Source organism: Mesoplodon mirus (genome assembly GCF_964341445.2).
Source record: "Mesoplodon mirus genome assembly, chromosome: 19".
NCBI classification, from domain to species: domain Eukaryota; kingdom Metazoa; phylum Chordata; class Mammalia; order Artiodactyla; family Ziphiidae; genus Mesoplodon; species Mesoplodon mirus.
In genome coordinates this window covers 4,520,040-4,591,958 of record NC_138995.1, presented here as the reverse complement: position 1 = coordinate 4,591,958, position 71,919 = coordinate 4,520,040, and the positions used below count along the sequence as shown (strand labels likewise).

General features: G+C 49.8%; 1 protein-coding gene across 1 annotated transcript; it reads right to left on the bottom strand.

The window, feature by feature from the left end:
- Positions 1 to 23,609: 23,609 nt before the first annotated feature.
- On the bottom strand, positions 23,610 to 68,265 carry COTL1 (coactosin like F-actin binding protein 1). The gene is made up of 4 exons (XM_082607688.1): positions 67,995 to 68,265; positions 67,651 to 67,733; positions 40,155 to 40,312; positions 23,610 to 24,867 (listed from the first exon to the last, which is right to left on the bottom strand). Exons 1-4 carry the CDS (start codon positions 68,069 to 68,071, stop codon positions 24,757 to 24,759), a joined length of 429 nt encoding a protein of 142 aa, XP_082463814.1. The 5' UTR covers positions 68,072 to 68,265; the 3' UTR covers positions 23,610 to 24,756.
- Between the last annotated feature and the right edge of the window lie 3,654 nt (positions 68,266 to 71,919).

Genomic DNA, 71,919 nt, shown 5'->3' with positions numbered 1-71,919 from the left:
GCGTCTTAAATCTGCAGTGGCTTTTTGTCCTTAGGCATTTTCTGTATCACCACACGATGAAAAGCACAGGTAGGGGCTCCATCCTCGAGCCCATCCACCCCACCTCCCCGCATCTCTGCTCCGCAAGCCCCTCGGACGGCTTGAACCCCAGCGGCCATATTTGTACCTTGCAAGTCAGCTGCTCTGGCTGTAGCTGATTGGACGAGGGGTGGTCACCTGACTCAATCTGGGCCAATCAGGTTCTTCCCCTGAGCCTATGCCTTATCATACTGTGTCCTGGATTTGTGATTCATAGTTTTAGGTGCTGGGGGCAGCTGTCTGCCACGTGGGTAGAGGCGAGTAAGTAGACTGGCAGAGAGAGAAGATGGAGGAGGGATACTACCAGGGTCTCTGATGGCCTTCCGTGTGGTTCTGACTCCCTAGGAGTCAACCGTGTGTCTTCCAATAAATTCCTCTCGTTTTCTCTTAAGTTCGCCCAGGTGAGGCCCAGCAACTCTGAGAGCTGTGCTCACACTTTCCATGTTCGCATGAAGCAGGGGGCTTGTGTTTGTAAGAGTTCAAAACTAATGGTCTCAGCTGCATAGAAACCCAGGCTTCTGTCATTAAAATCATTGTGTGCTAAAGCAACATCAGAGGAGATCTGGCTTCTCTCCATAATAGGATTCTTGAAAAATAAACTAGGAAACTGATAAACTAGGAAACTGCATACTTATCCTTCCTTCTAAAGACAATGTTTTATTAGCTTCCTTGTTTTGGAAAAAAAAAAAAAGTCAACCAGCAACTTCCTTTAATTGGGCAGATTTCTCTAATAAAACCTCAAAGCAGCTGTGTCCTTGGCCCTCCCCATTTGCCAAAGGATCTTGTTACCTGTCCGTGGTGCTTGTGTTCGAGAAGAATCTCAGACCCTGTCATAGAAATCTTGGAAGGGGTGGTGAGGCGGAAGAGGGTGGGGGCCAAACAGATGTAGGGATGGGTGAACTATGGTGGTTCATGGTTTTGCTTTGGAGCCCTGGAGAGGATTCTCAGTCTTGGGCCTCTTTTGTGAAATGAGGGGCTAGACTCGGAGGTACTCAGCTCCCTTCCCATGGGGTTCTGTAGACCCAGCGACGGCCATCCTCACCCACGGGCTCCCTCGTGGGCACCCACAGGCGGCCCTGACCCCCCCTCACAGGCAGCCTGGAGGACCAAAGGGCAAAGAACAAAGAGCTCTGCCCTGGGTCCTGCCCCCTTGGTGCCTCCTGCTCACCAAAGCAATGACTTCCGACCACTTACGGGGGAAGCTGTCCCCGTCACTCCCTAGACGCACCTAGAGCTTTTAAAATGTGGATTAATTCCAAACAATTAAAATTGAGAAATTTCACATAAAATCTAGATTCCTGACTCTCCTTGAAATGTTAGATGATCTGGCAGAACTGAACCGCACTCCCAGCACGGTGAAGTTTGCTGAGCTAGGAGGGGTTGTCACTTCAGAGGGAGCACCTACTCTGCATGGTCCCACAGTCCCCACGAGGCAGGAGGTAGGGAGACCAATCATTCTGAATTGCCTAGGACGTGGGCCTTCCAGTTTTAAAACTGGATGATCCTGGGGCAAACCGGGGCAGTTGGTCACCCTGGTCCCCACCCAGACCATTTGCTCACTTTGGTCCCTCTGGCCCCAGAGTCACAGTTTGGGACCTTGTTAATGATAAGTTAATTACATGTTAATCACATGCCCCCCCAACTCTTTTGCCACTCTAGCCCCAACACCCCTTTGCCTTTATCATGTGATGTCCCCACCTGCCCTTGACTGCCAGCACGTGCATTTCTCTGCCTGGCAGCTCTCTTTGGCTGGGACCCACTTTATCCACCTGTAAGGCTGGCCCACCAGACAGGCTGAGAGCAACCCTGAGGCAATGCCTGACCTCAGGTGGAAAGACACGCAGGCGCACCCTGCCAGTGTCCTATGGCAGTGACAACCCCTCCCGTTACTGGCTCCTCCCCTCCCTGTCTCACCCCCACTCCCCTCCTCACTATCCAAGACCACCTCCGAAATAAACCCCTTGCACTTGAATCCTTGCCTCGAGTTCTTCTGGTTTGGGAACCCAAACTAAACCAACCGTGAAATCCCCAGTGCAGAGTCCAGCAGCAGGGGCACTCAGAAACCATTTCTTGAGCAAACCACGGAAGAAGCAGTTTTCCCCGGGGTGTGTGAAGCCTTCCTGCTGAGTGAGAGGCAGCTCATCGTGGCCTAAGAGCTGGGCTTTGGAGTCCGACCTGGATTCCAGTCACATTTGTGTCTGCTTACCAGAGTTAGTTACTACCCCTCTGAGCCTCAGGACCCTCATCTGTGAAATGGGAATAATCACCACTCACCCCAAATGGTGCTTGTAAGGATGAGCGGGGCAAGGCAGGAAGGCTCATGGCAGTGTCTGCACGGGGTGAATGCTCCCAAAATGTTTACTATGTATGGTTCCCGTTGACATCACTGGTGTCTTGATCTACCCCGACCTGCAGGACCCCCAGGAGTCCCATAATGAGACTGTCAGCACCCTGGGGGACACATTCCTAGGCACCTGGGCTCATGCTACCTTAGGACACAAGAGGCTGAAACATATCCACCAGAAAGAGCCAGATTCCTTTACAGCGAGACATGCCTGGTGGAGGAGCCGTCTGAAACTGACTCAGTGTAAACAACTTCTGGCGGCCAGTGCAGAAGCAGAGATCTAAGAGGAGCCCAAGGATCATCCCAGAACAGATTCTGGATCTCAGGGATAGAGCTAGGCAGAGGAGCGAAGGATTCAGGTTTAACAGTCCAGCTTTGGAGGCCCACATTACCCATCTCCAGCAGGGGACAGCTGCCAGGGAAACCAGACGTCAGGGTGTGGATGAGCCCCCATCATGGTCAGTGGTGGAGACACTGTCCCTGTGTCTCCATGGCTAGCAGCTCCCTACCCCCCATCATTCTCTATGTCCCAGCTACAGTGGCTTTAGTGAAGCTCCAAGTGCATAATGTGACTTTCCTACCACAGGGCCTTTGCACTTGTGGTGGTTTCCCATTGCTGCACACAAGGCTTGGGAATCCCAAGAGCACCTCACTTCCGACACCAACTGTACGTGGGGGTCCCCAAGACCACCTTTCAGTTTGATGATTCACTGGACGGACTCACAGAATTCAGAAAAGCCATTATACTTGTGATTACAGTTTACTACAGTGAAAGGATACAGATTAAAATCAGCAAAGGGCAGTGACGCAAAGGGCGGAGCCCGGGAAAGACCAAGGCGAGCACCTAGTTGCCCCCTCCCCAGGGAGTCGTGTGGACAGCACTTATTTCTCCCATCACTGATGTGAAAACATGCTCAGAATATGGCCAGACAGAGAAGCTCCCCCAGCCTTGAAGTCCAGAGTCTTTATCGGGGCTCAGTCATATGGATTTGGCTGACCACCCACATGGTCAACCTTAACCTGCAGCCCCTCCAGAGGTTGAGTCCAAGGCCGCCACCATACATCACATTGTCGGCATAGACTGTACAGTGTGGCCCAAGGCTCCAGGTTTAAAAAAAAACCACTCTTAGGCATGATATTCCAAGGTCACCTCCCAGAACTCAGGTCAAATCGGGCAAGGTTAATCCTTTACTGCTCACTGTTGTAACAAATCATCACAAAGGCAGTGGCTTAAAATAATACAAATGATTCTGTTACAGTTCAGCAGGTCAGAATTCTGAAATGAGTCTTACTGGGCTAAAATCAAGGTGTCAATGGGGTGGGTTCCCTCCTGGAGGCTCCAGGGGAGAATCCATTCCTTGCCCCTCCCACTCCCAGAGGCGCTCACATTCCTTGCATCACTCCAACCTCCTGCTTCCATCATCACACCTGCTTCTGTAATCAAACATCCCCCTGCCTCCCTCCTAAAGGAAAATGTATGATTACATAGGCCCACCTGGATAATCCAGGATCATGCACCTTGCGTCAAGAATCTTAATCTCACCCACAGAGTCCCTTTGGCCATATGAAGTAATATTTGCAGGTTCCAGGGATTAAAACCTGAATACCTTAGGAGGCTCTTATGTGACCTACCACCGTTCTCCCCAACACACCCAGATCTCCCATCGACCATGCCTCCTCAGCCTTCCAATTTCAGCTTAAGCTTCACCATCCAGAGAGGCTTTTTAGGATCACCCTGTTTGAAAGGGGATCTGGCACCTCTCCCACCCACAGCTATGCTCTTAGCGCACCCTCCGGCTTCTTTCCTTTGTGGCACTAACTATAATGATACGGAGTATTTACCAGCACCCGGGACAAAGCCTGGCACATAGTACGAGCCCAATAAGTATTTGCTACGTGAATACATGAGTTGGCATTTTGTCTTTGAACAGACTCACAAAGCTTTGAGTTGATTTGCGAGGCGCTATGACAGCACAGGCGACGGATAGGAATTTGAGACTGGCCCGTCCCGAGTTTGACTTCTGGATTTCTCTATTACTTCTTTATTCTGAGCCTCCCCAAGCTTCAGTCGGCAGACACTCCATACCGTGTAACATATGCAGTGAACACCCACGATCCACCCAGCATATCTGAGGTGTGCAGTCAACACCGGTTCTGGTCCCACGGGAACACGTGGCATCCCAAAGACCTTCATTCAAGGCCACCTTGACAGATTTCCCCACATCCAGGCACGATGTAGTGTGGATTTTTTATATCTTGTTTTCTATTTACATATTGATAAGACTTTGAAGGAATAGGCATAAATCCAAATTTTAGGACAAGTTCAAGCTGGCATCACTGTTTAAAATTCAAAGCTTTGGGACTTCCCTGGTGGTCCAGAGGTTAAGACTCCTCGCTCCCGGGCTTCCCTGGTGGCACAATGGTTGAGAGTCTGCCTGCTAATGCAGGGCACATGGGTTCGAGCCCTGGTCTGGGAGGATCCCACATGCCAAGGAGCAACTAGGTCCATGAGCCACAACTACTGAGCCTGCGCGTCTGGAGCCTGTGCTCCGCAACAAGAGAGGCCACAACAGTGAGAGGCCCACGCACCGTGATGAGGAGTGGCCCCCACTTGCCACAACTAGAGAAAGCCCTTGCACAGAAACGAAGACCCAACACAGCAAAAATAAATAAATTAATTAATAAACTCCTACCCCCAACATCTTCTTTAAAAAAAAAAAAAGACTCCTCGCTCCCAAAGCAGGGGACCCGGGTTCGATCCCTGGTCAAGGAACTAGATCCTGCATGCTGCAACTAAGACCCGGTGCAGCCAAATAGATAAAAATAAAAATAAAAAATAAAATTCAAAGCCATAACGTGCATCTCAGAAACATCTAGAAACATAGTCTGAACACATTAATGCCCCAGAGTCCCCTGCTTGTCACCTGGTATGACCCTCTACCACAGTGGAAGTGCTTTGGAATCTTTTCTCCAAAGGAGGGGACACCTTTTCCTTATAAATAAACCCAGGAAAGCTCATCTGAGCTAACTCTGTCGTCTGCAACACAGCAGCATTGTTATTCAGTTCATATTTTTTTAAAAATCAACTTACTGTGGGTTTTCTTTTCTTAGCCATACCCTAGGCAATATCCATGAAATCAAGGCTTTGATGAGCTGTATAGTTCAGTGATTAACAACACAGACAGTGGGGGGCTTCCCTGGTGGCGCAGTGGTTAAGAATCCGCCTACCAATGCAGGGGACACGGGTTCAAGCCCTGGTCTGGGAAGATCCCACATGCCTCGGAGCAACTAAGCCCGTGTGCCGCAACTACTAAAGCCCGTGCTCCTAGAGCTCATGCTCCACAGCAAGAGAAGCCACCGCAATGAGAAGCCTGTGCACCGCAACAAGGAGTAGCCCCCGCTCGCCACAACTAGAGAAAGCCTGTGCGCAGCAACAAAGACCCAACACAGCCAAAAATAAATAAATAAAATAAATAAAAAATTTAAAAAACCAAAAAAACATAGACTGTGAATCCAGAATGTTTAGGCTGAAAAGGCCGCATGAGCTGTGTAATCTTTGGCAAGTGGGCCTCTGTCTCCACATCTGTAGAGTGAGAATAACAATAGCATGTACTGCCTTGGGTGGTTGAAAGGATTCAATGAGTTAATACATGTGCAGCGGTTAGAACAGCTCTGGGCAGGCAGTGGTATGCTGGGAACTTTAACAACTGGCTCTGAGGGGAGCCCTGAGTTGCAGCGTTTACGGATTTCCAATTTCCCTGGTGTAAATATTTCCATCACAGTCAATTTCAAGTTATAGATGTGAGGTCACCAAACGTGGTGTTAGAAGGAATGAGCCCCAGTTCAAGCCAGCTCCAGCACACCGCTGAGCACGACACCCAGGGAGTATCCTGCTGGTCAGTGTTTCTCAAAGTGGGGTCCCCCGACCCACAGCATCAGCAACACTTGGGGGCTAGAAAGGCAGATTCTTGGGCCCTACCCAGACCCACTGAGTCAAAAATGCTAGGGGTGGTCCTGGGGATATTTAACACCCTCCAGGGGGTTCTGTGCATGCCCAAGTGTCAGAACTGCTGGGGGAAATGTTAGCTCCCTTTGTGGAATGTTTTAATCCATTCCAATTATTACATGGCAATTAACATAATGACTGGTCCTCTGTGGGCCCTGAAATCACCACGCAAATTGCCAGTCTCATATCTGGCAACTCTGGGGGATATCGACATAATCCCAGGGACACTGAGAGCCATGGAAACAAAGGGACTGTCCCAGGGCCACACAGCTTGTCCCCAGTACAACCAGAGTCAGAGCCAGGACCCCACACTGCCAACCCTCCCTTCTCTGCCCAGGGCCCCCTCTCAGTGACACATGGGGTTGAGCGGATGCCTTTGGCCTTTCAACTTCTCGTTTTGGTGGACGTGTTGATTCTCAAAATTCCGCTGGGTGAAGGGAACACAATTTCATGCGAGAAAGCACAGGTTTGGGGGTCAGAGAGATAGCCTTTTAAGTGCCGGCTCCATGACCCTGGGCGGGCAGGATCCCATTCCCAGCACAGCAGATGGGGTCACTGGGCCAACACCTGGCACCCGAAGTCCAAGGGGTCCAGGGTCATCCCAGCGTTGAAATCAACACTGAAACCAGAGCTCAGAAGCAGTGTGTCAGGGGGAACCTGAGGACCCCATGACCGTGGCCTCAGGCATTAACTTTTTTTTTTTTTTAACTGAAATAAAGTGCGAATCATGAATAATTAAATAGCTGTCTTGCCCCATCCTTAGGATAGAGCCCCAGGGGTTCCCAGAGCATTTGGTGATGTGTGTTGTCTCCCTCCTGACCTGGAGCCCTCACCGCTGTGTCCTCGACCCTCTCCTTTCAGGCTTTTTTTTTTTTTTTTTGGCTGCGTTGGGTCTTCATTGCTGCGCACGGGCTTTCTCTAGTTGTGGCGAGCAGGGGCTCTAGGCACGCGGACTTCAGTAGTTGTGGCGCGTGGGCTTCAGTCGTTGTGGCTCGCGGGCTCTAGAGCGCGGGCTCAGTAGCTGTGGCGCACGGGCTTAGCTGCTCTGTGGCACGTGGGATCTTCCCAGACCAGGGCTCAAACTCATGTCCCCTGGGTTGTACCACCAGGGAAGTCCCTTTCAGGTTTGTTAAAGATTCTTCTGACTTCAGTACAAATAACTAGTGAAGTCACAAGTCTAGCCTTTGGAGAAATCGATACACAGACCACCTCAATCATCCCTGGTTTTTATGTCACAAAAGCCCCCTCAACACAAGGTTTAGAAAAGTTTCCCACATTCCCTCCCCAGTCCTTGTCACACTGCTGATATTTTAGGGCGAAGACAGTAACCCCGTTTACCGAGCGTCCATGGTGGCCCAGGTGCCCTCCGAGGTGCTGGGAAGGGAGAAGTGAAGGGGCAGACAGTCCAAGCCTGGATCCGCTGGATGCCATGTAGCACCCGCCGCCCTTCCGGTCAAGATCACCAAAAATGTGTCCAAACATTGCCCAGCATCTACTAGGGGGCAAAGTCACTTGTGGTCAAGAATCACTGGTCTGACCTCAAGTCAAGGGCACCAAAACAAGGTGAAATAAGGTGGAACAATGTGAAACAAGGTCCTAGAACTGTAGGCATCTTTTTAAACCCCCTAAGCTATTTATCCATATAGCTAGGGTACCAGATAGATATGCATATAGACACAGATACAGATAAAGTAGAAATACAGGTATGGAAACAGCTATAGATGCAGATGGACATATGGATGCAGACACAGATGCAGAGATAGATTTGTTCTGGTATAGGGGGTGATTAGCACTCTGAAGAAAAGTAAGTAAGGCCCAGGGCCTAGAGAAGGATGCAGGGTGCTGTTTTAGACCAGGGGTCAAGGCGGGCCTCTCTGACAGGTGACAATGGGCAGAGAGCTGTGTGAGCGAGGGATCCAGCACAGGAATGTCAGGGCAAGGAAGCTTCAGGCACAGGCAGGGGGAGGGAGTCGTGCAAAGGCCCTGAGGCTGACTGTGCCATGTGAGCATGAAACACAGTGAGAAGGCTAGTGTGCCTGGACACCAGGTGGTGATGCAGGGGCAGGTAGTGAGGTTGGTGAGACATCGGGGGTCCCAGTCACATTTGGTCTTGGTGCTGTTGTAACCACTTTGGGTTTTGCTCTGTGTGAACGGGGACCTATACCGGATCTGAGCAGAGGAGGGACGGGATCTGACTTAGATCTTGAAAACCAGGCAAAAAGGGGAGTCAGGAGACTGTGGCCATGGTCCACACGAAGGATTGTGGCAGCTTAGACCACCCCTGTCTGCTAGGCTTGAGAGGCCGGTGGACTATCCAACCTGGAGTATAAAAGACCATAGGATAGATGGTTGTGTAGGTGATGGGGAAGGAGAGGGGGAGGGAGGGACAAAAAGAAAAAGAGAGGGAAGGAAGGAGGTAGTGGGGAGCAAGGGAGGGAGAGAAAGGTATCAGGGTGCACTTTGGAGCCAGCAGACTTGGGTTGAAATGCCAGCTCCACCACCTTCTAGCTTTGTGACCTTAGGCAAGTAGCTTGACCTCTCTGAGCCTCAGCTTCCACATCTGTAAAATGGCTTAATAGTATTGCATTCCACCTAGATGAGAATGAGGTAGGCTTGTCACATAGTAGGCCCTCAATTAACAGGGTCTTCCTTCAAGGGAGGGGTTCTGGCTCCCCTCCCCCAACCTACACTGCCAATTTCTCCTCTGAGCACGGAGGTTTTAGTGGTGGGCTCCACAGGACGCCCAGAGCTAATGCCTTCCCACGTGGAAATGAAACCTGAGATCTTCAGTGACAGCAGATCTTGGGGCCTGATGGCTATTGTCAAGAGCAGCCTTTTTTTTTTTTTTTTTTTGCCACACAGCACGGCCTGTGGGATCTCAGTTCCCTGACCAGGAATTGAACCCAGGCCCGGCCGTGAAAGCACCAAATCCCAACCACTAGACCAGCAGGGAGCTCCCAAGAAGAGCCTTGTAGAGAAACTTGCAAGCAGGAGCCAGGTTCTAAGGTCCCGGAAGCTTGTGAGGACTGGTGTGGCCCCTGCCAGCTCCCAAAGCCCGGCCTGGGGCTGAGGTTTTCTTTCTTTCAGCCCAATAACAGCCGCAGCTCCTAACACTTTCACAGCACAATTCACCAGCCTGGGCAGGTCAGAGCCGCCCCCCCCCCAACACCGGCCTCTGCTCAGAAACCCACCACACACCCCCGCCGGACATCTCCCTGTCACACGGGGTGGGGTGCTCGGCCCTGGCCCCGGAAAGCGACACACCGGGTCTGCTGCTCTGCAGACGCTAGGCAGCGCTATGGAAACGGCCACAGTCACACGGGCAGCTGGAGAGAACGTTCCAGAATCTTTAAAGGGCCTAGCAGGAGGGAACGGCGCCTGGGGCTTTTCAAGCCTCTGGCAACCTGGGACTTGCTGTCCCCACACCTTCTTTTGGCAAGGGAGCCGCCTGTGGGCAAAGATGGCTCCAGGCCTCCCCCCGCCGCCCCCGCTTCCCCCTGGGTTGTCCGGAACACCCAGAGCTGGCTCTCTGAGTAACGTGCCAACCCCTTTTATACAAGTCCAGATCTGGGGCTTCTTTTGAAAATCAGAAGATCTGGGAACACGCAGCCACCATAGTGTGGGTGAGGGTGCTCTCTTTACCAGGGCATGGCCCCGCCCTGTGGCCGCAGTCCCCACCCCTCCCCGCTGTCTCCCTGGCACTCAGCCTCCTTCCCTGCCCCCTGTCCCCTGCCGGCCAGAGGAGGGCCTGAAGGGGGCGGGGAGCAGGATAGGAGGCAGGAGGCTTTCCCAGTTGGAATCAACAGACCTCGGACAAGTAAGGGAGGAGGGACATGAGGGTCTCCATGTGGGAGGTTGTTGATGCCGAGATGGAGGTTGGCAGAGATGGGGAATGCAGGGGGGAACGGGAGGGCGAGGATGTGTCCATTTGGTGTTTGTTGAGCCCCAGCTGAAACACACAAGCCTGAGCTCAAGGAGGACAGTGCATTATCCTGCTGTCAAAGCAGTTTGGAAAAAGAACACCCCTATTTGCATATCTAATTGGCAAAAAAGTAGAAAGGTTAATAATAAGACAGAAAGAAGGGACTTCCCTGATGGTCCAGTGGTTAAGATGTTGCCTTCCAATGCAGGAGGCTTGGGTTGGATCCCTGGTAGGGAAGCTAAGGTCCCACATGACTCTCAGCCAAAAAACTAAAACATAAAAAAACAGAAGCAATATTGTACCAAATTCAATAAAGACTTTAAAAATGCTCCACATCAAAAAATCTTTAAAAAAAAATAGAGAAAAGATTAGTGGCTGCCAGGGCATGGGGATGGAGATAGGGAGAAACTGCTTAAGGGCTATGTCCTTACGGGGTGATGGACAGTTCTGAAACTACGTAGTGGTGACGGTTGCAGTGTTGTGAATATAATGCCAATGAATCATTCACTTTAAAATGGTTAAAATGGGGGCTTCCCTGGTGGCCCAGTGGCTAAGAATCTGCCTGCCAATGCAGGGGACACGGGTTCGAGCCCTAGTCTGGGAAGATCCCGCATGCCGCGGGGCAACTAGGCCTGTGCACCACAACTACTGAGCTTGTGCTCTAGAGCCCACGTGCCACAACTACTGAAGCCCGCGCGCCTAGAGCCCGTGATCCGCAACAAGAGAAGCCACCGCAATGAGAAGCCCGTGCGCAGCAACGAAGACCCAACGCAGCTAAAAATTAAAAATAGATAAATTTAAAAATAAAATAAAGTGGTTAAAATGGGACTTCCCTGGTGGTGCAGTGGATGAGACTCCGCACTCCCAATGCAGGGGGCCCGGGTTCGATCCCTGGTCAGGCAACTAGATCCCACATGCATGCTGCAACTAAGGAGCCTGGCTGCCGCAACTAAGGAGCCCACGTGCCTCAACTAAGGAGCTGGCAAGCCACAACTGAGACCTGGTACAACCAAATAAATAAATTAAATAAATAAATAAATTCTCACAAAATGCTTAAAAAAATAAAATGGTTAAAATGGTAGATGTTGTGTGCATTTTACCATAATAAAAAAGATGGCTAATAGCCAGTGATGATGAGGGTTTGGGGACACAGGGCAGAGTGTCAATCGACACAGGGCTTCAGGAGGGCAGTTTGGTGGTTCATGTCATAATCTAAATGCTTCACCCAAAAGTCTTTTAGAAACTCTGTGACATAAATATGCATGTGCAAGAGGTTCGAGACAGAGGTGTTAATTAAAAACAAACACACACACAAAAGCTGGAAACAGCCTAAATGCCACATTCGTTTTCTGTTGTGTTAACAAATTACCCAACTTGGCAACTGAAAATGAGACCCCTCTAACCCCCTGCCCACCTAGGATTTCCCGATTCTGTAGGTTAGAAGTCCCGGCACAACTGGGCTGGGTTCTCTGCTCAAGGTATCAAGGCCAAAATCAAGATGTCAGCAAGCTGTGGCCTCACCTGCAGATCACGGTCCTCTTATAAGCATATTCGGGTTGGAGGCAGAATTCATTTCCCTGTGGGTTTATAACTGAGGTCCCCTTTTCTTGCTCTCCACTCCTGGGGACCTTTCTCAGGACCTTCTATGTGACCCCCACCCCTTAGCAGTGGAGAATCCCCCCACCAGAAAGAACCCATCTCTTTTAAGAGTTCACCTGATTAGGTCAGGCCCACCGAGGATAACCTCCCTTTCTTAAAATCTGCAGTGCCGTGAACACACCCTAGTCACAGGAGTGAAACCCCATCATATTTGTAAGTTCCTCCCACACTCAAGGGGAGGCGGATATTTAAGGGGGGGTCACTGGGGGTCATCATAGAATTCTGCCAGCCACAGTGTCCATCAATAGGGGACTAGTTCAGTAAACCGTGTACCTGTGACCTCAAAAACTGAAAACAATTTAAATAAAATCAAAGATATCTATATGCACTGGTGGGGAACATCTTCCTTGATGCACTGTTAAGTGAAAGTAGCACATTGCAAAACTATATATACTCTCTCTCCACATGTATGTAAAATTTCTCATATATGTGCAATTTGACATATATAATTTCACTTTATCAAAAAAATTATATCTATGCATGCCTGTACATGTGTGTGTGTTGGTACATGTACAAAAAAAAGTCTGGAAGAATACAGATGATTGAGGTACTCGCCATTTATACTTTGATCTGTATTCTTCCAGACTTTTTATTTTACATACTTCTGTATTATTTAGAATTACTTACACTGAGTATCTATCACTTTGGTCGTTTAGAAAGATTAAAACATTAATAAGAAAAAGCTCATCGGGACTTCCCTGGTGGTGCAGTGGTTAAGAATCCACCTGCAAATGCAGGGGACACAGGTTTGAGCCCTGGTCCAGGAAGATCCCACATGCCGCAGAGCAAGTAAGCCCGTGTGCCACAACTACCGAGCCTGTGCTCTAGAGCCCACGAGCCACAACTGAAGCCCATGCGCCTAGAGCCCTTGCTCTGCAACAAGAGAAGCGATGGCAATGAGAAGCCTGCACACTGCACTGAAGAGTAGCCTCTGCTCACCACAACTAGAGAAAGCCTGCGTGCAGCAACAAAGAACCAACACAGCCAAAAATAAAGAAAGAAAAATAAATTTATTTTTTAAAAAAAGAAAGAAAGAAAAAGCTCATGATGTAGTCACTAGCTGAATCATTACATTTTAAGGCACATAAAGGAAAACTGGTCTGGCTCTCACCCCACCCCCGCGGGCTTTTATGATGTGATGATGCTGGGAGTAATTTTCAAGCCAGACTCATTATTTTTAGTTTTGAAATATTCCTTAGTGACTCTCGAACTTACTCATTGCTAACTGAGAGCTCCCAGCAATCAGAGTAGTGAGAACTTAGAACCACCACACCCCTGTACAACGTACTCGAGAGGGGTCCAAGTGCCTCCGGGCAGGCAGGCTGCAGTTTGAATTAGGTTGTCTACACTGGAGGTAAGCAGCAACCCCTGAGACCCAAGTCAGGCTTAGAGTCAGACCCAGCTGCTGATGGAAAGGCAGGACAAGCACACACACCAGGAAGCCAGCAGGGATGGGGTACGCGGTGGGGGGTGGCATGAGTCAGGCTCCATGCAGAACGCAGAAACAATTCTAAGTATTTCCGGCAGAAAACAGTTTAGTACAAAGCACTAGGAGCTTACAAAACTGAGGGCTGGCTGGGGGAGCAGCCCCAGGCCCAGCTGCAGTAATGACCTCCAGATGCTGCAGAACTGACCCACTGGGGGAGCTGCCACAATCAGGAGGGCTGAGAAACAGAAAGCTGCCAAGGGACTGTTGAGTGAGGAACACACCTTCAGAGCTGCAGTCCAGGGGTGAGAGCCCCCACTGCTGCCCGGCACCTGCCTCTAGACACCCCCAAAGCTGGAGACTGGACACCAGCATCCCCACGACCTTGATGGCCAAGAAAAAAACAGACCACAGAGACACAGCTTCATCTCCTTCCCACCTTCCAAATCTCCTGTGAACGCATTTGATTAGCACAACCAAACTCATAGCCAGAACCTGAGCTCCAAGAGAATTTGGGGAATTGGTTTTTAACTTTTCAAAGGAGTTAGAATGAACACTGAGTACCCAGGGTCATTACCCAAGAGACACAATACATGACACGAGTTCAAGGACCCTGACGAGGGCCTGGGAGATAGGGCAGAGTCCAACTCCAAGGCCCAACAACACACTCACAAGGCCGCAAGGAGAGCCTTGGATGGCCCCTGTGATTATTGTTGATACCAAAATTTTAATGGCCATTCTGTGTCGAGTGGTTGTCATTATTAGCCAAGCACTGCGCTGAGTACTCCATGCCTTACCACATATCAGATATTTTGCCGCAACCTTATAAGATGGGGACTGTTGTTATTATTAAAAAGGTAATGAGGGCTTCCCTGGTGGCGCAGTGGTTGAGAGTCCGCCTGCCGATGCAGGGGACACGGGTTCGTGCCCCGGTCCGGGAGGATCCCACATGCCGCGGAGCGGCTGGGCCCGTGAGCCATGACCGCTGAGCCTGCGCATCTGGAGCCTGTGCTCCGCAACGGGAGAGGCCACAACGGTGAGAGGCCCATGTACCGGGGAGAAAAAAAAAAAAAAGGTAATGAAACTGAGGCTCAGAGGGGTTTTGTAACTTGCCCAAGGTCACACAGCAAGTGAATGGCAGAGTCAGGATTAGAACCCATTTTCTTAACCACAATATGACATTGGCTACCACAATTCATCTTTGATATTCTTTCTAAATAAGAAAACAAGTCTGTGCCTCCTAAATGCAGTTTGTTTGGGAGAAAACTGTTCCAAAATATGGGATGCATGGGGAGGTAAATAATGAAAGGAATCCTTTGTGGGGGAGGAACTGGAATCTATAGGACTAAATGGTACCTATGCTCCTTTCAAAGCTAACATTCTGTTCTAAAAGCACACCTACTTCTCCCCATTAAAAAGCCACTGTATCTACAGCCATGCTGGAAGTAACTCCCACCGGGTCGGGGTCTGGGGGAGGGAGGGATACTGCTTCTTGGAGGATGCTGTGATCATCCCTGAAGCAATCTACAATACGGTCCCCGAGTTGCTATAGCAACTCCCCATCTGGGTTATTTAAATGAAATAAAAGCAGCATCTTCTGTCTCTAGGCTATCGTGGCTTTGAAAAGTGATTCATTCATTCATTCAATAAATATTTAAAAGTGTTATCCAGGAGTGGCAAATTCAAACACTTATAGGATCAGACTGTTGACATAAAGGAGTTCGTGTAAAAGGATGGCCAGGGGTTTAACCAGTGAGGTGAAGACTGCAGGGCCCTGGAGAGTGCACACACACCCGCATCTGTCAGAGCAGCTGTCTCAGTCCCAGGCTCTCCTCGCTCTGCTGGAATGTAATCCCAGGGTTATTAGAGCTTCAGATTTGTCAGAAGTCGAGAGCTGGGTTTTTATGTGAAATCTTTCCTTTTTTTTTTTTTTTTTTTTTTTTTTTTGCGGTGTGTGGGCCTCTCACTGTTGTGGCCTCTCCCGTTGCGGAGCACAGGCTCCGGACGCACAGGCCCAGCGGCCATGGCTCACGGGCCCAGCCGCTCCGCGGCATGTGGGATCTTCCCAGACCGGGGCACGAACCCGTGTCCCCTGCATCGGCAGGCGGATTCTCAACCACTGCGCCACCAGGGAAGCCCGATCTTTCCATTTTTAAACAGTGGCAACCAATTCAAGATTTGGGGTGGGGCTTCTGAGTACCGTTGTGCAGGTCGTACACTGCACAACTCTGGAGTCACTAGTCTCATGTAAGTTCGGGGCAAACTGTGCAGCTATATATGTGCAATCCCATCACATCAAGGAGCCAGATCTGGCTTATGGGTCACCAGCTTGCCAAGTGCAACTCTCTAAACATCCAGTCATAGAGGTGGGACTAAATTAATGACTGTCCAACTATCAAGGATAAGTCATAAAAAGTGATGACGATAGTAGTATTCACCGAGCTGAAGGAGTGTTCACCACATATTGATGAGAAGAAAGAGCAAGTTACAAAAACATGAACAGAGTGCAATCTCCATTTTTTTTTTTTTTTTTTTTTTTTTTGCAGTATGCAGGCCTCTCACTGCTGTGGCCTCTCCCGTTGCGGAGCACAGGCTCCAGACACGCAGGCTCAACGGCCATGGCTCACGGGCCCAGCCGCTCCGCGGCATGTGGGATCTTCCCGGACCGGGGCACGAACCCGTGTCCCCTGCATCGGCAGGCGGACTCTCAACCACTGCACCACTAGGGAAGCCCCGGTCTCCATGTTTGAATATAAAAATGTATGTGCTGCTTTAGAAAATCTGGAAAGATATACCCCTAATTGGGACAAGACTTCTTTCTGAGAGGTAGAGCATCAGATCATTTTTATCCTTATCTTTTTTTTTTTTGGCCGTGCCTTGCATCATGTGGGATCTTAGTTCCCCAACCAGGGATCGAACCTGCACCTCGTGCACTGGAGGCACGGAGTCCCAACCACTGGACCACCAGGAAAGTCCCCATCTTCATCTCCTTTATCTCTGCTTTGTAAATACTTTTATGATGGCAAGTAATACTTATACAATGAAAAACGTAGCAAAAGGGTGGAAAGCAGGGCTGTGGTCAGAAACAGGGGTTCCCAAACTCAAACATGCACCAGCATTGGCCAGAGGGCGTGTTTAAATGCACAACCCCCCCAGCCCGCCCCCAGAGTCTGTGATTCAATAGGCCAGTGACTGGGCTTGAAGAGTCTGCCTTTCACCCGTTCCCAGGTGAAGCTAATGCAGTGCCTGGACCACAAACACCAAGAACCAGGGGGAAAATGCATTACTAGGCTCTACCCCCTGAAAAGACCTTATCAGGGTAGCTAAGAATCACTCGGTAAACTTGCTAAAAATGCAGATTCTAGGATGATCCCCAAAGACAGTGACTCACTGGGTCTGGGTTGGGGCCCAGGAATCTGCATCTTAGCAAATATGCCAGGTGATTTTGCTGTGGGTGCCTGGGGACATGCTTTGAGAAGCACGGGCACCTCTCTGTAGTGACAGCTCATTTAGGTGGTATCCATTTACTGAGTATTAAGTGGGTTCCTACTGTATGCCAGGCACTGTGCCAGGAACTGGACAGATGCATAAGCCATACCCCTGCCCTCCAGGTGTGACCCTGGAGGCAGGGCCAGAAGCAGCAAGCACCCGGTGGAAGGCTTCTGCCGAGGCTGACGAGACGGGGTGCAGTGATACAGGATGTGGGGGCCTGGGCAGTGGGTGCCCTGGGTCTTGAGGGAGGCGGCCTGGAATAGGGCGCTGGGAGCATCTGGGGACTTTCTTCCTTGTGATCTTTCAGACCAACAATTTGTTCTTAACAGCAACCAGCCTCACTTCTGTTGGAGTTTGAATCTTCTAACTCAAAACATGTGCTGTTGGGGCACATGAAAAGATGCTCAACATCACTAATTATCAGAGAAATGCAAATCAGCACTACAACAAGGTACCACCTCACACCGGTCAGAATGGCCATCATCAAAAAGTCTACAAATAAATGCTGGAGAGGGTGTGGAGAGAAGGGAACCCTCCTGCACTGTTGGTGGGAATGTAAGTTGGTGCAGCCACTATGGAGAACAGTATGGAGGTTCCTCAAAAAACAAAATAGAATTACTATATGATCCAGCAATCCCACTCCTGGGCATCTACCCAGACAAAACTCTAATTCAAAAAGAGGCATGCACCCCTATGTTCATAGCAGCACTGCTCACAATAGCCAAGACATGGAAACAACTTAAATGTCTATCCATAGATAAATGAATAAAGATGTGGTACATATATACAGTGGAATATTACTCAGCCATAAAAAAATAATGCCATTTGCAGCAACATGGATGGACCTAGAGATTATCATATTAAGTGAAGTCAGTCAGAAAGACAAGTATCATATGATATCACTTATATGTGGAATCTAAAATGACACCAATGAACTTATCTAGGAAACAGAAACAGACTCACAGACATAGAGAACAGACTTGTGGTTGCCAAGGGGGAGGGGGATCAGGGAGGGATGATTGGGAGTTTGGCGTTAGCAGATGCAAACTATTATATAGAGAATGGATAAACAACAAGGTCCCACTGTAGAGCACAGGGAACTATAGTCAATATCCTGTGAGAAACCATAATGGAAAAGAATATGAAAAAGAATATATCAATATATATATGTATAACTGAGTCACTTTGCTGTACAGCAGAAATTAACACAACATTGTAAACCAACTATACTTCAATTAAAAAAAAAAAACTCATGCTGTTGGGCAGCGGCCATGTTGTCCGTTCTGGGCGGGGCCTCTGTGAGAACACTCACCGCTGTTCCCTTTGCTTCCCGGCCTCTTCCAACCGTTCTACTTCAAACAAAGTCACCTGTCTAGGTGAGTCCTCTGTCATTCCTCCCTGCTGTTCCTGGGTATGCTATGCAAATTCTTTTGTTTTTAAAAATTCTGGAAACTTCCATATCCCAAACAGACAGGAAAACAAAATCATCTGACAAATTCCCACCTGCCCATGACACAGATGCTTCCATTTTATAGATTTCCTTCAGCTCTGTTACCAATAAATGAACCAAACAGACACAGCTGGAGTCTCACTCTGACCCTCCCTTTCCCTCGTGCCCTCCCTCCCCACGACTCACCCCTCACAGCATTTGATGTATTTTTGCTCGTGCGTATACACGCACAACCAATAGGTCATGTTATTTTGTCTGAAAATTTAGCTCTGGTGTTACCATCCTCTACCCTCATCGTTTTGCAAGTTGCCCTTTACAACTTTTTTACACCCACCTTTATGCTTTGGGACTTATCAGAAGAACTAGTTTTTCTTGCCCGTGCACACCATCCATGGCTCTGCGTGTCTTCCTCACTAGTGGCATCAGACACAGCCCTGCTGGGGATGTGGCCAGGGCATGTTGATGTCTGCGCTACTTCTCTTGGCTTTACCAGAAATAGCCCGTGGCAGTCTGTTGGCCCTCAGTTCAAAGGGGCTTCTTTTCTCCCTTATTCCCCAGCTGCAGGGCAGCTCCCCCAAACCAGGGATGGTGATGGGCTCCCCGCTCCAGATCCCAGGCACAGGCAGACAGAACAGGGTGGATCCCGAGGGGACCTGCAAGTCTCCACAGGCCGAGTCCTCCCCAGAGCCCCAGACTCAATGGTGTGGCTCTTGGCCTCAGGGCCAATCTGCCCCCTCCCGGCCCACCCAGAGGGAACCAAGGTCCCCCAGTCACCCCAGCCCTGGGGCACACTCCAGCCTCTGCAGCCACCTCCCTAATGGTATCTTAAGGATCTTCCAGAGACAGTGATAAGGGAGAAGCAAACAGGATAATGGCTTTGAGCCCCCAGTGGTGGAGAAGCCGGACAGGTACATGAGACAAGTAGACAGGTAGACAGGTACATGAGGTACGTTCCGGCCCTCCGGCAGAGCCAGCTCCCGGGGGAAGGAAGCCGGGAAGCCCTTGGAGCCTCTGCCTGGCTGAGCACCCACCGACCAAGTCTGACCCGGATCTAGGCAGGTTTGGGTTCTGTGTGGAGCTCGGAGAGGGGTGCAGAGACCCACGTGCTCCCAGTTCAGGCCACACCTGCTCCAGGGGAGCCCCACTTATGGATTGTTTGCTGAGCACCTACTACGCATAAGGTCCTAGAGACATGGTCCCTGCCCTTGAGAGTTTCACAGTTAGTACATAAAAGAGGGAAGTTTCCTGACTCTCCTGTAACGAATGAACACAACTGAGGGCTTAAAACAAGAGAAATTTATCCTCTCACCGTTCTGGAGGCCGGAAGTCTGAAATCAAGGTGTTGGCAGACTCAGGCTCCCTCGAGATGTCAGAAGCTCTGCGGGGTCGGGGGGGGGGGGTGCCTCCTGCCTCTTCCGGCTCCTGGGGGTTCCGGGCGCCCTTGGCTTGTGGCCGCCTTGCTCCAGTCTCTGCCCCTGTCTTCAAACGGCCTCCTCCCTTATATCTGTCTCAAGCTTCCCTCTGCGTTCTCTTATAAGGGACACCTGTCATTGGATTCAAGGCCCACCCTAAATCCAGGATGGTCTCACCTGAAGATCCTTAACTAATTACATCTACAACCACCCTATTTCCAAATAAGGTCCAGGCACAGGTTCCGTGGCACAGGTGTATCTTTGGGGGACCACCATCCAACCGACCACACAGGGCGTGGGGGAACCTTCTTGAAGAAGCAGGTCAGAGCGGAAACCAGTCTCTCTCTAGAGGGAGGGGACGTGGCCTTCAGGAAAGCGAAGGAAGGAAGGATGCCGGATCGGGGGTCCAAGGAGGAAGTGGACAGAGTCCTGAGCAGACAGACAAACAGGGCCCCTGCCCCCCGCCATCCCATTGGGAAATTTAAACTGGATCACAGGGCAGTGAGGTGCTCCTGGGGGGCGGTTAGCCTGGGGCTGGGATGGAGCTGCACGTGGGGAGCAAAATTCTCTGCTAATTTCAGGATGAGCTTTTCTGACGGGCAAGAAAAGCCATTAGAAGGAAACTGAGGTGCAGCCCACCTGGCCGGCCACCTCCGACCTGACTCAACCTGAGTGCAGAGCTGCCTCTGGTCTGTTAATGAGTCACCTCCTCACAGCCGACCTTTTTAGGTTCTTGTTTTCACCTCTCTTCTGTGAGTCACTAAGATGCGGGGAACAGGAAGCAGCAGGGAGATGAGGACAACCCACCCTCACCAGGACAGCACCTGGGGCTGAGCCCCCCTTCCCAGCCTCAGATGGCCCCCCAGAGAGTAAACGTCCATGAGGAGGCTGGGCCACCCCGGGGGGGATTAATCAGCCCCTCCACCCCAGCCCCGCCCCTGAGGACACAGAAACGCAGGCTGCAGTTATTGGCTGGTTTCCATGTAGATCTCCTCTGCCCCACACCGACCCTTGTGCAAGTCCCCTGAGCCTGGGGCACCCCATGCCCCAAACAGTGCCTGGTCACAGAAGGCGTGGTACTTGATTTTATATATATATATATACATATATATATTTTGGCCGCAGGGCATGCGGGATCTTAGTTCCCTGACTAGGGATCCATCCCAGGCCCCCTGCAGTGGAAGCACAGAATCTTAACCACTAGACCACCAGGAAAGTCCCCAGGCGTGCTTTAAAAAGGTCACAGGTCTTGGCATTCCTCCTACTGAGAGGCGGGGTCAGTGTCCCCTCCCCTTGAATGTGGAGGGGCTCATGACTGCTTCCCCCAGGAGAGTCCAGGGGAAATGCTGCCATGTAACTCTGGAGAGTTGGTCAGAAAAGGCCATGCAGCCTCGTCCTGGTCTTCTGGGATGCTCATTCTGGGGGAAACTGGCCACCGTGTAAGCCCACAGCCCTTAAAGAAGATGTGGTCCCTATGTCCAGTGGAATACACCTCAGCCATAAAAAGAATGAAATAATGCCATTTGCAGCAACGTGGATGGATCTAGAAATTATCATACTAAGTGAAGTAAGTCAGACAAAGAAAGACAAATACCATATGATATCACTTATATGTGGAATCTAATATATGACACAAATGAACTTATCTGTGAAACAGAAACAGAGTCGCACACAGACAGAACAGACCGGTGGTTGTCAAGGGGGTGGGGGAGGGATGGAGTGGGAGTTTGGGGTTAGCAGATGCAAACTATTATATAGAGAATGGACACACAACAAGGTCCTATTGTAGAGCACAGGGAACTATATTCAATATCCTGCGATAAACCATAATGGAAAAGAATATGAAAAAGAATGTATGTATATGTATGACTGAGTCACTTTGCTGTACAGCAGAAATTAACACAACATTGTAAATCGACTATACGTCAATCAAATACATTAAAAAAAAAAAGCAAGGCCACAGCCTGACAGCACGGTGGCAGGACAAGCTGGGTGCTCTGATCCACAGCCCAGCATGAGATGCCGGCCACGTTCAGCCTGGGCATCCAGCCCAGTCAATCTGACCGCAGCCAAAGGAGAGACCCTGCTAGTAAGAATCGCCCAGCTGAGCCCTTCCTAAATTTTCCTAAATTCTGGTTCTACAAAATCAAGGGCAAAACATGGTGGTTGTTTTACACCCTTCAGTTTGGGATAACCTGGAACGGCTGCTGAATGCCCAACGCGTCAAGTAATTCAGAGCATCTGTGAGCAAGGAGGCTCGAGTACCCAGAGCTCCGCCCCAACCCCTGCCAGGCCCTGATGGAGGCTAATCCGGGGCGTCCAGGCCCTGGGCAGTGTCGGGAGCAGGTGGAGGCAGCTCCAGGCAACGTGACCAGACACCTGCTGGATGCTAGTTACAGGGGATAAAGAGATAAAGGCAAAGTCTCTCTGCCCCTGAAGACCTCGAGATCCCATCAGGCACCCTCTGAAATCCCAGCTGAAGGCCTGAACTTCAGCTTTCAATTAAAACCAAGCTCCTTGACACACAAACCCAGCTCCACCCTCTTTGCTCTCCCCCTGAGCAAACATCCCCTCGGAGCCTTTGTACCTCCACCCCTTTGCCTGCTTCCCTCCTCTCCTTCAGCCCTCAGGTGTCACCTCCTCAGGGAAGCCCTCCTTTGCCCCCAACCAGGCCCAGTCCCTTTGTGATTTACTCACAGAACCTGGCTTCTCTTCCCAAAGGGGTTTATCTACATGTGTAATTATCCCAAGTTCTCTGACCAGAGCTAAAAGCCCGTAGGCCAGGAAGCCAGAGACCTACTTTGGCTCTCTCTGCTCTAGGTTTAGGGAAAAACTGGGGCACCCAGAGCTATCAAGACCTAGTGGCAGGCCGGATGGGATGAGGGCTGAGCCCTGCTGGATACCTTCAAAGTCCTCCTCCCTGTTCCTTAAGGATTTTGCAGATGAGAGAACCGAGGCCCAGGGAGGTTAGCCAACTTGCCCAAAGCCACACAGCTGTGAGCAGAGGGGCATGGCTGGGGATGGGCCTTGGGCGACCTCCAGCCTTGCCCACAAGGAATCTTGCAGGATTCCTTCCTGCTCTGATTTCGGTTTCTGCCCTCTCCCCGCACCCTCCCCTCCCCACTCCCAGTTCCTCCAAACCCGGCTGTGCATCTGAAACTCCTCTGGCCTGATTCTGCATTCCCACTGGGGCTGGCATGCTGGAAATCCCGTTTTGAAGCTCTAGGACAACCTCATAAAGGAAGTCACAGTCCAGCTGAGGAGGACGCTTTCTCCCAGCTTTTCCTGAACACGCAGAGAGGAGGCTTCTGACCACACAGGACACATCACAATCCTGCCATCTCCTCTCTATCTCCAACCCAGGGCCTCTCCACTCCCCTCACGAGCTACAGCACCAGGGCCACTGGGAGACCCAGGTTCGAATCCCAGCTCTGCCACCTTCCAGCTGGGTGGCCTCGTGTGAATCACTGAGACTCTCTGAGCCTCAGTTTCCATAAAACGGGGATGCCAACAGCACCTACATCTATCTTTTTTTCTTTCTTTTTTTTTTGCCACACTGTGAGGCTTGTGGGATCTTAGTTCCCCAACCAGCGTTCGAACCTTGCCCCCTGCATTGGGAGCTCGGAGTCTTAACCACTGGACCGCCAGGGAACTCCCAAACAGCACCTATTTCTGACGGTTATTGCTAAAGATTAAACAAGCTACAGAATAAGATACGCCAGTCCCTAATAGCTCCGTGAATGTCAATTCAATCTGAATACGACAACCGCCTTTGTTTTTCCAGTAAAGCAAGAAGCTTTATAAGACCAATCAGACAGCCTTGTTTTTTGAAAAACAAAAAACCCATTTATTTCTGTAAACCGTTTTGAGTGCGGATGCTCTTCACGACCCCAACACAGCACAGCCTTCCCCCAACGAAATGAGCAAGGAAAAGAGAAAAAGAATGCTACCAAACGTGCTCACGAAGAAGCAAGCCAATCTCATCTTTCTCTGAAAAAAAGAAAACCCTTTTGCCGGTGTGGTGCCACCAAGGATTAAAACCACAGACTTTCTGGTCCCCAGAGGGCGGGGCTCCTGCTGTACACGCTCTGTCCCCTGCTGTCCTTGCCGTCCGGCAGAGGACCGACTGGACCTCAATTCCCATCCCGCACCCCGGGCCTCTCCCCCTAATGCCCTCATCACTCGGGGAGCCCGGGAAGTGAACCCTGAAAGACTCTTCCTGTTGAATCTGGACTTAGACCTGTGTCCCCACTCCACGCCATCGTGAGATTTTGATCAAGAGGGTGGGAACGGGGCCACTTCAGACCGGTGGCAAAGCCAGGCAACGTTTAAGGCAAAATTTCTCTCTTCTCTTTCGGTCTGAGTCAGCCCTGCACATGTCACCACGGAGCACCATCTCTGATGGAGCCTGGAGCTTAGGCAACTTGGGATGGGGGGGGTGGGGACTCTGGAGCGACTCTCGGGGGTGTGTGAGCCTGGCCAGCGGGACATGTGTGTGCTTGCGGAGGCCACCGTCGAGGGCACAGCTGCCTCCTCAGCGGGAAGCAGGCGGGCGCCGAGGAAAACCAGGAGAGCAGCCATGGCCCGGGCGCCACAAGCAACACGAGGTTGGTGGGTGAGGCCGGGCAGGCTGCTTGTGCGTCAGTGAAATACCAGGACAGGATCACCATGGGAGGCACCTCCGATCTGATGATGTGCGTGCCCTCGGCATCAACATGATTTTTCTTTAGAACAAGAAAGAGCGGGGAAAGAAAGAAAAAAAGAGAAAAGAAAGATGTTCCATGAGCTTTGTGGGCTAGGACGTGGCAGGTGCACAAGGGAAGCGGGGAGGGGAGCTGGGTTTCGGACGGGGTGCCGGGCGCCGCCTCTCATGGCGTCTCCTCTCCCTGGCGGGCTGGTAGCTGAGGCCGTGGGCCCCTCGCCCGGGGAGCAGGCAGATGACTTTGGCAAGGGGCGGGGTGCGGGGGCTACTCCGTCTGGGCGTCGTAGTTGGCTCCGCCCGCCTTCTTGAGCTCGCTCCTGATGAAATCGTCCTCCAGCTCCCTCCGGTCGCTGATCACAAACTCTTTGGCGAAATTCTACCAGAACAAGATAGAACACAGAGTTCCCGTTAAAGAAGAGGGGACGGGATCTGAGCAGGGCTCAGGCAACACACCAGGAAGTCTTGGCACCTAAAACGCTAAGAAATGATCAAAATGAAAATCTGGTGGCAGAATGGTTTGGCAGGGGAAAAAAAAAACAAACCCCCCAAAAAACGTGACCAGAGATCAGGAAATGGGTAAAATCGAGATACTGTGTAGTTAGTTCCAAGACCACGGGGATGGGCCAAGGTCAGGTCTGGGTTCGGATCCTGGCTCTGTCGTTCTCCGGCTGTGTGGCCTTGGGCAAGTTCTTTCAACTCTCTGTGCCTCAGTTTCCTCATCTGTGAAAACCCATCTTCTCAGGAGAATAATAGAAGAGGAGATTGGAAAGGTAGGCAGGTCAGCTGGTAAATGTTTAATACCAGGCTCTCTCAAAAGAGGGGTGGGGGGTGATTTGTAGCTTTTACCCGTTTCCATGGTGTAAATATTCACATGATATCTGATTATAAGCTATCAACAGGGAACCAGTACGTGGAGCTGGGAAGAGATACACGACTGGCTGTCACCAGCAGGTACAAGGTAGCTTCAAGTGCCCCTGTCATAGTGATGCACGGCCTCTGGTCCCAGGCCTGAGTGATCAGCCCAGACACTGAATGCACTAAAGGATGTACTGGGCTCTCCAGCCATACTCAGTTACTTGAAGGCAGGGAGTTTGTTTCCATACGTTCAAGAAAAACCATGCCGTGTGATGGGGCTACAGTGATGAGCAAATGGAGGCAGTCACTGTGCCCTCTTAGGGTACACATTTCAACCATAAAACCCCACAGGCCTGGCACACGTGAGGCTCTTATAAATGCCTGTGGCATGAATGAGTGACACAGGTGATCTGGCTTCTCAGATAACCCTGAACCATGAAGAATCAAGAGTTATTTTAATACATGCATCATAAGACTTCCATAAACAAGGAAAATTTCAGGATGGTGACAGGTAAGAATACAGAGAAATTTACCAAAATCTGAATAACAAGTCTGAAGGTCAGAACATCATCCACATTAAAAAAAGAGTCCACAAGGAAATAATGTAAACAATGACCACTATTTACACAGCACCTATGGGTACCGGACACTGCCACACATTAGCAAACTTAATTCTTAAAACCTTTAGTACGGTATTCCTAGATATGTACCCAAGAGAAATGAAAGCATATGTCCACACAAACACTTGTAAACACAAACATTCATGGCAACATTATTCATAACAACCAAAAAGTAGAAGCAACCCACATGCCCATCAAGACATGAACGGGTAAACAAAACATGGTCTATCCATACAATGGAATATTATTCAGTCATAAAAAGGAATGAGGTATTGACACAGGTTACAACAGGGATGAACCTCAAAATCATTATGCTCAGTGAGAGAAGCCAGACATGAAAGACCACATATTGTATGATTCCATTTATATGAAATGTCCAGAAAAGGCAAATCCAGAGAGACAGAAAGTAGATTCATGGTTTCTAGGAGCTAGAGATTGCGACAGAAAATAATGGAAATGTGCTGAAATTGGATTGTGGTGATAGTTGCACAACTCTGTAAATTTACTTTAAAAAATCATTGAATTGTAGACATAGAATGAGTTAATTTTGTGGTATGTAAATTATACCTCAATAAAGCTGTTTTTTTAAAAATCCTGTAAAATGATCAATATTATTTCCATTGTGAAGATGAGAAAACAAAGGCTGGAGATTATGACACCTGCCCAAAGTCACACAGCTAGTAGGTACAGCTGACTCTAAAGCTGGACTTCTTAAAAGTGTCACCATCCCCTTTAGGAGTGATGCAAATATTTTGGAATTAGATAGAGGTGGTGTCTGCACCACATTTGTGAGGTACTAAATGCCACTGAGTTGTATATTTTTAAATGTTGGTTAATTTTATGTTATGTGAATTTCACCTCAATTTTTTAAAAAACAAGAGAAAGGAAAAAAAGGAGAATGACTAAACCAGGAGCACTCTCAAGGTCAAGTTTTACAATATTAAGACTAAACGTTTGCCATGCCAAACCACCAAGAATACTAACAGGAAGGAGGAAATGGGAGGTTAATATTTATCAGGTAACTAATATGTACCAGGTGCAGGTTCACACATGTTCTCACTTAATCCTACCTCAGTATATTAGCTTTTTTTAAAAGATAAGATCTGCAGGCGGGGCTTGGAGAGATTGTGTAACTAGCCCAGATGACCAAACATCCTTCCAACCCTTTCTACTCCCAGCCTGCCATGCTGTGTTGCTAAGCGTCTGTATAAGTCATCAGCACACCATTGAACACAAGCAGAATGGCAGAGCCAGAAAGAGGAACCCAGAAGTAATGCGTGTCTCAACCTGAGCCCCAGCGGCAGGGGGAGGGGCGAAGAGCAGACCAGAAGGAGGAAGCCCACAGCTCAAGACGCCTATAGAAGGAAGTCCAAAGTTCCTCTACCCTGTGGTAGCTATATATGGCAATCTAGAGAAACAAGAACACTCACGCTTGTGTCTATTAGCCATCAGACAATTCAGATTAAAAGAAGTTTGATAAGATCTCAGAAATCCACAATGAAAGTGCACATAGAGCACAATTCACCTTCAACCCACAGGGATATGAGAAATCGAATCATAGCCAGAAGGAGCAAGCCAGGATAGCAGAACCCAGTGAAACATAACAATAAATGTAAATGAACAAAATTACCTTAAAAAAATAGCTATGTCTCAAACTGCACAAAAAGCAGCCCCAAACCCTATATACCTGAGAATCTGAGACGTTTAAAACCAAAAGATTTGCCAAAAAATGATTCTTTCAAACAAAAGTACAGAGAAAAGCAACCTCACCCATCCCCACTATAGGAACCAGCCCCTGCCCTCCAGAGGGCAGGCAGGAGGTGGCCAGCCACGTGGATGTGGTCCTAGCAGGCAGGCCTGGTGGGCCTCATCCACCACAGGATGCTGGGTGAGCCGATGCTTCCCCTCAGGGTGTGGACTCTGCAAAAAGTCCCGCAAAGGTCTGAGTCAGCCTCAACTCAACTCAAAATGAGTGTACACTCCTCCACCTCTGTTCCTGCCAGGGTTCTCACATAGCAGGCCTTCGACATGGCAGGGAGATGCCACCAATTCCGTGAAGTGGGTTTAAGTGTGAGTTTTCCAAGAGGCAGAAACAGAACGAAAACAGCTCTGTGCACAGCCAGACTTTGATGTGGGAACAACGCCTGGGACCTGAGGGGCCTGCAAGGACTTGCCCGCGCTGAAAACCACAAAGAACACATCTGCACAAAGCAGGGCCACCTCCCCGCCATGCTCACACCTCTGCTCTCAGCCACTGTCCCTGGCATCCTCCAGGCAACACCTCCTGAGGCAGAGGCAGGCCACACGAGGACTGCAAGATGAGGGGGGGGCAAGTCCTTTCTCCAGGAAGGAGACCGGCAGGGCCCAGAGCAATGCTAATACGTAGGGAATTTTAAATTTTCTAGTAGCCACACTGAAAAAGAAACAGGTGATTCATTGTAATAGTATTTGATCTAACTCTATATCCAAAATATTGCCATTGTAACAGGTAATCAGTATATAAAACCATCAGTGAAATGTCTACATTTTGTGCTCCATACTAAATCTTGGAAAGCCAGTGTATATTTTACTTATAGGCACGGCACATAGCAGTATGACAAGACAGACTTTCTGTGCTCTGCAGCCACACGTGGCTGGTGGCAGCCCAGGTCTAGATAGAACAGGAAGGAACCTGAGAGAATAACGTGCTCAGTCAAGGAGAATCATTAACCATAAAATATTACAGCCGATCTGAGTGGGGGAGTGGGATCCTTTGGGGGCGGAGCAGGGAGAGTGGGAAATGTTCCATCTTGATCTGGGCAGTAGTTTCATGGGTACGTACAAAAATTCAAACTTTTAAAATTCAAAAATTTGTCAAGCTGTACATCTAAGATTCGTGCACTTTCCTCTATGTACATTATACCTTGGTTAACAAAAACAGGTGGTGGGGGGGCAGGGGACATTGAGCTGAAAGAGTCTTTGAAACCCTGACATTCACCCCCTTATTTGATAGAGAAGAAGTAGGAGACCCAGAGAGGGGAAACAATCTATCCCAGGGCACATAGCAGCCTCACCTCGGGGCCTTGGGGGCAGGTCCTCACTCCTCCGCATCCTCCCCGGTAGGCTGCTCCAGCCTGCCTGTCCCTCCCACGTAAGCATCCGTCATACCCTCAAGGCTACCAAAGCCACATGCCAGAGACTTCAAAGCAAAATATGCCAGTCTGGGGGCACGGTCACCTGTGGTTCTAGAAAGATCTTCATGTCTGGGAACTCGGTGTCCCTGGCTGAGAGCCTCCAGACAGGGTCTCTCCCTTTTCTGCCAGTGCAGGACTTTTCAAAGGAAGAGGCCTCATCCAGCTAAAAAGGACTCCAAGATGGTTTGGAAACACACCAATCAAGTTCAGGACACATTGTGTCCCTGTGACTTTTCTCAAGTGCATTTAAGTTCATGCTTCAAAGACATAAGATGGACACTGGTCTGCTTCCAAGGAGGGCAATTCTAGGGAAGGACTGGGGTTAGGAATTGGGGCTCTGTACATAGTCAAGAATCTATTTGCAAGGCTGGCTTAAAAAGTGTATAAGTGGGCTTTCCTGGTGGCGCAGTGGTTGAGAGTCCGCCTGCCGATGCAGGGGACACGGGTTCATGCCCCGGTCCGGGAAGATCCCACATGCCGCGGAGCGGCTGGGCCCGTGAGTCATGGCCGCTGAGCCTGCGCGTCCGGAGCCTGTTGCTCCACAACGGGAGAGGCCACAACAGTGAGAGGCCCGCGTACCGCAAAAGAAAAAAAAAAAAGTGTATAAGTATTTTCCTATCCTTGGTTTTAAATCACTTCATTTTTAAATGGCTCCCATTGGCCTGGGTTTAAACCCCGGCTTCAGTCCTAAAACATGCTAGGAGTAGTTTGTGCCAAATATGAATAGGGACAGCTGTGCATATGCATCTCCAGCAGCCTGACCCTCCCCAGAAACTTACCCGCCCTGAGCCTCAGTCTCCTCATCTGCAAGCAGGGACGATAAGAGGACCTACTACATCCTAGGGCTGGTTGTGAGGATATGATGAGTGAGCACAGGAAGTGCTCAAGAATGACTAGGTAATGTTTTAAATGACCCTGAGTTACCCTTGTTCACGAGATTGTTAGGGGAGTCTGAGCTATAAAGAAGTTTTCTGAAACACTCAGAGCACAGGGAGTGGCTAGTTCCTCTTCTCTCACCCACACTGATTTCTCCATCCCCACTGTTTACTTTTTAACGAAGTGAAGTCTGGAGAATTCCTCGGAATAAGCAAGGTAGTGACATTGGCTCTCCCTGCCCTCGCAGAAAGAAGACGGCAAATCCAGCTGCTCGTCCAAAAGCTGTGTGTGGGATTAGCCATAGGAGGACAGAGAAGAAGCCTGTTGGGGTAGAAGTGTGTCTGGTCTTCCACCTAGAACATTAGGACCATGGTGGGTTGCTACCCTATGCAGAGAATATGGGTGCTGGGAAGGTCTGGGAAGAAAAAATGAGTGGGAGTCTTTGACAGTTAAGTTTGTGATGCCATCAATGCACATTTCTACAAGGCAGGGCCGGGGAGGAAAGGTGACCTTCGTTGTATCCAAAGACAATGAGAGCTAATGCAATTTGTTCTTCCAATAAACACATGTTTACTGAACACCTATTATACGCCAGACACTCTCCTAGGCCATGGGAAGTCAAAATCTGGTACTTACAGGTCCCTCTGAGAGTCTAAGAGCAGAGAAAGAGAACCAGGGGGCTCTAAAATGCCCCGAAGGAAGCTATCAATGGCTCTGGGCCCTGGTTTCCACCTCTGTGAAAGAAGAGGGCTTTCTTCTTTCACAGGTTCTAGAAGGCAGGTTTGGCCAGCCCTTTCCCCAACAGCTATCTGTGGATTTGCACCTGAGCCTCCAGAGCATGTGGGACAAAGTTCCACCTTGGACACAAGAATCCAAGGAGCAATGGGGAAAACTGGCACAGAACTGTCAACTTTCGGATTAGAGCATGGCTTTCGAAAAGGAGGCCTTGTGCTAGTAAACTCTTGCAAAAAAACGGGGGAAGGAACCTCCCTTCCCACATGTGTGAAATGGGACAGGGGGTGGATGAGACACATGCTGGCCACAATATTGTATCTTTTCCCCCAAGTAGGCGAAGATTAATTATAAACCAAAGACCTTGGTGTGCTGAAGAAAAGCAGTTGGTCCCCAGCAGCCTGCATCGTGCTAGGAGAAAAGGCACCCTCCAAGGAACACAGGCCTGATGAAAAGGCACAGTATCAAACGTGCCAACCCCTCCTGGGTCCCCTACACTTTCCCTCCTACAACTATTCTACAGCGCCTCAGAGACCAAGGTTTTAAAAATCCTTCCAGCAAGGTGTAATTTACTTAAAAAGAACAGGTTCTTATACCTGGCATGAGTCACCACAGACAAGGGAAAAACAAATAGATCAAAATGGTATGGTCCAGTGTTTGACAGATTCGGGAACACAGGCACCTGCGTCACCACCACAGGGCAGAAGTGACACCACCCTATTTCACTAAGGAGAGGACAAAGGACAAGAGGGAGAAATGTGGTGGCATTTCGAGTGGACACAAGGTAATTGCCCAACACAGATGGATGGGGGAAAGCATGATGTCTTATAGCATGCTGGGGTAGTTCTGGGTCCAAACCAAATAGGAGCAGCCATCCATACGCCTTGAATCCTGACCCCTGCAGGGCCACCCACCTCTTTAGCATGTGAGTGACTGCCTGGATTCTGACACCCCCTGCTTTCCTGACCATGGACATTTACAGAAGCCCTGACTCCATTCTGCCTGATTTCTGACTATGGCTCCATCTAGAACAGGGATGGTAAGATGTGGGAAACAAACTCTGTTCTCTTCTCCAGTATCCATGGCAGACATCACAAATCAATCATGGCACTTTCCCCACCGAGTCCAGACTTAAACTCAAAATCCTAAACCCAGACCTCCAAATAGCCCCTGCTATCGATCACTTGACAAACAATATTAAATCCATGTTTAGGACTTCAATTTCTGCCTGGTTGAAATTGTGCTTAGCATTTCTTGTTCCTCAGTGACACCCACTTTGGGGACTTTTTCCCAAAGGAATAATTCAACAGAATTTTTTAAAAATTACAACATACTCACAGATGTTCATTGTCAGTAAATACCAGACTGCTTCCACTTTTCAACAGAAGTTGGGTAAATAAGTAAGTAGTATTTACATTGAACACTTCATACATAGCAGACACTTATGATATACAGTATTTTACTTAATTTTTACAATTCCATGAGTTTAGATATTATCATCCCCAATTTTCAGAGGATGCTGAAACTCAAGGAAGTAAAGTAGCCGGCAAAAGGTCGCACACGTGGTGAGTGGTGGGGCTGGGACCGAAACCCGTGTTTAACTCCACGCCAAGGTCTTTACCAGGAGAGTGAAAACACACACACACACACACACACACACACACACGTACATGTAATCGCACATTCACTAACAGAATAGTATTCAGCCATTAAAATTATGAAAACTGAAAACATTTATGAAATGTTACATGAAAGGACACACACTGTACCTCTGCTATGATTAAGCACGTTTGTAATAACATGTACCACATGGTCAGGGCTCCAGGGGAATTAGCAGAAATCGCTGTGTGACTGATCATCATTTAGGTCCTTAATTTAGTCCAAACCATTTTTCAAAACCACACCACCCTGGGATAAACCACCAAGGGGGAGAAAACAGAGAGCCTGGAGCTTGTTCTGGGAAGGTCTTTCAAAAGGCAGGATGTCCAGGGACAAACTATGACAAGGACAAAGGTGGGGTTGGTCCATGCAGGGGAAGAGAACGAGGGAGGGAAAATCTGAAGACAAAACGTAGAGAGTGTAGGCAGCCTACAGCCCCAAAAGCACCGTGGGGTGTGCATGCCACACACGGAGACCTGTCTGGACTCAGCGTTTGGGCTCCTTCAGTAAAGACCTGCACACAGTCTAATCTGGCATCCCCAGAGCATGGAAACTGTCTGCTGTTGACAGTGTTGGGAATCACTGTGTGGACATCAGGAGGCCAGCTGGCGGGGGGCAACCAGGCAGGCACCACGCCAAGGCCAGCTGGCTGAGGGCTGGGACCCATCTGGGGTTTAGTGATGGGCACCCGGCCACAGCCCACCGGCAGAGCAGGCTTGTGAAAGCGGCTTCCATTTACATGCTGGGCTCAGGGCCTGGGCGTCTTCCTCTCCCAAGGGCTTTTAACCTCCTGGTAGCAGAAGCATAGAACCAGGTTCACCACTGCCCTTCCCACAACTAAAGCGGGTCTCTGAGCCCCACCATCTGGCTTCTGTCTTGACACTCACCTTGGCTTGAGGACTCACCCCTCCCAGCCTCAGTTTCCTCATCTGTATATTGGGTGTATAATGGCACCTGCCCCTCCACACATGATCCCTGGCTCCACCATTCACAGGCCTCTTGGGAGCTTTGTATTTGTGTTAAATAAAGGACACAAGCACGGGAAAGCCCCCTTGCCTGAGCCCAGGCCCAGGTGAAACGCATCAGCGCAAAAGGCCCTTTCTGGTTCTGAGAAGAATAAAGGGCCTTTCCACAAACCACAGGCTTGGAGAAGCTTAAAACTCCCTGTAAAAACAAACAGCTGAAACCCTTTAAAGATGGATGAAGCGCCAAAGCTGGTCCCCCGAGGGCCAGGCAGCAACTAATGCTTTGCAAGGGGGAGCAGCAGCCCCATAAATCTCATGACACAGAAGTGTGTGGGTTCTCCCGGCTGACCCAACCAGCTCTCACCTCTGCTTTTCACTGACACAAAGCAGAGCCCTTGGAAATTCCAATCCACCCCCAAATCCCTCCCTGAGTGTAAATGGCTTCCACAATTTAATTCAGCCCAAAGAGCAGTTACTGAACATTTACTAGCTTCTGTCCTAGGAATACACCAAGAAAAAGACACAGACTACAGCCTAAGTGAACAGATCTGTTTCTTCACTTTTTAGCACCTGTTTAGTACTTTTCTAGGTTTGAGAAATACAAATAAAGCGGCCATGGTCCCTGCCCTTGAGATTACTTTCTAGGGTCACTTAATTATAATTCATGGAATTTGGGTCACAGTATCATACAAACAGATAAAGGAGCAATTAATTCTGATTGAGGCTGATAGAATGGGATAAAGAATAAGGGTTTTGAAGGATGAATAGGAGTTCATCGGTCACTAAAAGGAGAAACCTTTTCACATCCTTTACTTTCCTTTAATCCTTCCAACAGCTCTATGAAATTTTACAGTCTCTTTTTCATAAGAGAGGACAGAGTCTAGAGATAAAGTTACTTGCCCGAGGTCCTAGGATGAAAAGTTGCTAGAGCTGGAATATCAACTTGGGTCTCACTCCCCTTAAGCCCATGATCTCTACCATTTGACACAGCAGCATTTTTTTTTTTTTTTTTTTTTTTTTTTTTTTGCTGTACGCGGGCCTCTCACTGTTGTGGCCTCTCCCGTTGCGGAGCACAGGCTCCGGACGCACAGGCTCAGCGGCCATGGCTCACGGGCCCAGCCGCTCCGCGGCATATGGGATCCTCCCAGACCGGGGCACGAACCCGTATCCCCTGCATCGGCAGGCGGACTCTCAACCACTGCGCCACCAGGGAGGCCCACAGCAGCATTTTTAAAAAAAAAGAAACACTGTGCAATGATGTTCAGTTTCCAGTTTAAAAAAAAAAAAAAAAGGTTCTACCATCAAGGAGCTTGAGAACCAGATCAGTAAATTTAAAAAATAAATGTAAGAGGTTTGTTTCCTGCAGAACTTCTCAGAGCCTTCTCAGAGTGCTAGAGGACTTTGGGAAACATGCAGTGGGGTGAAGTGACAGTCAGGGCCCCAGGGGCCAGTCTACAAGCACAGGGGACATTGAGCAACTTCCCCAACTTACCCGGGTCCCAGGCTCCTCATCTATAAAGTGGGGATAATGACAGAACTGTCCTTGTTGTGAAGAAGGAATCATTTTAATGTGTGGAAAGTCCTTGAAAGTGCCAGGCATGTGGTAGCGGCACAATAAAACTCTTGTTATTAATATTACTACCACATTGGTACACAAATACGACCCTCCTGGAGGAGAGTTAGGACTTCTGGTCCCGGCCCTGGGGGTGGAGGGGGTCCAGAATGTAAGCCATCCCTGCTCCTGGGGTTCAGAGGCCATCAGGGTACACTACACTGATGATTCCATGCAGTCACTGACATGCCCGTCCTTCCCGCCTCTACTTCTCCTTGGAGGAAACACTCCCTGCCGTTCTTTTCCCAGTGCTGAAAGCTGAGACCTACCTCTGGTTACTTGGCTCCGTGAGCATTCATATGATGTTAAAAAATACAAAATAGATAAAAGGACCGCGTGAACAAAGTGATTCCGCAAGGCCAGCACAATGCTTCATCAACTGAGTCTGCTCTAAAGCAAGACAGCCTGGCCCAGCGCAGGCAGGTCTCTAACAGTGTGTGTGTGGGGGGTGACTGCATTGCCCCTGTCATCCCACAGAGGCGCCGGAACAATGGGACGGGTGTTGTGTTGCCGGCACCAGCCAGGCATTTCTGTGAAGCAGATGACGGCTGTGACGACGCAGCCGCACACCCTGTCCACTCAGCACATTCCCAGGGCTTGAGTCCGGCTGTCACCATGGCCCAGCCCAGCAGCCGTCACTGCCCGTGACCTTGCTGGTCTTGTCTTGCTTTCCACCAGTCGCAGATGCAGCTCAGCAGCTCAGCCCGGCTCTGAACACAGACTAAAGAGACCCAGAATCAAACCTCCTGATTTTTAACTCCTCCGGGCTCCAGCCCCAGGCCTGCTGCTTGTTAGTCATGGGTTCGGGGCAAATCCTATCACTGCTCTGGGTTAGGGTTAGGGTTAGGGTTAAGGTTAGGGCTCCCCTTGCTGATGCACCTATGCGCAGGCCCCAGGCTGGAACATGAAGGACTGGATTGTTTGAAGTCAGCACCAGCAAGGGTGGGTGAGGCTCAGGACCTTCCTGTGTTGCTGATGGATGTGACTTTGATCCAAGCCATCTGCAAGACAATCAGGCAGGATGGGTCAACAATAAGATTCATGCCTTGTGTCCCGGGGCTCAGCACGAGGACCTATCCGCTCCCAGGGAAACGCTCCACAACCTAGAAAGCTGTGCATCGTGGTGCTGTCTAAACAGGACAGCTGGGAGTCATAAGAGCCGCACTTCCGGGCCTCTACCAGAGATAACTCTAAGCGCTTTCCGTATAGTTGCTCATGTAATCCTCACAACAACCGCAAGAGGCAGACACTATACCAGCCCAGTTTTAGCCATCAGGGGAGTGAAGCCCAGAGGAGAGCAACTTGCTCAAGGCCATACAGTAAATGGCGGGGCTGAAATCTGAACTCACCCCATCTGGCTCAAACGGCTATACCCCAGACGACTGCACTACAAACTGTCTCTTTGTCTGACAAAGTGAAGTATGGTTCATTTAAATGTAACATGCGGTCATAAAAAAACTACCCCATAAAAAAAGAAACAATTTCAGAATAAATCAAAACAGAATATGACACAGCAGGTCAAGTCATCCAACTCATCTTTAAATGGGGAAACTGAGGCCCAGGAAGGGAGAGAGACTTGCCCACAGGCAGGCAGGTGGCGTAAAGACCCATTCCTCTTGATTTCAGTGTCTCTACATTAATTTACATTGTCTACATCTCATACAAAGCATAAGGATGTGGGTATATTACTTTTATTATTACAAAAACCAAGGGTTATGAGTAATCTTAAACTAAACCTCAATCCATTTATTCTTCACTTGGAAACTGTGGTAAAAGGCAGCTAGGGATGTGAGCCTGTCCCCAAGACACGGAATCCAGAATGGTCCATCTGGAGACCCCTTAGAGAACATCTGTTCTGAGTCCCCATTGAGCAGAAAGGACAACTAACACACCAGGATCAGCATGATTTTAGTGACTGTCAGAAAATACCATTATGCCAGTAAAATCGACCCCTTTGTAATATTAATGGCTGTATTTGCAACTGCAGTATAAACGTGAGGTCTTGTGATAGGTTCGGGTGATAAACCTCTTTAAGTGCAGACGTGGAAAATACGAAAGGTAATGGTCAAAATACTACATTGTACCTGCAGCTCAAGATAGAGTCCCTGCCCCCCACCACCACCAGCGGGGACGTCTGTGCTTTTCGTCTACCAGCATCCCTTTCTTTTAACACTCGGAGCTGCCAATCATGAGACCCCACCTGCCTGGTCCACAGGATATGCCAACTGGATCATTTTAAGGGAATGATTGACACTGAGGGAGGGGGGCTCTCTCTTCCCCTGGGATCAAGACAGAGAAGAACCACCAGGCCTGGACCATTTCTCCTGCTGCACAGAGGCCACCTGAGGCCAAATCCAGAGGCAAGAGAAAAGAGAAATGAAAGGAAGATACTGCTTCAGCCCTGGATCCATCCACACCTAAAGCTGGCAACCCCTGCACTTCCCAGTTCAGAGAGCCAAGCAGTTACCCTTTTTGCTGCAATGTATTTGAGTCTGCAAACAAATGAATTATAACCAATACTCCCAATTGAAGTTACCAAAGAATCATATTTCCCCAAATCACCCTCTTAACCCACTGAGCCAAATTGAGAAGAGTTCTAGATATATAAAGAACTCTGCAGACTGCTAATAGGTTCAGGGTTTCCTTTGGGGGGTGATAAAAAAAAGTTCTGGAACTTTCGGACGATGGTGATTATCGCCCAACACTGCAAATGGACTTCACGCCACTGAACCGTATGCCAAAAGGGCTAACATTTCATGTTACTGCATTTTACCACAATCTTAAAAAAGGAAAGAAAACAGGAGCATTGCAAGATTCAAAAGACTGCCCCCACTGGACGCATCCCAGCAAACATCTTCTCCCTGTGTGCCCTGCTCTCCTGGCTGCCCAACAAGAGGGCTAAGTGTGGAGGGCGGAGTCCAGTGGGAGACCTTCGGACTTGGACATGCATTCTTTTGCATCTTCCATTCTGTTGCCATAAAGGAGACCCTTGAAAGCTGGTTAACCATTAAAACCCCCAACTGTCCTGAAGAAAAATAGCCCGTGGGGTTGAGTAGGTGGCCATCCGAAGCAAGGGTGCCGGTGCTGGAGAGGGTATACCAACCACAGTGTTCACTGGTAATGTTGATTAGGATAGGAAGTAAATGATAAGTACTGAACACTTACTATGTCCCAGGCACAGTGCTAACCTGTTAGGAGGGAATCTGACAGCCTATACGTTTTTAAAGTGATCCTCACCCCTGTGATGATATGGAACCCCCACCTCCTAAAAGCATATTCTAAAGAAACGATCCAGTGGATGACAGAAAGGAGCTGCATGTATTAAAATGTTGGTTAGGACATTATTTCTAACAATAAAAACTGGAAGCAACTCAAGAGGTCAACACCAGGGGGATTTTCAGTACTTCACAGTGCGCTTGTGAAATGGGACGCTCAGCCGCCAGAAAAACCTTCATTACAAAGACCCTGAGGCCACATAATTTATGTAATTATGTTATGTTAGGAAAAAAAAAAAGAAGAAGAAGCTGATTAGGGCGTGATTCACAGGCTGTGACCGCAGCAATGCGAAGAGGTAGGTGAGCTCCCCTGCAGAACTCGTAGCGAAGATGGAAAAATAAACTGTAAAAATGGAATGATAGGAAAATGTTTTCCTATTATTATTTTTTGAATAAAAGTTTTCTTTGGGGATAGTTGGGGATTTACAGAAAAGTGGCAAGAGACAATACCAAGAGTTCCCATGTACCCCACTGGTCATTTTGACAATTGTTAACTTCTTATGTTACCGTGCTACATCTGTCACAGCTAAGAAGCCAACACTGGAACGTGACTACTAAACTAAACCCCAGACTTCATTCCGATTTCACCAGTTTTTCTGTTCCGGGATCCAGTCCAGGACACCACATTGCACACAGCTGATTTCTGTGTGTGTGTATTTTGGTTTTGGTTTTTTTACAATGCAATGGCTTCCTTTTGTATATTCACAGATATGTGCAACCATCACCACAGATTTTAGAATTTTTTTTTTTTCTTTTGCGGTACACGGGCCTCTCACTGTTGTGGCCTCTCCCGTTGCGGAGCACAGGCTCCGGGTGCGCAGGCTCAGCGGCCATGGCTCATGGGCCCAGCAGCTCCACGGCATGTGGGATCTTCCCGGACTGGGGCACGAACCCGTGTCACCTGCATCGGCAGGCGGATTCTCAACCACTGCACCACCAGGGAAGCCCATGATTTTAGAATATTTTAGAATATTTTCATCACGTCAAAAAGAAGCCCCATACCCGTGGTGGGTGGTAGCTATACCACCTCCCCATCACGGGTTTTAGGAAATTGTTTTGCAAAATGGAGAACCCTTTGGTAGGGAGAAAACTATCTCCCCTTCACCTCCCTCCCCCAGTTTATCTTTCTGGAATTTGGATTTTATTTTTCTCAGCATGACCCAGTGTCCTAGCCCCAGATGAATCACTTACTGTCAATTTTTGTTATGTCCAGAATGGAAAAAAACCTTTAAAATGGGGAGCTCTACAGGTAGAACTGTTTAGAAGCTCAGAGACAAAACCAAGGGTACAGCCACCTTTTCCTCCTCCCCTCCGTCTAATAGGGACACAGGAGTAAGTCAGTCATGACCAACGCCCAGCTGCCCAGACTAGGATTCTCTGCCACTGTTGATATAGCCTTTGTCATTCTATGGCCATCAAAGTCATCATAAAACCCCTGCTGGTGCCCATAAGGTTGACATTTATTCATTCACCAAGTGCTATTGAGCACCTACTGTGTACTAGACACCATTCAGAGAGCACTCGTGAATTCTCCCATTGGGTCCTCATGGCCACAGTTGGAAGTCATCCATCACCCAATCAGGAAGTGGTGCCATTTTGGTCATCCCTCCAACCCCTTCTCCGTGAGCCCCCCGCCCCGCCCAGAGGTAGACACCAGCCACCACTTTTCTAGTGTTTGATGGTCAGGATCACAAATGCGTCTACCACCCCAGAAAGCAATTTGGGGTACATCTCACCAGCGGTGCTAGTGGTCCAGAAATGTAGCATGACACGTTCCAAGTCACAGACCAAGTAGCCAAGCCCAGCCCCTTGTGTCCCTGCTGGATGGTGACCCTTTGTGGGGTGTGACCGGCACCCTTCCCCCCCGAGACCCTAAAAGAACACAAGGACAGTTACCTGCACTACCTCCTTCACCAGGGTCTTGTCCGTGCCGGTCTTGGCGCGCTGCAGCCCGCTGACATTCTCGCCGATCCACGTGATGAGGGCGAACTTGGACCTCTTGCTCATCGCGTCCCCGGTGGTGAAGCGCACGAAGGCAAACAATCGGACGTCATCTGCACCAACGGCAAAGGGAGGGCACGGTCCTCGGTTAAAACACCCCAAATCCACATCTCCAGCAGGGGCTCTGAGCCACGAGGGTGCCCAGAGCCACATGGCAGGAGCCAACATTCCCTCGCTCAATCTCGACAACAGTGCCACAGGCTGGGATGCCCATTTCACAGATGGGAAGTGGAGGCACAGAAGGGTCATGTGACACTCCCGAGGCTGCACAGGCAGATGGAGGCCAGGCCTCTCTGGCTGCCATGCCTGCGACCCTCCCCTCCCCCAGACAGTCAAGGCTCAAATTCTGAATCTGATTTAGGGAACAGAAGTTCGTCGACTCTTTTTAATCCCAAATCTTTGAGGCCCTATTTGGAACAGCAAAGCCACACGGTGGAGAGATGGGAACTGGGCTGGGGTGGGGAGGAGAGGAGGAAACAAAGACGGTGGCCCTTGTTCTGGTCTGCGATATAGCTCTGGGCCCACTGGGCATGGCTAGCTTATGGCCAGACAATTAGGCCAATAAAGAATTCTGGGGCTTCCCTGGTGGCCCAGTAGTTAAGGATCTGCCTGCCAATGCAGGGAACACAGATTCGATCCCTAGTCCGGGAAGATCCCACATGCTGTGGAGCAACTAAGCCCGTGCGCCACACTACTGAGCCTGCACTCTAGAGTCCACAAGTCACAACTACTGAGCCCGCGTGCCACAACTACTGAAGCTGGCGCACTTAGAGCTCGTGCTCCAAAATGAAGAGTAGCTCCCGCTCGCCGCAATTAGAGAAAACCCGCGGGTAGCAACGAAGACCCAGTGCAGCCAAAAATAAATAAATAAAAATAATGAATTAATTTAAAAAAGAAGAATTCTGAGTATTTTTCCACTGGGTATGTTATGCTTGTTATATGGTATATGTTTGTTTTTATTAGAATGACTCTGGGGGCTATTCTGGCCGATGGATCTACTTTTAAGTCTGTGTCATTGCCACACCAGTAATCTCATCATCACTTCAGAATCTCTTTCATAGTACATTGTGCTAAGTTCCCCCATCCTCCACTGCTCTGCATCCCCAAAATATCAGCCGGTATTCTTGAATTCTTAAAGTGACGCGCGCGCGCGCGCGTGTGTGTGTGTGTGTGTGTGTGTGTGTGTGTGTGTCCACCTTGGTACTCTAGTCATTAGAGGCTGGGTCATTCTTCGTGCTGAGGAGCATCCTGGCCTGCGCGAGCGCACGCACACACACACAAACAAACACCCTGTCCCCGCCCACTAGGACAATCAACAACGCCTCCAGCCATTGCTCAATTGTCCCCAGGGGGGCAGAACCGCCCGCAGGTAAGAACAAATTCTAGACATACTTTGTGTCCCCATTTAATCAGGACCCCTTTGTGTTTTCCACCAAAATCCTGCACGTTTTCTTGAGGGCATCACATATCCTTACTCAGATTAATGCCTAAATAATTCACATGTCAATTGCAGTTATCGGAGAAATCTCTTTCCACCCTCCCCCAACCCCCCCCCATGATGGCTGGTACGCGGGATGCTGCTGGTTTGGGGTCATGCATCTTGTACCTGCCGCTTCATTCAGCTCATACTCTCAAATGGCTTTTCGTCGCTGGCTTTAGGATTTCTCAGCGACCCAGTGACCCATCGAGCTGTGTTTCCTAAGCATTGTCTGAATCACCTGGGATCTCGCTAAAATGCAGATTCTGATTCGCAGGTTTGGGATAGGGCCCCAGGGTCTGCATTCCTAACCAGCTCCCAGGTGACACTGATGCTGCTGCTCAAAGGTTCACACTTTGAGGTTTTATGGCTTTTTTTTTTTTAATCAAGGTGTCTTTCTTCCTAGAATCATTCCGAGTGTCTCCATGCCGAATCCCACACAAAGTAAAGGTTCTCACCAAGATCCAAGGCCACCAGCCCTCTCATGTGAAATTGAGACACAGTCTAAACTGGCTGGTTAGTACCTCAAAGCATGAGCTCATCCTGACAACAAGCTACGCTGTCTAAGGGGGAACCACCTGACCAGGGGAGCTGAGACACAGCCCTGGCAGGCCACGGACTCCTGATCCAAACTCCACATGTGGGCATTTCTTAAAGGAAACAGATCATAATTGTCATTCACACTGGCAAAGCACCTTTCAGTTTACGGGTCAGTATTCATTGGGTCTTTATAAGGATGCTGGGAGGTGGGCTGCAGGGTCGGGGGGGGGACACCACTGTCACCCTCATCAACATCCAAACAACCGTTTGGTAGATGAGGCTAGGAGGTTGTGTGATGTGCCCAAGGTAACATGCCAAGGACAAAGCCAGCCTGAAGCCAAGGGCTAGGACATCTCGGGTGTGTCTGCCCAGCCTCCCTGCTTTAGGGGACCCACCCCACCCAGCCATGGGAGCCTGGTGGGTGCCCATCCTGGGACCTGACCACGGGGTCCAGGCAGTGAGGACAGGCCGGTGTAAGGGACACTTCACAGGCCACACTGACATGGCTTGGTGACCAACTGGCCGTGGGAAGTGAGGAAGGAAAAGTCCAAGGACAGGAGACCATGTGAGCTCCATCTCTTAGTCCTGGAGGAATCTGACTTAATCCCCAAACATCGGAGCCTCGCTGCCTCACCTGTAAAATGGGGTGATTTTTTTGGTCCTCCCCATTTTTTTTCTTTATTGAGGTAAAAGTCACACCACAAAAATTCACCATTTTAAGTATTTTAAAGCATAGAAGTCAGCGGCATTTAGTACATCCAAAATGTTGTGCAACCATTACCACTATCTAATTCCAGAACATCTGCATCATCCCAGAAAGAACCCCCTACCCACCAGCCGTCACTCCTCACCCCCCCTTCCCCCAGCCCTAAGCAACCACTAATCTGTCTTCTGTCTCTGGATTTGCCTGTTCTGGACATTTCTCACAGATGAAACCCTACACTATGTGGTCTTTTGTGTCTGGCTTCTTTCACTCAGCATGTTGGCAAGATTCATCTGCGTGGTAGCATGATCTTCATTCCTTTTATGGCTGAATAATATTCCATTGTATGGATGGACCGCATTGTGTTCTGTTCATCCATGCATCCACTGATGGACACTCGGGATGTTTCCAAATCGGGGTAATTTTATACCTCCCTCCTTCCTTGGCCATGAGGATTAAATAGGATGCTGGCCCGACATGGTAGAACCTTCTCCCCGGAGCCTGAGCTACCAGGCAGAGCTGCGGGTGAGAAGTGAGCACAGGAAATGAGGCTGTCCGGGCTGAGGAACTGAAATTCACGCAGCCACGCACGGCTGGTGCAGGACTTTGGTTCCCGAGCATTTCCGAGCATCGAGGCCGCTTTTGGGAAGCCAGCACACTGTTCCTAGTTATTGGAGGAACAGGAGAACCAGCTCCAAAGTGTTTAATTAAATTGCAGCCTTGACTTGAGGGGGAGGCGGGCCACACCTCAGATGCCTCGCGCCTTGTTATGGCTAAGACAACACCAGCAAAAGAACTCGCAGTCTGTTTCCATGGCAACCACTCTATTTCCCTTTTCCTCATTGGTCAGCCTGGATGTTTGGGATCCCATGACCACACTTGGATCCCAACAGCCCCATCACTGGCCAAACTCAGTGGGAAAGTTACAAACCATGTGTCCCAAGTACCAGCCCAGAACCTGGCACAAGACAGATATCCGATAAGTCAGTCTCACACCCACCTCCAAAGACACAGGGAACCTGGCTTTTAAGAACTTCCAGAACTGCAGGCCAATGGCATTTAAATTATCAAGGCTGGAGAGACTGCTTTCCTGGGTGCCTGTTTGGCGCTTATCTGACAATGGCCTGGCCAACAAGATTGCTGACGTTTTTGAAAATCCCAGAGTCACGTTTTGCTTACAAATGTCTGCCACTCGGGATTTGGCATGACATTGAAAAGTCAGCTGAAAGTCTGAGCTGAAAAGCCTGTTGGTCTGAGTGACATTTTCACAGCTGCCCACACAGACCTCTGTCCCCCACGCATCCTGAAGGAGGTCCTAAGCCCATTTGACCTCCAACTAGTCAATGCAGGAGGAAGTTCTCACTTAGTCGCTAACTTCCTTCCTCTGAACAAACCGGGCAGACCAAACACGGATGTGCACACGAGTGCATCACCTGGAAGGCAGAGCTTGACCCCATCACATATGCGTATATGAGTGTGTGTGTGTGCCTGTGTGCATGTTCGTGTGTGTGTGTGTGAATGCATGTGTGGGCACATACACACTAGGATGGCAAAATTGGCCCGAAGAAGGTTGGTACTTGGGGTCACTGTCACCCCTGGGGTGGTACTTGGTCCCCAATGGGCCAATGGCACATCTTTCCAGTCTGAGGTTGAAAAGTTGAGGTGCAGCCCTGGACAACCCTGGTGGGGGGCACCCGGGCCCAGGACTCATACCAGGGGACACACACTCTGAGCTCCCTCTGTGAGAGGTCCCAGCACAGCTGTCTACACCTGCTGCTCCCTTGACCGTTCAGCCTCAGCATTCTGGTCTACAGTATCCAGGTTGAGTCCAAGTTCTGGAATCCATTAGAAACTCATCCCCTCTTCATACCAGCTCTGTGATGAGACCAGATTCCTGAATGCCTCTAAGCCTCAGTTTCCTCATCTGCAAAATGGGTCAAATACTTACCTCACAAGTTGGTTGTGAAGATTAAATGAAAAAGAAAGAGATGTGAAAGGCTTGCCTGATGGGGATGGTGACTATTTTTCTGTCCCTATCTGTCTGGTGAAACTGCCTTCCAAGGTCCACAGTGGCCTCCTAACTGCCAAACCCAACGGGACAGCCTCGAGGACTTCCCTGGCGCTCCAGTGGTTAAGACTCCATGCTCCAAATGCAGGGGGCCCAGATTCGATCCCTGGTCAGGGAACCAAGATCCCGCAAGCTGCATGGTGCGGTCAAAAAAAAAAAAAAAATCCCTCCAACAGGACAGCCTCCTTGCCTTCCAGCCTCTCTGCTGGCTTTCTGTATCTGCCAAACTTACGCTCACTCTGCTCGGTTTCAAAGTAGGGCCCTCCTAGGCACACACAGTCATGGGGCCGCTTGTCCCATGAGTATTTCTTGAGGACCTACTGTGTGTCAAGCACAGTGCCAAGCACCAGGGGGCACAGATAATACCAACAAGGGTCCTGAAGATGACAGAGGCTGTTTACTAAGCACTTACTACGTGCTAGGCACCGTCCTAAGCACTTACATGTAGCTGCACGTTTTTCCCATCCCAACCTCTCTGTCCGGTCAGCACTGCTCACGATCCCATTTTACAGATGGAGAAACTGAGGCTCAGAGAGGTGAAGTGATAAGAAGCCAGACATTCCTTTTCTATGATTACATCTAGAGCAGCAGTTCTCAAAGTGTGGTGCTCAGACCAGCAGCAACAGCACCGCCCAGGAACGCATTAGACTGTGAATTCAGAAACTCTGGGAATAGGGTTTGGGAAGTGAGTTTGAACGAGCCCCTGGGGGATTCCGGTGTCTCCAAAGCCCGAGAACCACTGACCGAGAGGAAGCGGTGAGAAGAGAAGATGGAGTTTTCAGCTCGGAGGACCCACTCTCCCGTGGCCAGGAAAGGGAGTGAGACAAAACATCTCAAGGGCAGAAAAGCTGAAGTGCCCAGAGTTCAGCCTCACCCACTTCCTCCCCACCAGCACCTTTTATTTTAAGGAATTGATCGTGTAAAGGAGCTTCCCGTATGGTGTGTCTTCTCAACACTAGAATTTACAGAATTTGAGGCATCTAGGCGTGGTTCCCTGAGCACCTCCCCATCAGAGACCAGCGGGACTGTCCCCACAGAGTCTCCCCCTTCCCCCGAATCCCACAGCCCAAGACAGAAGAGCAGTATTTAGAGAAAGAGCTGCTGAACTACAGAACTGCTAATAGGGAGTTTTTCTGTGACCTCTATATGTCTGCTGACATAAGCCATCATTAACAGCGATTTCCAAACGCATCACAAAACCACACAGAGCCCCATCTCAGGGGAGCCATCAACCGATGACAAAGCAAGGTTGGGAGCCCCGACCCCAAGGACCATCAACACCACCACTCGCTGCCTTCTGACCTTCGCTGAGGTGGCCCCAATTCGGGACTGTGGACACCCTCCCCTCCCTCGCTCAGTGAGAGTCTTGTTCATGAAGAGATGGTCCTCATAGGGCAGTCATAAAACTCCACTCTCCAAAGAACTTGACCCTTTGGTTGGTCTGTGAAGTCTCATCACGGGCCAAGGATGGGTTATCAGTGTGAAACAGCTCCTGAACCAGTCAATCCCACAGTCCTAAGGACCCCTCAGGACCTAGAGATCCCAGGCAGGGCCCACTTGGTTCAAAGTCCTGTTCCTCTTTTCAAGGCTCCTTGCCTTCACTGACTACGTAAGGTAATTTGCAGCATAAAGTCATTGCCTGAAATGTTCTTGGAATACTGCCTGGCAGAACTGTGCTCAGAAACGCCGGCAGTGGACTTCCCTGGTGGCTCAGTGGTTAAGAATCCACCTGCCAATTCAGGAGACACAGGTTCGAGCCCTGGTCTGGGAAGATCCCATATGCCGCGGAGCAACTAAGCCCGTGCGCCACAACTACTGAGCCGGCGAGCCACAACTACCGGGCCTGAGCTCTGGAGCCCGTGAGCCACAACTACTGAGCCCACGTGCCTAGAGCCTGTGTTCTGCAACAAGAGAAGCCACCACAATGAGAAGCCCGCGCACCACAACGAAGAGTAGCTCCCGCTCGCCGCAACTAGAGAAAGCCCATGTGCAGCAATGAAGACCCAACGCAGCCAAAAAGAAAAAAAAAGAAACGCCGGCAGTGGTCACTAGGCATTCTCTCCTTTGCAGCCTCTTCCTCCCCGGGCCCTCCTCTATCCCCCTCTCAACCCTGCATTTTCCTCTCTCTCTCCTATCAACTGCCTTTACCACCCCCTCCCCTTCTCCCATCTCTTCCCTCCTCCAGCTCCAGTCTAGGGCTAGAAAGGAGGGAGGGACTTAGGAAAAGAGAGTAGAGGTAAGGCAGGAGGCGGAGGGATATGAAGGAAATAGGATGACACAAAGAGGGAGAGATGACCACAGAGGACATGGGAAGAGGGGTGAAGAAAAGAGGGGGGTCAGATTGATCTGGAATCACCAAGGCCACCAGGATGAGCTGCTCTAATAAATTTCCCAAAAACTATGAACGGCACATAATCCCCACCAAGCTCTTAATGACTCCCTGCCCTCTCCCACCCCTCCCACCCACACCTGAAATCTCCTGAGGCTCAGAATCACTGAGGGACAGATCCTGACTGGTCACACCCAGTATGCTCACCACGGTGACCCTGACACAAGATCCACATTGATCCAGGGGCCTCACCTTCTCCCAAAAAAGACCCTTGCCTTCCCCTCTGCCTTTTCCCAAAGCTGGCACTGGCTGGAGGACAAAACCCAGAGGAGACAGAGGATCTGCCACGAGTCAAGCAGTGTGAGGTTTCCTCACACTTTTGCAAATGCTCTGAACAATATTTTTCATTACACACAAAACACATACTAGGTGTAGAATAATTAGGAACACAAACAAGCGAGGGAAAAAAAAAAGAAGTCTCACCACCTAAATAACCCTAGTAAACTCCCTAAGCGGCACCTAAGTACACTTTTGGGTGCATGTCCTTTGATCTCTTCAGCTGCTTTCATATCTGTACAATTTTTGTCATATCCCCAGCACAAACCACAGTGCCAGCCACATAGGAGGCACCCAATAAATATCTACTGGTCAACAGAAAGAAAAAACGAGAGAGAGAGAAGTGATCATTTCATACTTTCCATTCAACACTGAACTTCAGAGCAAGACAAAAGAAAGGGGGAAGGAGATAGCAGGAAATTGCCCCAGAGCTGGGCTGAAGCTGCCCTTACCTTATATAGACTCCCTAAGAAGTTATGCAAACAAGGTTCAGGGAGGGAAAAAACAGCCCACACGCCAAAAAGCTGAGCTGTCAGCTTCCACCAAGCAAGCTCCCTAGAGCGGGCATGAAAGGAAACAGGAAAGAATCCAAACATCCTGCCGCCTGGGGCATAGGGACAGCTGGACAGTAGCCACAGCTGCATCATTTCCAGCAAGCTGCTGATGTGGGAGCCCAGGCAGTGACAGACAAAGACCTGGAAGTGCTCAATGTCCTCTCTCTCTGGGACACGGAGGACAAGGGCTCCATGGATGTGTATACGGTCCTTGCCTGTGAGATCACACTGTCTATGCACATTGATTCTTTGTCCCACCCCTTCCTCAAAGCAGTAGACGTCTCAAATGATTCCTTCCTCATTGCTTTTTCGTGAAATGAAGGACCCAGCTTTCCTAGTTTGACAGAGAACGCAAGAAAATGGAGTACAGAATAGCCAGAGGAAAAGAAAGATGATTACTTTGGTAGAACCCTCAGGGAATGGGCTGATCTGGAGACCCAAATTATCAGGATAGCTAAAGGTTTTCCCTCAGTGACAAAGCACCATAACTTTTTTTTTAATGATTACTTTTACTTCCTTAAATGGAAGTCAGTGTGTTACATCTGACTTCACCTTCTGACTTAGAGAACAGTAACCAGTTCCTGGAGGCTCCGAGTACATAATTGCAGCATTGACAATGAGACACTCCTAACACACTGAAGGATTCGGTGTCTGATTGCCTGAGCACTACACGCCCCGGTGTGCACGGCTCTGCATTCTCGTATCCACTTTTTATAGTTTTGCTGTTTCTTCCATTGCTGTTAGTTAGTCATTTGACAAACACTTGTTGACAATTTTTGGTTCAAAGACTTTGCTGAATAAGACACAATATGAACCCTCAAAAACTACACAATCTAGAGAGGCAAATAAGAAAAATTAAGTGTGTGGACACAATGAAGTGAGCCCCATAGCCACGAGGCATCACAGGGCGTATGGGAACATCAAAGAAAGAAAGAAATTAACTCTTCCTGTGGGGTGGTGATCAGGGCAGCCTTCACAGAGGAGGTGATGTTTGAACTGGGTCTTGAAGGATGACCTAGATTTCATCGAGCTAACAGGGTAATGAGGAAGAAGGGGGCCCATGCTAACAACCTGAGGGATAGATTCTGACAGAACTCCACAGACAAAAGCACCAGCCTCTGCGGGCAAGTTCAAAATGCCTTCCTCTACCAGTCCCTCTCTCCATCTCTGACTTGCCACAGGCTAGAGGGGCATATAATTAGCTTATTATTACTGCATGTAAAACAAGAGTTTAAAGGTTCAGGATGACAGCCCTGAGGGCTCCTGCAGTCTGCTCATCCCTACACCAGGAGGACAGGAATCCTGTTCCCTGTGACATCTCCAGTGCCCACAACGGTGCCTGCCACACTGTCCATGCTCAATAAACATTTCTTGAGTAAATGAGGAGCCTCTGCCCATCTTCTTCAGCAGCTCAGAAGCATGTTGGCCCCCAATCCTCAGCTGTGTCACTTCACTGGGAGATGCTATCTTCTAAGAATAAAACCAATCCCCTCCCTGGATTTTAAAGGTGTAGATTCTAATGAAGAGACCAGCAGAAATAATCAGATGTGAACAGACAGGTAGCAATTACCTGGTCTGGACAAATGTGCCTCGTAAATAAAAGCACATGGGGAGGGCAGCCCAAGAACATGGTGATGGTAGGATGAGCAATGCCTGCATAACGTGGGGGTTCTTCTCTCCCCTCCCTGCTCACGTCACCAAGCACGGGGCCCCAGAGGTGCAAAGCAAACGCCAACCCTCAGCAGCTCAGAGATCCAGGAAACCCAGGTTCAAGTCCCCACTCTGCCTCTCTCTGCTGTGTGATCAGGGCTCACTGGCATCCCCTCTCTGGTCCACAATGTTCTGAGCTAGGTGGGGGTGGGGGGGTTCTCTGTCCCTGCCTCAGGGCCCCCGAGTGGTGGGGACAGACACACAAGTGGTTTTCATCCCCGTAGCTGTTGACACTCACAGCCCTGGAGTCTGCGCACACATTTACAGCTGTGTCAACTCACTCTTTTATTGATTCTCCTAGTTACTAACGCACATGAACATCCAAGACAGACCTTCCGCTTTCCTTTAAGTACCCATGTCCGATGCAACAGTTGCAGGCAACGAAACACCTTCTGGGCACCAGTTTGGTGCCAGGCGCTGAACTGGAAGATGAAAACCCAGCCGTGGGTCCAGTGCTGTGTCTGGCTGTCAATCCTCATCAGAATTGTGGAAGGGCTCACAACTGAACCTGGCACAGAGGCAGCGACACTAAAAACGCCAGACAGTGGTGATGATAAGGACGTGGATAACTGTTTCAGAGCACACGGAGGGAGCGGGAAATGAGAGCCGGGAGACCATCAAGTTCACGTGGGAGCACGAGGGGCGGGGCTGAGAGCGTCTGGGGCGCGCGGGTTTGGAAAGGGGCCATGGGGAAAAGCAGGTCTGACATGGAGGGAAAAGTGGCAGGCAGAACCACAAGTGTGGACGTGGGAAGGAACGACAGGAAGGCCCAAGGCGAAATTCTGCAAGGTCGTAGGACAAGAGACATGGGAATAAAATGCATGCTGTTCAGGCGAAATCAGGCCTCTGACCCCACCTTCATGCACACGCAAGGCCACCACCCTGCTGGATTTCTGTCATCCCGCCCACCCCGATTCTTTTCTTTTTTCCAAAAAAAATTTATTTATTTATTTATTTATTTATTCTGCGCCGGGTCTTAGTTGCGGCACATGGGATCTTTCATTGCGGCATGTGGACGTTTAGTTGCAGCCCGCATGCGGGTTCTAGTTCCCCGATCAGGGATGGAACACGGGCCCCCTGCATTGGGAGTGCAGAGTCTTACTCACTGGACCACCAGGGAAGTCCCACCCCCTTTCTTCTTTACATTTTAAAAACTGAGATAGTTACATACTATAAAATTCACCCCTTTCATGTGTACAATTCATTGGTTTGGTTTTTTTTTGCAGCACGCGGGCCCCTCACTGCTGTGGCCTCTCCCGTTGCGGAGCACAGGCTCCGGACGCACAGGCTCAGCGGCCATGGCTCGCGGGCCCAGCCGCTCCATGGCATGTGGGATCTTCCCGGACCGGGGCACGAACCCGCGTTCCCTGCATCGGCAGGTGGACTCTCAACCACTGCGCCACCAGGGAAGCCCCATTCGTTGGTTTTTAGTACACCCACAAGGTTGTGCAACCATCACCACTGTCTACTTTAGAACGTTGTCATCACCTCAAAAGGCGACCCCATGCCCACGAATAGTCACTCCTCGTCCCCCGTCGCCACTCCTGGCAACTGCTAACCTGCTTTCCATCCCCATGGATTTGCTTCTTCTGGAAACTTGAAATAAATGGAAGCACACAACATGTGGCCTTTCAAGTCTGACTTCTCAGTACAATGTTTCACTCAGCGTCATGTTTTCAAGGTTCACCCATGTGATAGCGCGAATTAGTACTTCATTTGTTCTTATGACTGAGTAATATTCCATTGATGGATGGACCACATTTTGTCTATCTGTTCATCAGCTAATGGACATTTGGGTGGTTTCCACTTTTGGGATTGTGAATAATCCTGCTGTGACATTCATGTACAAATTTTTGTGTGTTTTCATCTCTCTCCGGTAGATACTAAGGCATGAAATAGCCAGGCTTAACCTTTCAGGAACTGCTAAACTGTTTCCCAAGGCACTGCACCAGTTTCCCTTCCCACCAGCAGTGCATGAGGGTTCTGAGTCGCAACATCCTCTCAACGCCTTTTATTATAGTCTCCTTGTGCGTGTGAGGTGATACCTCACTGTGGGTTGATTTGCATTTCCCTAATGACAATGATGCTGAGCATCTTTTCATGTATTTACTGGCCATGTGTATGTCTCCTTTGGAGAAATGTCAATTCAAATCCCTTGCCTAGGGCTTCCCCAGTGGCAGAGTGGTTAAGAATCCACCTGCCAATGCAGGGGACGGACATGGGTTCAAGCCCTGGTCCGGAAAGATCCCGCATTCCGCGGAGCAACTAAGCCCGTGTGCCACAACTACTGGGACTGCGGTCTAGAGCCCGTGAGCCACAACTACTGAGCCCACATGTCTATAGCCTGTGCTCCGCAACAAGAGAAGCCACCGCAATGAGAAGCTCGTGCACCACACGAAGAGCAGCCCCCGCTCGCCACAACTAGAGAAAGCCCGCGCGCAGCAACAAAGACCCAAGGCAGCCTAAAATAAATAAAATTTTTTTAAATCCCTTGCTCTTTTTTTTTTTTTTTTTTTTTGCAGTACGTGGGCCTCTCACCGCTGTGGCCTCTCCCATTGCAGACCACAGGCTCCGGACGCACAGGCCCAGCGGCCGTGGTTCACGGGACCCCCCAGACCAGAGCACGAACCTGCACCCCCCGCATCGGCAGGCGGACTCCCAACCACTGCACCACCAGGGAAGCCCTCCCTTGCCCATTTTTACTTGGGTTATTGGTCTTGGTATTGTTGAGTTGTAAGAGTTCTTTACACATTCTGGAAGCTAGACCATTATCAGATGTTTGGTTAGAGGGCCTCCCCTTTTGCTGGGCTCATTCCTCACCCAGATACCCGCATGCCTGGCTCCTTTTCATTCAGGTCTTGCCTTAGCGTCACCTCCTCTTTAGGCCTCCCCTGACCACCCTGGCTAATAGTGGCCTCCCCACAATCTACCTCTGGCCCATTGCTTCATTTCATTTTCTTAGCACTCATCTCATTCTGAAAAGATCAGATTTGCTAGCTCGTCTATTAGCTACCCCTGCATTCCCATTGAATGTAAGCTCTGTGAACTGGATCCCCCAACTTCCCCAGTACCAAGAGTGCCTGGCACATAGTAGGTCCGCAATGTACATTTGTTGGATAATGAGTAGTTACAAAGCACCAAAGAAGAGGGTAAGTTACTTTCCCCAAATCGATACACGGCAGTAGGTTTTGGCAAATCAAGAACAGAGCAAGTGGGATTTCCCTGGTGGCACAGTGGTTAAGAATCTGCCTGCCAATGCACGGGACGCGGGTTCGAGCCCTGATCCGGGAAGATCCCACATGCCGCGGAGCAACTAAGCCCATGAGCCACAACTACTAAGCCTGTGCTCTAGAGCCCGTAAGCCACAACTACGGAGCCCTCATGTCACAACTACTGAAGCCTGCGCGCCTAGAGCCCGTGCTCCGCAACAAGGGGAGCCACTGCAATGAGCCCATGCACTGCAACGAAGAGTAGCCCCCGCTCACCGCAACTAGAGAAAGCCCCCACGCAGCAACGAAGACCCAACACAGCCAAAAAAAAAAAAAAAAAAAAAAGAACAGAGCAAGTCATGTAAATCAACTTTACTTCAATAAAACTAAAACCAAACCAAAACCAACACAAACACAAAAAAACAGAGCAAATGGTATCCCAGCTCAGGGCTGCAAGAGCTCGCCTGGAGTGAACACAGGCTCCCTCCTCGGTTGGGCAGGGAGCTCACACAGGCATTGCACAGAGCCTGGCTCTTCTCACTCCTCCTCAGAAGCCCCAGCGTGTGACCCAGAGGGGCCTGCGGCCTGCCCAAGGCAGCAGCTTCCTTTATTTGCAAACCATGAACAGTGTATACTCCATTCTAGAGCCAAGGTAGAATTATAGCCAAAAAAGAGGAAGAACACTACTTCCGGGTCAGATCAGATGACCTCCAAGGGCCATCCTTTCGGTCAAAAGTAGCAGAGTGACAATTCTTCCCTGGGAAGAATGGAGGCGTTTGAATTACGAAGTGTTGTTCCCCAGAGACCATCACAGGTTTTTCACTTGAGCAAAGGCAGAAAAAGTACCTCTGAGCTGCATATTCTTAGAAATGTACCACCAGCCAGAGGCACAGGCCTCGGGTCTGCCCACTGGCATTCAAGAAAAAAGCTTGTGGAAAATTGTTAAGAGGATACCTCCTAAGAGTTCCTATTACAGGAGAAAAACAATTTTTTTTCTTTTCTTTTTATTGTATCTATATCAGACGGTGGATGTTAACCTATTATGGTCATCATTGCATGATATATGTAAAGCAAACCATCATGCTGTACCCCTTAAACTTACACAGTGGTGCATGCCAATTATTTCTCAATAAAACTGGGGGAGGGGAAGAGGAAAAAAAAGAAAAGAGCTCGCCCGTGGTCTTCCCTCCTTGTTTCAAAAGAATTTCAGCTGCAAGTGCTGCAGGGTGTCAGGAATGGTGGCCAGGAGCACAGGCACTGGGTAAGGAACACAGCTCCACCTCTGTGCAACCCCGGGCCAGTGACGTTATGGCTCTGAGCCTCAGTTTTCCTGTCTATGAAATGGGAAGGACAACAGGGCCTACAACATGGGGTCACGGTGTCGATGAAATGAAATCACGATTAGATGACTCTGGCTGGCAAAACAGTGGCCCCTAAAGATGTCCACATCCTAATCTCCAGAACCTGTGACTCTGTGACTTGACACGGCAAAGGGGACTTGGTGGGTGTGATTAAATTAAGGACCTCAGCATGGGGAGATTATCCCGGATGATCCGAGTGGGCCCAAAGTCATCACAAGGGTCCTCAAATAGGGAAGAGAGGGAGGCAGAAGAATCAGAGAGATGGCATCGTGAGAAGGACTCAACCAGCCATTGTCGGCCTTGAAGGTGGAGGAAGGGGCCACGAGCCAAGGGGTGCAGGCGTCTCTAGAAGCTGGAAAAGGCCAGGAAATCAATTCTCCTTTCAAGCCTCCAGAAGGTACACAGCGGCCCACACTTGATGTTAGCGCAGTGAGGTTGATTTTGGACTTCTGCCCTCCAGAACTCTAAGATGAGAAAATTACATTGGTTTAAACCACTAAGTTTGTGGTCATCTGCTACAGCAGCCACAGGAAACTCATACAATGACCTCAGCACAATTCCTGGCACAATAAAAGCTCAGCGTTCACCATTATTTTTGAAGTATTACTATTACTTATTATTGGCAAGGAAGCTTATACAAATGCACGGATGATAAAAAAAGATTAAGTACATGAGGAAAAACGAGACAGATGACCAGAAACTAAGTCCAGAATTAAACAGGATGTCAGGCAGGTTAATTTCAAATGCACTGATGAAATAAAACACAAAATGCTGAGCTTAACAGCCCTGCCTTCACATACAGGCCTCTGGGGACCTGCCCCTGCAGAGGCCACTGAGCGGAATCTGAAAAGCCGAAAGCATCAAATTAAGTCGGTGAGGAATGCAGCCACGCACGGGCTCCGGGGCAGGGAGCTGGGCCAGAGGCCAGTGCGGGTGAGGGTTTCAGAGCCCCGGCACCTGCAGGCCCTCCATACAGGCCCCTGGGCAGTTATATTGGCAGAGGGAACAGCGGGCCGTCCAGGGGTGAGCTCGGCTCTCAAACATCTCGGGGGACTGTGTTCATTCATCTATTCAACACCCACCTGGGGAGAATGCCAGGTGCTGGTCCAGGTGCTGACGGTACAGCAGAGAACCAAGCAGAGCAGGCTTCTGCCCCCCAGGAGCTCAGATTCTAGCAGAAGAGTCAGATACCAAACAGATACATGAACAGTCATGTGGATATAGCTTGGGGAGTTAGTAAGTGCTACAGCCCACGACTTGGGTCCACACAAGGGAGTGACACACCCACTGGTGAAAAAGAGATGGGGATATCATCTCACACCAGTTAGAATGGCCATCATCAAAAAATCTACAAACGGGCCTCCCTGGTGGCGCAGTGGTTGAGAGTCCGCCTGCCGATGCAGGGGATACGGGTTCGTGCCCCGGTCTGGGAGGATCCCATATGCCGCGGAGCGGCTGGGCCCGTGAGCCAAGGCCGCTGGGCCTGCGCGTCCGGAGCCTGTGCTCCGCAACGGGGGAGGCCACAACAGTGAGAGGCCTGCATACCGCAAAAAAAAAAAAAAAAAAAAAAAGCAAAAAATCTACAAACAACAAATGCTGGAGAGGGTGTGGAGAAAAGGGAACCCTCTTGCACTGTTGGTGGGAATGTAAATTGATACAGCCACTATGGAGAACAGTATGGAGGTTCCTTAAAAAACTAAAAATAGAACTACCACATGACCCAGCAATCCCACTACTGGGCGTATACCCTGAGAAAACCATAATTCAAAAAGACACATGCACCCCAATGTTCATTGCAGCTCTATTTACATTAGCCAGGACACGGAAGCAACCTAAGTGTCCATTGACAGATGAATGGATAAAGAAGATGTGGCACATATACACAATGGAATATTACTCAGCCATAAAAAGAAATGAAATTGAGTTATTTGTAGTGAGGTGGATGGACCTAGAGTCTGTCATACAGAGTGAAGTAAGTCAGAAAGAGAAAAATGAATACTGTATGCTAACACATATATATGGAATCTAAAAAAAAAAAAAAAAAGTGGTCATGAAGAACCTAGGGGCAAGACAGCAATAAAGATGCAGACCTACTAGAGAATAGACTTGAGGACACGGGGAAGGGGAAGGGGAAGCTGGGACAAAGTGAGACAGTGACATGGACATATATACACTACCAGACGTAAAATAGATAGCTAGTGGGAAGAAGCCACATAGCACGGGGAGATCAGCTCGGTGCTTTATGACCACCTAGAGGAGTGGGATAGGGAGGGTGGGAGGAAGGGAGACGCAAGAGGGAAGAGATATTGGGATATATGTATATGTACAGCTGATTCACTTTGTTATACAGCAGAAACTAACACACCCTTATAAAGCAATTATACTCCAATAAAGATGTTAAAAAAATAATATTAAGTAATTAATTAATTAATAAAAAGAGAGATTGGAACCAGGTAACCAAGAGGGGTGGAGATGCTCCACTGAGGATACCACCGCCAGAGAGACAAAGTCTCCCTTTCCAGGATCTCGCCATGGAACTGAAGAAACAGACGCATACGTAACCACCGCAGAATGTGATGAGCATCACAAAGGCAAGGAGGGGATCTGAATGGAGGGGATATTTACACTGGGCCTTGACGGATGTATAGAAGTCCTCCAGGAAAGCAGAACGGACAAGGACAGGGCCGGAAGAGGGAAGACTATGCTCAAGTCCCAAGGAAGGGGGAGGCAGGGCAGCACAGGGCAGGGGAAAGGCTGGGAGCCTCGGACACAGATCTGGGTTCAGAGTCCAAGTTTTCTACCTACTGTGCCATCTCAAGCAAGTGACTTCTTAAAAAATTTTTGTTTATGGGGTGAAACATTCTTTTTTTTTTTTTTTTTGCGGCACGCGGGCCTCTCACTGTTATGGCCTCTCCTGTTGTGGAGCACAGGCTCCGGATGTGCAGGCCCAGCGGCCATGGCTCATGGGCCCAGCCGGGGGCACAAACCCACGTCCCCTGCGTCGGCAGGCGGACTCTCAACCACTGCGCCACCAGGGAAGCCCCAGGGTGAAACATTCTTTAAGTTCCATAGTGCTTTACAATTTTCAAAAGTTTCAGACACATGATTTCCTATAATCCCATAATAACCCTTTCTTCCCCCTACCCCTAACTTGCCCCTCCCCCCCTCCCCTCTCCCCACTGGTAACCACTAGTTTGTTCTCTATATCTGTGAGTCTACCATGCAAGTGACTTTTGACTCTCCAAGGAAACCATCAGATTCCTTATCAGTAAAATGGGGCTGACTCCTACTCTGGTCCATTGTACTTATTACATACACACCCCTCATGGATAAGAAAAATTATAATAGATGAGCTAATACATGCAAAGCGCCACACAGTGCGGGGCATTTGGCATCCATGGGGTCAGAATCATGTGTTGGGAATGTGCATGCGTGGGGTGAGCTGGCGAGCATCCCATCCTAAGGAACATTCCATGTCATCTCTAAGCATTTGGACCTTACGGGCAAAAACTACAAAAGGTTGTTAAAGGGAGAGAGAAGTCCCCCTCCCATCCCCACCCCCGCCTGGACTGCAATCTCGCCAGGGTCAGGAAAGGGTCAACTCAGCACTCAGCAAAGGGCTTCCCTACAGCAGGCACTCAATAAATATCCCAGAGAAGGAAAAGCCAGCGCCAAGGGTGGACCCAGGAAACACCCACACTTATGGGGCACGAAAGGGAAGGAGAACCAGCAGAAGGAAGTGAGAGCAAGAGATGAGAAACAGAAAAGGAGAACTAGGCAAGCTTTGCAGTGCAGAAGCAGAAGGATGGGAAAATTATCTTTTCAGTGAGTAGTGGTTGCTGACCAAGGCTGGAAGGAGGGAACGTGGAATAAAGACAAAGAAACGGGGCTTCCCTGGTGGTGGTGCAGTGGTTAAGGATCCGCCTGCCAACGCGGGGCACACGGGTTCAAGCCCTGGTCCAGGAAGACCCCACATGCCGCAGAGCAACTACGCCCGTGCACCACAGCTACTGAGCCTGCGCTCTAGAGCCTGCGAGCCACAACTACTGAGCCCATGTGACACAACTACTGAAGCCCGCGCGCCTAGAGCCCGTGCTCCGCAACAAGAGAAGCCACCGCAATGAGAAGCCCGCGCACCGCAACGAAGAGCAGCCCCCGCTCACCGCAACTAGAGAAAGCCCATACGCAGCAACAAAGACCCAATGCAGCCAAAAATAAATAAATTTATTTAAAAAAAGACAAAGAAACGGCCACTACATTTGGCCACCAGAAGGTGACAGAGGACCTGTGCACAGGGTGCCAAGCTCTCGTTATGGGGGGGATGCCAGGATGTAACGAGGTGAAAAAAGGATGGGAGATGAGAACATAGATATAACATTTACACGATCCACAAGCGATACTTTCCAAAAGTTTGCATTAATGTCTAAAGAGTTTCAAGGAGCAGAAACTCAATTCATTTCAACTAATTGAACACTTTTACGGAACCACAGACACCCTACGTACCAGGAAAAGGGACATCTAGCAACCTTCTCCTTGGGAGATGGGGCCACCAACTCCAAAGCAAGCACAAATATCACCCAGAAGAGCTGTCACAAAGCCCAAGCAGCTCATGACACAAAGAAGCCACACAATGCAGCTCAGGACCTCCCAGCAACAGATGTGTGGGCCAAGAAGGCAGTGGGAGAGTGAATTTTCCAGAAAACTGTGAGGGAATGTCTCAATAGCCCTTCAGGTGCCACTTAAGATTCATCACCCAACATTGTTTCTGGAGCAACAGAAACGATGTTTCAGTCAATGTTTGTTGAATGCTGAGGAACAGACTATTTAGCAGTTTACAATGTCCGAAGCACTGTCACAGATTTACAGCTTCCTTTTGACCTCATACTGCCTTAGACTCCCTAGGCAATTTCTCTTCATCCCTTCTCACACCAATTTCTAAATTTGAGCGAAGCTAGGGGGAAAAGATCCACGTGGAGAAGAGCAAAATACATAGACCGCCACTTGTACGTGTGTTGTACAGCTGCACAGGCAGAGGCCATGGACAGCAAGTGTATTTGTCTCTTTCTCGTCCCATCCCTCTTGCAGTAACAGCAAAGATTCTCTCCTTGACTAAACTCTAACCAGGCTCTTCTAAGCTCTTTTTCAACTAGGTCTCAACTTCTGGACTTCTGTGTTCATCCCTGCCTTATCCGATTTTAGCAAGGATCCTGCCAAATCAGTTAAGCCAGAATCCCCCATCCTCCATATCCGATCACCCTTGATATCTAATTGGGCTCCTCATCCCCACCCTCCCCCAGTGATATCTGATCACTGGCCTGCCTTCAGCAAGTATCCCGTTAGGTCAGTTCAGCCAGAATCCCCCCTCACCCCTGACCCTTCCTCTTGGTAACTTTCTATCCACGGATCCCCCACCTTGCTCCTTGACTATAAATTCCCACTTTTCCTTGTTGCATTCAGAGTTGGACCTGATCTCTCTCCCCTGTAGTGGTCCCTACACCTACCCCAACAGTCCCCTGAATAAAGTTTGCCTTACTGTTCTTTTTTTTTTTTTTTTTTTGGGGTACGCGGGCCTCTCACTGTTGTGGCCTCTCCCGTTGCGGAGCACAGGCTCCGGACGCGCAGGCCCAGCGGCCACGGCTCATGGGCCTAGCCACTTCGCGGCATGTGGGATCTTCCTGGACCAGGGCACGAACCCATGTCCCCTGCATCGTCAGGTGGACTCTCACTGCGCCACCAGGGAAGCCCTGCCTTACTGTTCTTTAACAAGAGTTAGAATGAATGGTTTTTTTCTTTAACAATAAAGACACCCCCGTTTTCCTTAGGAACCATCCCACTGCCATACTCAGTCCCTGGTAGGGCTGACCCCATCCCAGAGGGGCATTTCCTATACCTAAGCTAATGCATTTTGCCACTCTTCTTGGGAGCAGAACAGACTAGAGAAGGGGGCTGTGAGAGAGAAGGAGAATGCATGGTCAACAAGGGCCTCTTCCTTAAATATCTATGCCAAGGGGTCAGGCAGCCTCCCCTAACATACCTCCCATGATGGGGGTCTTACTACCTCCAGTGACAGCCCATTCTAACTTGAGGCCAGTTCTTCCTCAGGCAAACCCAAAATCTGTCCCTGAAATTCCTACTGTTTGGTCCTCTACCACATGGGGTTGGGATGAGGGTAGGAACACTGAAGAAGTCCATACCTTCCACAGGACAGCTCCTCAAACATCTGAAGACAACACTCCTGTCCCCCTGAGGTGTCTCTCCAAGTGAAATATGCCCCATTTCCTCAGTCAGTTCTCACATGAGAGGTTTTGAATTCCTTGCCCAACCTGGATTCTCCTCTCTTAGCCTGTCCCAGCCATCTACCCTGGATGCTATGACCAGGACTCTTCTAGAGGGAAATGAGAAAGAACCCTCTCAAGCTGCCTTAAGGAAAAAAAAAAAATCATTGGCTCATGAAAGCAAACAGCCAGGAGAGAGCTTCAGGCATGGCTGGATCCAGGAGTTTAAGCCATGTCATCTGTTCTCCATCCTCCATCTTTGGCTCTATACCTGAGTTCTCAGGTTCCCTCTCCAAATGGTTGATGGGTGCTGCAAGCCCCAAGCCTTCAATGTGCTTACAGGTCTTAATCCCAGAGAAAGATAAAGGGACCCAAAGTCTAAGGGATGGAGCTGATTGGTTTGACTTGAGTCACCTGGGCCCAACCCTGAACCAATCAGTTAACAGACTTGTTAACAGTTAATGGCTTACTCTGATTGGCCAGATCTGGGTCATGTGCCCTCTCAGTGGGGAGAGGCGGAGTCAGCCTCACTGGAACTACATTGGCTGAGCAGGCTTATTATAAAATGACAGGGAGAAGTTCCTCAGAACGATGGGATGCTGGACAGACAAAAACATGCAACCCCACATCTCTCTGTGAGTGATGTTTGAGCTGAACACTCCAGACTCACCAGAGCATCATGGGAATATCATCTGCACCCAGACAGACCACCTTCCAAAGTGCTACATTACCAGTAACCACATTTATTGAGCAGCCACTCTATACCAGGCATTGCCCTACAAGCTTTGTGTGTATCACGTCAATGTACCCTCACAACAACCCTGTACACCATGTGCAATTACTATCCCCATCTTACAGAAGAGGAAACAGAGCATCTGGGAGACTTGACCAAGGTCACACAGCGCAGCAAGGCTACAAGTCAAGGCAAGACACCCTGGCTCCAACATCGATGCTCGTAACTGTAACTGATCGGCTCTAAAATCTGCACCAGCAGAAAACTGGATTCATTCCCAGGCGGCTGGATTCTGTCTAAAATAAAACTGCTTGCAACAGAGTATTCTGGGGTCCATCAATAAAAGATCTATTAAACAATGCTACATTTATATGCGAGAACATTCTGGAGCTACTTTAAAGGCTGGGCGATGACAATAAAACAACAGCTCCATGAGGACAGGGGGGTCTTTCTCTGCTTCTATATTTATCCTTGGTGCCTAGAACAGTACCCTACAGAGTAGCCACTCGTATACATCGGAGGAGGGAAAGAGGGAACGAACGAATGAATGGACAAATTTCTGAACGTTAAACTATATCTGAACTATATCTGGTTTTTATTCCCTTCTTTCTGCTTAGTCTTGCTTTCTGAGTACCCTGCAAAGGACGTGTATTACTTGTAAGGTACAGAAACAAGACATGATTTCATAGACAGCCCGAGCCATGGCCCCAACACACACACATGATCCGTAAGCCCTGATGCTGAGATCAGAGAGATCACGTGACCGGTCAATCTGCCAAACAGCTCCTTTCTCCTTTGCCAGCTGAGCCCTGGCTCCTCCCCACTCCCCGGGGCTCTGCTGGGGCAACCAAAGACCCTCCAGCCCAGCTCGGTACCCGTTCCCACCCCATCACCTCTTCCCCCTCCGATCTCTCTGGTGCTCTCAGACCACATACGTTACTTCCACAACAATTAAATCCACTGATAATCGCAGTGATTACCATTTATGGAGCACATACTGCATCTTTGGCGCCATGGACCTGCTTCCTTAATCCTGCTAATGACCACATTATAGCAAAAGAAAGAGCAGATCAACTCACCTGCTCCAGATCACATGACGGGTGAGTATTTGAACCCAGCCCAGCCCTTTAACCACTGTGCTAACCACCCCGTTACCATGTACTGAGCACCTACTGCATGCAGGCCCAGGCTAAAGGTCTCATGCATGCCCACATGGGGCCTACTGCGTGCCAGCCTGGGGTTGAGCGCCTCTCATGGGCAAACCCAGAGCTGAGTGCCTACTGTGTGCTGAGCTGGGGCACGCACTGAAAGCTTCAGAGCAGAAAGCACACTGTCATCCTAAGTGCTAGGAAAATAAAAATGCCATAAAAAGTAAGAGTAATGGGCTTCCCTGGTGGCGCAGTGGTTGAGAGTCCACCTGCCGATGCAGGGGACGCGGGTTCATGCCCCGGTCCGGGAAGATTCCACATGCCGTGGAGTGGCTGGGCCCGTGAGCCATGGCCGCTGAGCCTGCGCGTCCGGAGCCTGTGCTCCGCAACGGGAGAGGCCACAACAGTGAGCGGCCCGCGTACCGCAAAAAAAAAAAAAAAAAAAAAAAAAAAGTAACAGTAACAAGAGCATCAGGGAGGTGCTGGGCTCTCCTTTTGGACATACTATTTCAGTTAACCCTCCCAGTCACCATCAGAGGCAGGCACCATCAGGACCTGCATTTTACAGAGCAGAAAACTGTGGCACAGAGAAAGGGATGTCCTTGCCCAAGGCCACACAGCAAGGGGCAGAGTTGGGACGTGAATCTAGAGCTTTTCTGATTCCCAAGGGTTATGGCTGTTGAAATACAGAAGGGATTGCACTAGACTGGTTTGCTGGCTCAATCCCAGATGGACAGATACAGGGGAGAGGAATTCTGCCCAGAGGGAACCTCCAAAATCACTGGCCTGCAGGCTGGGAGTATGACACAGGGTTAGGCCACAGGTGCACAAAGAAGGGTGTGGGGAGCTCTTGGGCAGGAGAGGTGGGTGGGGACCAAGGGACTGGAAGGGCAAGCAGGCAGCCTGTAAATGCAATGGGCAGATGGGAGCTATAGATGGTTAATGAGCAGAGGAGAAACTTGATTACAGCCCTTCTTTAGGAAGAGTTACTCCCAGTGGGGGGTTGAGGTGGGGTAGATTGGATGTAGGACAAGAAAGAGCAAGGGCTGAGGAACTGTTGCAATAAGCGCGGGCCATGGACCTGTTTTGGGTTTGCCTCTCTTCTGGAAGCAACATGCCCTCCCCTCCACTCTTCCCTTAGGAAACCACCCTCCCCCACCCTGTCTCCTGGTTTGGGTGGGCCTGCCCCTCCCCCTCTCCAGCGGTGGGCACTGATCCAGCTCTAGCCAGCCAGAATGGCGGTGACTGGTTCACAGTGGGCACATGAAGCCAGCCAGGCCAAACAGCGTCTGTCAGTCTGGAGACTTCCATTGAAATCGGTGGCAAAGAGTCTGTCTATCCCCATCAGGATGGCTTTGCCCGCAGCCCGGAAGCTGGGATGGTTAGGGGGCATCTGTATCACCGCTCAGGGGAACCTGCCCTCCTGCCCCCAAGAAGGGCAATAAAGGAGGAAGACAGAGCTAGCAGCAGCAGGAGGGGAGGATGAGTTCGGGCAGCCTTACCTGCAGCTACTACTTGGCCTGGACTTGCCAACTGTGGAAGCTACGCTGAGTTTTTTTGTTTTGTTTTTTTTTTTCGCTTAAGCTAACTGCACTGGGCTTCTCTCACTGCCCCTGACAGATCTCCCACCATTCCACACGGACTGAAGTTTGGGGCAAGAAGCAGGAGCAGAGGCGGTGATGGAGCACTTAGTGCAGAAGGAAGGGGGCCGGGTGAGTCCAGCGCCGGAAGAGCCAGTGCGGGGCACGGAGGGCTCCAAATCCTGCCGGCAGAGAGAAACAGGAGGACGAGGGCCCAGCGAATTTCCAGATCCATGACCTTCAGGAAGCAGCTCCTGCAGACAAGGACAGGCCAGCCTGGGGGCTGAGGAGAGGTGACAGGGAGAGGCTGGACGGGCAGATTCCATTCTGGAAAACCTGGGGGAAGGACAGGAGAAGGAAGACAGTAGCCAGAGGGCACAGGAGAGGTGAAGGAGGGTGTTTCAGACAGAGGATGTCCAAGGAGGGGCTGTCAGGGAGGAGAGAGAGCCCGGGGACCCTCCACCCGCTCATCCCCACAGTGCACATGGAGGGGAGACCAGGTGCTGTTTTCAGGCTCCCAGGTCCGCTGAGACCTTGTGAGAGGTTTTGAAATAGGAAGGCTGGACCAGAGCGGGAGGCTGTCTGCAGAGCAGGGGAGCCTCAGGCCTGTCAGGACACCTGGCTGGGGATGAGGGCCACCAAGAAGCCTCCCTGCATCACATGAATAGGCAAATGTGTCTTTTGTAACCTGCAAACAACCCCACAAGCCCTGACCAGAACCTGCTATATCACTGAAGAAGCCTCATGGCTTAGAAATGAGACCCTAAACCACTTCCTCAGCAAGAAGGGGCCAAGAGCACAGACCTCGGAGCCAGCCTGCCCGGATTCAAGTCCCAGCTCTGCCACGACCTTGCTGTGTGATCTCTGGCAAGTCACTTAACCTCTCTGGGTCTTGGTTTCCTCATCTATGGAAGGGAAGCAAGCTCAGTAACAGAGACAAAGCGTGTGCAGTGTAGTGACTTGCATATAGAAAGTTACTACTCAGCATTCTGAATCCTTGGTCAGTGGGTTATGAGGACACGGCAGTGGGATGGAACCAGCTTTTCTAACACAAACAAGAGTAGACACGGCAACCATAACTCGCCTATACATTTGTCCAACAGATGGCTGGGGAAGGAAGGCGGACTTCCAGCCAAAGCAGACGGAGCCTTCAGATCCCACAGCCCATTCATAAGATCAACAAGCAGCAGGGAAAGCATTTTTAGTTCTCCCACCAGGCCCTCCCCACTCCCCTTCCTGTCACTGGGGGAAGGGTCTGACTAGCAAACCACAAAGCTCCAGGGAGGGAGGAAGTGTTCTCTGACCACAGCCTCGCCCGATGGCCAGGAGCATCTGTTCGGAACCTACTCACAGGATGCCCTTTCTTCCCGGGGTCACCTTCTCCTACTGGATGAAGAGAACAATAGCTTCAGAGGCAGGGGGCGGGGGGCAGGGAAAGACCCCATTCTGATGGTGGGGGTGATGGATGGCCAGCAGGAGGAAACTGCTACCTTACTGTCCAGAGAGGAAAGAAGCCGGCCTATGAGAAAGCCTCAGAGCCAGCAAGGCAAAAATACTGCTGAAACTCCCAGTTATACACCAGATGGGGGGAAAGCCAGGAGTCCGCACTTACTCCACTTGTAAAAGCAGTCATCGTGGTGGCGGAAGGATAGAGGTGGTTCAGAGACTGGGCTCCTCCGCCAGGATTGGAACCCAGGCCCCACCCGCTCCCCATAAGAGGCCCCGTGCGGGCTTCCCTGGTGGCGCAGTGGTTGGGAGTCCACCTGCCGAGGCTGGGGACACGGGTTCGTGCCCCGGTCCGGGAAGATCCCACATGCCGCAGAGCAGCTAGGCCTGTGGGCCATGGCCGCTGAGCCTGCGCGTCCGGAGCCTGTGCTCCGCAACGGGAGAGGCCACGACAGTGAGAGACCTGCGTACCGCAAAAAAAAAAAAAAAAAAAAAAAAAGAGGCCCCGTGCACCTCATTAGATGTGAGTTGTGAAAGTACTTCCCACGCCTGATATTTTAAACAATCCTTTCCAAAAGCAGTGAGTGAACGTCTAGAGGCGGCTCTTAGGAAGACGTTCTAGTTGAAAGAAGATTTAAAAAGTAAACAAACCTCACTACCACCCAGCCCATAGCAGACACTTTATAAATATTCTTTTAATTAGAGTAAATGCAAAATACCATTTGAATAAAGGAAAAGGGCCGCCGCATGACCCTGGGCACGATGAGTACTTTTTATTTATTTCACAAATGACCATGTCCTTTGCACAGGCACTGACTCACCAATCCTCACAACAGCCCTCTAAGATTACAGGTGAGGAAACCAAGGCCCCGAGAGGTCAAGTAATTTGCCCCAAACCACACAGCTAGAGGGTGGCCACGCGGGGATTCCAACCCACCTTGCCGACTGAGTCCCCACCCTAACCTCCAGGCTGCACTGCCTGTGTCTGAATATATCTGTTTCCAAGCTAGAGACCAGAGCCTGGAAAAGAGCCCATTCTCCAATCTCAGCTTTAAAAGGCCCTATTACCAATGATGCTGGGCCTTTTGCTTCTATGGGGTGGGGACGGGGGGTGGGGTTGGGGGGTGGGGACGTGGGGTTGTGGTTCTACCTGCGTTCTTCCCTCCTAATGGTTCAACACACCGCAGGGAAGGGCACAAAGTTTACAAACCCTAAGGATTCTGCTTGAAAGATTTCCTACATATGTAGAAACCTGTTTAACCGCCTCACAGATCAAAATACATTTTCAACCCCACCCGACCCACACCGCCTTCCGGGTGTCCTTCCCGCCCCCCATCAGTGGCTATCTACCGGCAAATATGACCATTCTTCTGACTTTTCACACCACAGATTAGCTTTGCCTTTTCTATCATTTCATATAAATGGGATCCTACGGTGGGTACTCTTTCATATCTGGTTCTATAGTCTACAAATAAAAACATTTCACCAGCACACGGACAATGATTGTGGGAAAAGGGGGGTGGGTGAAGCTGACCGTTTCTAGCTCCTGCAATAAGCGCTAGGATTGTTTTTACTGGGGCTCACTGACCGGTGGAAGGGGAAAGCGGGGAGGGCTCGAGCCAGGAGTTTGGAACAGCGGCAGTTGACGGTTGAAAACTAGCGACCCGCACGAGGCAAAGGAGCTGCCGTGCCTGAAAAGGTTACCTTGGGAGAGAGGAAGCCAGGCGGTCGCCTCTGATAGCTCTGGATGCCCAGAGGGGAGAAGGCTTTGTGAGGCTTTAGAACGCTCAAATCTGGTTCCTACAGAGCCAGAGGCGCCCAGGGTGGCCACAGGCTCCGCCCAGTTTGGCCTCTGCCGCCCCTCCTGGCACTGACAATATCCCCAAAGACGGGGAACTCCCCCAGATGGCGCGTCTCCCTACCTGTGCACTGTTGGATGAAGTCCTGATATTCCGCTCCCTGCTCGCCGGGGACGATGGTGGAGCCGTCATATTTAAAAGTCACCCTTTGGATTGGGAGAAGAGAAAAACACACACACACACATCAGCGTTGGTAGCTGCCTAGTGCCGAGCTTCCAGCAGGACAATCTAAAAGATGCTCTGGCTAGGGAGAAGCCAGCGCTGGCTTTCCACGCCGTCCTGGGTTATGGCTGCGGGAAGACAGCACGGGATGACCCTTCATCCGTCCGGTCTGGAAGACCGCTCAGTGCACCAGGCCCCTTGCGAGCTCGGGAGCGGGGCTTGGAGAGCAAAGGAAAGTTCCTCACCAGATGACGGCCGAGCCGTCGTCGCGCACCAGGTTGTACGCCGTCCGACAAGCCTCTTTGTCGATCTTGGTGGCCATCGCCGCGGTGCCGCAACGGGGATACTGTGCTCGCAAAAACAGATAAGCGCGCTCCGGGACGGCTGCAGGGATCGGAGCAGAGCGGGGCGGGGACGCGCCAAGGGCGGGCAGCGGGCAGCGGCGGCGACAGCGGTGAAGGGAAACGAGCTCTGAGCTCCGAGCGCTGCTCTGGCTCCGAGGGCGCCGGGAGCGCGCGCCAGATCCAGGCCGCGCCGCCCCGCCCCCCTCCGGCCATTGGCCTCCCAGGACGCATCCCGCCCCGCCTCCTCTCTCTATTGGTCATAGGGCGCCGAGGGCGGGGCTCTTTACGAGGCAGCGACCAATCCCGGCCCAAGCGAGTTGCGCAACTCTGCGGCGGGGGCTGTAGGGGACTTCTTTCCCCCCTCCTCCTCCTTCCTCCTCCTCCTCTTCTTCTCCCTACCCCCTCTTCTCCTCTATCCCCCAGCCCTTTCCTCCTTCTCCCACTCCTCCAGCTCCTCCCCCCATTTCCTCCTCCCCAAGCCCTCTTTCTCCTTTCCCTCTCTCTTCTCTTGTCCTGCTCCGTCCTCACTCCTTGAGCCTGTCTCCTCATTTTCTCCCTCGCCTCCCCTCCTCCTCCTTGCTCCTCCCACTTCCCTAACCCCCCTCCCTCCTACCTATACCCACCTCCCCTCTATCCCTCTCCCTCTATCTCCCTCCCCCCCTTGCCCCCCCCCACCAGGCTGCAGGGCTCCACAGGGGACCTCCAAGTGGGTGACTTAATGCATCAAACCCAAGGCGACTGCCCCTGCCCCAGTGTATGGCTCCCTGGTTTCTAGGTAGGGAGGAATTGGAAAGAAGTAAGCATTTTTAAATAGGAGGGAATAGAAAGTGGACTGCTTCCAAAATGCTGGTGGACTCACTGTTTACTTTGTGTTCCGGTTATTTGCATTCACATCTTATCTCCCCCTTCGGGTTCCTCCGAGGGCAGGAGCTGACTCATTCTGTCTTCTTTCTGCCCTCACTGACTCACTCACTCACTCCCTCCTGCAATCATTCCACAAAGACGAGTTACAGGGTCAAGCCAAGTAAAAAGCCCAGACCCCAGAGACCTGGCTCTTGCATTGCATCTAGCCCTGCCTCTTTTTAACTGTGGGCCCTTGGACAAGCCTGAAAGACTCTCTGATTACTTTCCTCCAATGGAATAATAATAGTACTGACACCATAGGTTTGCTTTATGATGAACGGAACCGATACTTGTAAACAGATATATTAGACATTCAACAAAAGGTCATCGTTGTTGGTTATTAACTAAAATAAATCCTAAATAGAAACCCCAGAGGTCAGAACAATGTCCGATTAGTAATAAAATTCTCAATTCTCAATGGCAAACAAACAAAAATCAATCGATCAAGCATCGAACAGGTAAATGGGGGGAGGGGGTGGATGGGACCACATTTACAGGAAAGTAGGAGCTGATGTTGCTATAAATACAAAGACAAAAACAAAGAAATTCCAGTTTGATGCAGCTCCTACCTTACTTCTTGATAAAGGTAATGGGACAATCGGCCATTAGAAAGAAAAACAAAGATGGATCCATACCTCACACCACAGATCAGGGTAAATGCCAAAAGAATCAAAGATTTACCTGTAAATTAAGGAAACCACAAAGTGCCAGAAGAAAACATGGGAAGCTTCCTTTATAAGACTGGAATGAGAAAGGTCTTTCTAACTATGACTCAAAACACAGAAGCCGGGCTTCCCTGGTGGCGCAGCGGTTGAGAGTCCGCCTGCCAATGCAGGGGACACGGGTTCGTGCCCCGGTTTGGGAAGATCCCACAAGCCGCGGAGCAGCTGGGCCCGTGGTACCGAAAAACAAAACAAAACAAAACACAGAAGTCATAACAAAAGATGGATACATTCAAATATGTAAAAAGTCTTCTTCAAGGGGAAAAAACAAAACAAAACAAAAGACAAGGCAGTAGAAAGTATTTGCAACTCAAATCACAAAGAATTTGTCTTGCTGACATGTAGAGAAACCAACCTAGAGAAAAGAGGGAATTCCCTGGCGATCCAATGGTTAGGACTCAATGTTTCCACTGCGTGGGGTCCGGGTTCAATCCCTGATCAGGGAACTAAGATCCTGCAAGGCATGTGGCACGGCCAAAACAAAAAGAGAGAGAGAAAAGAAAAGTGGGCACAGGATATGACCAGACAGATCAGAAGGCTCTTAAACACAAGAGAAGATGTTCAATCTCAAGCCCTAATAAGAAAAATGCAAATTAAAGCGAAACTGTGATATCTTAAAAAAAAAAAACTAGCAGGTTAGCAAAAAGCAAAGTTTGACAAGCATGCTTTGTTAGTGAGGCTGTGAACACCCAGGCCCTCTCATACAAGCCAGTGAGAGTGCAAATTGGTAGAACCAGCCATGGAAGCCATTTGTCACTATCTAGCAAATTTAGAAATCTATGCGCTCTCGACCAGTCAGTTTCCCCTAGATGTCAACAGCACATAGGGCTCCCTGTGTGCCCTGGTCCCATGCTCGGGGATACTGATGTAGTTGATCTGAGGTATGGCTTGGGGGGGTGGGATTTTTAAAAGCCCCCTTCATCATTCTCATGTGCAGCTGGAGCCAATGGCCACTGCTATAGACATACTCAAGTGTGTGCAAAATATATTCAAGATTATTCACTGAGCTTTATTTCTGGCAGCAGGAGCCCCCCATTGAATAGATGATGATAAAGGTGTGCCATGGAGAAGTCTGCAGCTGGAAAGACAGAGAGAGTAGGGGGACCTTCTCTCTATGTAATGCTATGGATAGTTCTACAATCTACTTCATGATGGAACAAAACAAGGTATAGAACAGTATGCTCAAAACACCCTTTTGTGCTGCTACCTTTGGGTAAAGTGGGGGGAGGGTTTACAGAGATATTTGTATCTGTTTACATGTGCATAAACACCTCTGGAAGAGCATACAAGAGAAAAACAACAATTGTACCTGAGATAGAAGTGAGGTAGGAAGCCAGACACAAGGGGAAAAGGGAGGAGAAGGAGATTTCATCATATACCATTTTACTTCTATTTTCTTCTCTTCTCTTCTATTCTATTTTTAAACACATGACTACATTACCTATCAAGAATATTAAATAACAACAACAAGGTGACTTCCATCCTGGATTTGATTCTATGGTTCAGGGATCCTGGGGGGATGCCTTAACTGCGCCTCTCCTATTCCTAGTTGCTATTGCCCTCTACTGGACTGAAAGTGTAAAGCGTTGGTTTTGAGGCAAACCCTAATTTTGAGCACCCTGAGGTCCACGTGCCCAGCTAAGGCACAGAAATACACTGTATACCAGAAATAAATGCGGTGTGGGAATATTTCTTTAAATCAGGATGTGCACAATAAAAAAAGCAATCTAATTCAACTCACGTTTCTTTAGAAGATAAATCAAATCAAAATATTTGGCACTTATTATATGCTAGCTACTATGTCAAGAACTGGGGGAGTGTATAAATTCATTCATTCATTTACTCATTCATTCATTCATTCATTCCTGACAGTGGGCCTACTATGTGTCCAAGGGGGGGGGTCACAAACCCACTTGCCTGTAGGGGGCAGGCACATAACGTAAATGAGTCAAGCACACAGCCTGTAAAAAATTTCTTCTGAAGGTCATCCTCTTCTGGGTGTCCGTTTCTTCTTCTGAACTGCCATCTAAAGGGGGCCTCTGGTTCTCAGACCCACCCCAGTTGCCAGGCAAGAATCCTAGCATGACCATACCAAGCCTTCCAATTGTCTAAGAAAAGCAAAAAAATCAGAATCTTTTTGTGAAATCTCTCAATTCTTAAACTTGGGTAATAACAATGTTACATGTAAGAGCTGCCTGGAT

Coding starts and splice junctions, on each gene's coding strand:
- COTL1 (XM_082607688.1), bottom strand. CDS start 68,071: ATGGCCACCAAGATCGACAAAGAGGCTTGTCGGACGGCGTACAACCTG. Junction 67,734..67,994: donor GACGGCTCGGCCGTCATCTG/GTGAGGAACTTT, acceptor CCCAATCCAAAG/GGTGACTTTTAAATATGACG. Junction 40,313..67,650: donor CTTCATCCAACAGTGCACAG/GTAGGGAGACGC, acceptor CCGTTGGTGCAG/ATGACGTCCGATTGTTTGCC.